Here is a 72,089-nt window from a genome sequence, read left to right on the forward strand (position 1 = left end):
GGTCTTCAAAGAAAATAAAAATTAGAAAGTGTCACTGGTGTGAGACAGGGGCTCACTGATGCCCCCTGATGAGGGGAGTTTGGTGGAGTAGGGACAGAATAGTGAGCAGAATGGATTAAAAAGAGAATAAGAGATAAGAAAACAGAAGACAAATAAAGACAACTTATGCTCAGTTGTGTTTTATATATATATATATATTTTTTTTTTAACCTGGACAATATCAGAAACATGAAGTTATAGCTGGGAGAAAAAGTCTAGATTCTAGGGAGAGGTTTTATGTTTTCTTTTAAAGACTGGACATTGTGGTAAATATGTGGTAGATATATTTATACACTGATGGAAAATACAATAATACCCCAAATTGGAAAATTGTCCCTAGAAACTTCTTTCAAAGAATGAAAAAAAAAATCTATAAGTGCCTTAGAGGGAAAAAGTCCTGCCATGGGTACTGGGAATGGCTCTGACGTCTCTGCATTACAGAATCAGTCTCCCAGCTTTGGCTGCATGGCCCTTCAGAGATGTCACTGCAGATAACAGAAACATTTGGGAGACTGAGGATTGTTGAGTAAGAAATGGGACTTTGCAGCCAAGGTTTTGGAAGCTCAGAACTGTATACAAGATACACATATGAAAAAAAAAAAAAAAAAAGAAAGAAAGAAAAAAAAACAGGATACACATATGCCTCAAGACAGTTTATCAACAAAGCAAAGTTTTATGTATTAATTCATTCATTTGTTCACTCAATAAATATATAGTCATTCATTCATTCAATAAATAAATATGTATTAGGCATCTAGAATGTGCCATTTACTCTGCTAAATAATTTACTGAGGAAAAAAATAATAAGTAGAACAGATATGGTTCCTGGCCTCTTTAATATGCTTCATTACATTGGCAATGGGTGGACTATATCTTAAGGCATATACATATATATGCACTTACGTGTCTTTGCACACACATGTGTACTAAAATGACAGTATTTTGGATGAAAATTCTGTAACAATGTGTTCTAAAATTTGCACTGCCTTAAATTCAGACAGCCAGGGCTAATTTTCATAAACATTCAGCCCCCAAAATTGCTGTAGGAATTATTGGGTTTCACCATGAAGATTGGAAATATTGCCAAATTCTAGAAAAGAATAAAGCAACCATGAAGTATAGTTATTGTACTAAATCTTTAGGATTCACTGGTAAATTTATTTCAGGGGAGGGTATTATAAAAAGAAAAACTTTGTTTCCTAGGCTGAAGGTCTAAGTGATTAATACCTTTGATTTATAATGACTATTTATTTGTTCACTAATTTTCCAACAAATTCTCTTCAAAAACAAATGAAGAGTGTCTCCCTTTCCCCCCTTAAGAGTTCAGGTGTGTTATGCTCAGATGTTCCTTCCAGCTGAAGTTGTGTGATACACTTCTGTTAGTTTGTCCCTTCCTGAATCTACCAAAGTGAATACCAACAACTATATGATCCCAAAGACATATCTACTTAATTACAGCTGATGGGAGACCAGAACATTTGTATGGATGGTTTGATATTACTGCAAATTTTAAAAAAAGGCCTCGGAGAACAAAAAGGAGAATACTATTGTATTGCTATATTATGTTTATTATAAACATATACCCATATACCAAATAGAAAAATTTTTAAGCCTGGGATATAGACATATGTAAATTATTAGTAACATTAGTTGCCTTGGGTGATAGATTCATGTATACTCATGAACATGGATGCTTCTTATAGCATATGAAAAAGTATAATTTAAACAAAAGGGGACCTTGAAAGGTTCATGGGGGAGCAATTAAAAAAGGAAATTAACCAAGTTCTATGCACTAGAATTTCTAAAACTTAGCTTTTTAAAAGCTTGAGTCAGTGATGATGATTACAGACAATGTTTTTAAATGTCTCCCTAACTACAACATGTCTTTCTATATTATCTAAAATACAGGACACACTCAGAATGTAGTTCAACATTACTGATATTGGACATAAATCCATATTTTAAATATTATTGATCCATTCCTATTTCCTTTCATTCAGCCACTTGTCACTAATTATGTTAAATGTCTCAATGTGAATGAAGAGGAGCTTTGCCAGGAGTGGCATATAGCAGCTCTTCCACTGACTGGCTAACATGGCCTATGTCACCAGCTGCATCTTAAATGAATTGGTTTCTTTACAAGAATAATTGAAATCATTTGTCCATTTTGTGCTGGTCAGTCTGCTTGAAACAACAGAATCCAGTTCTTACATCTTAGCTAGGAACACAAACAGTGTTCACTACGTGATGATGTATCAGGCACCTGTAGGAGTAAAACTGCCCTATCCATGGCTCCACATGGAAGAGCTTTGTCCCTCTCCATTTACCACAGACACCATATGGGACTCATGTGGGATTGATACGCAGGAGAAATGCAGTAGTGGTTGTTAAAATACAGAACTGAGTCAGTTTCATTCCGGATATAAATAGTCACTGTCCTGATCCTCCCCAAATACCTACTAATCTGACCCTTCTCCTAGACCTCATATGTCCCCAAGATATAGCATCTAAGTAACATCTGCAGCTCTGTAGCTGCTGCTCATCCTGACTGGTCTGACTGGTCAGTGCTCATTTGGGGGTACATCCCTGAGACTCTAACATTCAAACTGAGTGAGAGTGAGAGATTGTTTATATATTAAACACTAGTTAAACTCAAATTATTTTTTAGTTAAGTAACTATAGACAGGAATTAATTGTTATGCTCTCTCCCCAAAGTCCACTTTATGACCTTTGTACTGAAGAGTATCTATGTATCTAAGTTTGGCTTTTTTGAGATTATAACGAAGAAATCTCTTGTGATCTTAGAGCTCACAGAGTACTTCAAATTTGTTTATAGAGTTTCATATATAAAATTCCATTTTGAAGATAAATTTTTCAGAAATATAGCTGTTCTAAGCATGTGTACTGATACTTTTTTTACTAATATTTTTACATACAAACTATTGTTCATATGAACAGAAATAACGGAGCTAAAACATGATGCATACATTTACATCCAATCCTATTGCTTGCTCTTATCAACTCGATAAAAGGAGGCTCAAGGTCAGGAAATTAAGGGTAATTCTAAATATGTGAATTCTTCAGCAGTTGATCATATTTACACATTTGGACTTTCTCTTTGGCTGAATACTCTGTGGGCAACTTTTCTACTTCTGCTGAATTAATTTAATAATGTCACTGCTTGAAATAGCCCAGGATACAGAAAAATGTCAATGATTTTCAAAAATGTCACCTTTCCTATGTAGAGATTGGCATTTTCTTTTCTTTTTAAAAAAAAAAAAAAAAGAAAACAAAAATAAAGCATTTGTATTAAAATATTCTCTGTGAAGGCACCTAGGAATCTGTATGTTACTCCACTGATATAAACTAATTGATCTTCAAATGAGCTCGTTGGCCTTACCCAAATGAGCAGTAATGTGTTGAACCATCAAAACCTTTCGGACAGTTGTTTTTGACTTGAGTATAGCACAATGAATAAAACTCTCCCAGAAGGAACTCATTATATTTAGAATGTTCCCTTTTTAGCTAAAGGACAAAAACTGGAGTTTACTGAAGGCCATTGAATCTTCCAGTTTCTGAAGAGTCTAAGAGAATAAGATAATTTTGAACTCAAAACAGACCATCTTGTGTGCTCATGAATTCTGTTGTTTTGCGAGAGGATTCGTAAAGAGTATAAATGTTTCTTTCTGTGCAAACATATTTGAGATTCAGGAAAGTAAAAGCCCCAGATCAAATACAAACTCCCATCAAATGAGCCCGTAAAAGCACTAAGGACATCAAAAGCAATGTGTAGTCCACACATCAAAACAAAACAAAAATCAAATAAGATCCTCAATACCTAGCAAGGTTCTGTTTTAATGAAATAAATCATAGACACCATCATGGATTACATGAATTCTAGGGTAAGTTTGCACTGTAACTGCTATTTGATATCCATGGGCTAATGCACAAGATGAAAGGAAGGAGTGATATCAGGCATGCATCTGCTAGAGAGAGGCTGGAGGGGGGAGAAAAGTCAAAACCATAATAACAATAGTGTATTTGCCAGGTAGTTTTTTTGTAGTATTGCATTATGTCCTTTCGGCTACTGTAAGTGTTAGCTGGTACTATGGTCCCATTTTATTAAGGTTCAGAGAGACCAAATATACTGTCAAGGGTCAAAAAGGAATGGAGCAGGGACTGAAATCCAGGTCCATCAAGCCAGAGTTTGTGCAAATAATCAGGATTCTACTATGAAAAGCAAGACATTCATGTGTACACTCGTGCTGGGCACTTCCAGGCAGTATTTCATTTGATCTCAGCAACATGAATTTTTATCCACACAGTTGAAAGTTTAAAAAGTATATTTTGAAAGAATAAATGTAGCCCTGGGAAAGTAACTGTATTTTATGCCTGGGTCAACACTACTGGGGAGAGAAGGAAACAGCAACAAAAGAAGCCTGAGATCAGCCCCAAGGCCACTGGGATAAATGCAATATCACCGACCACAGTCAGGGAGAAGACTATTTCTACAGCATATGGGATAAGTGTTAGAGCATTCCTTAATTCTTAAAGGACAGCATTACTCTAGTAGGCATGAAGACTTGGGGAATATCCAGACATCTGGGTTCAAACAAATGAGTTAATAGAAGTTGATGAAAGTTTGACAAAGGCCCTTCTGTCCCTCCAAGGCATTGCAATAATTGTGGTTCTGTTTTCTCTGACATATCAAGCATTTTCTACTAATAAATCTAATTGGGATTAACTCAGGAAGTATCACCCCAGATTTCAGAATAACACATTTTTTTTATTAGGGAAGAGAAATTGTACAAAAATAGTATCTTTTAAAATAGTCACTTTACTGGAAAAGCAATTACAATATCATTGCATGAGTTAATATTGGACATTGGTAGACTGGTTGGTCTCATTTTTAAAGAGCACGATCTCCTACTAATTATATCAGTTAGGCCACATTTGGCTACAAGCAACAAGAAACCCAACTAGAGTGACCAAAAAAGCCAGGAGCTTATGTCTTCATGACAAGAAGCCCAGTGGGAGGCAGATGCTGGCATAGATTTCTTGGCTTTGTGATGCCATCAGGGATCAAAAGCACAGAAGTGGCTACATCTCCAGCATCACATTTATGTTTAAGGTCAAAAGGAGGAGACAGACAGGAGGATTTTTGTCTCAAGAGATTTTGTCTTTTTATTCAGGAAAGAAACCTTCTCTCTCCCATCCATCTCCTATCCCATTCCCCTGTCCCCAGCTGCCACCCCCAAGTAGATCTCCCCCTTAGGTCTCATTGACTGCGCTGAGTATATGTGCACACATGCTGACTCTTCAACCAGTCATTGCCAGTAGGAAGATTAGGGTAACTGACATCATTCATCAGGACTCATCTTTAGGCTGGCCTGGAAGGTCTGCTGACCTTGACTTCAAGTGGTCTCATCCAGATGCCTGACAAAGCAAAGTTCCATTTATAAGGAGGCCTAGGTTGGGTAAGGGTGAATGGCTGCTGAGTAACCACTACGCATCTGCATATTCATCACAGAATTTTTATTTTTAAAAAATTTTAACATATATATGATTTTTAAAGATCTATTTTATTATTATTATTTTAGATTTTATTTATTTATCTCACAGAGAGAGAGCAAGTACAAGCAGGGAAAGCAGCAGAGGGAAAGGGAGAAGCAGGTTCCCCACCAAGCAGAGAGCCCAATGTAGGGCTCATTCCTAGGATTATGGGATCATGACCTAAGCTGAAGGCAGATGCTTAACCAAGTGAGCCACCCAGGTGCACCAAGATTTATTTATTTTAGAGAGAGAATGAAAGAGTCTGTGTGCAAGCAGAGGAGGGGGCAGAGGGAGAAGGAGAGAGAGAATCCTCAAGCAGATTCTCAGGGCTCAATCCCACAACCCTGAGATCATGATCTGAGCCAAAGGAGTTGGATACTTAGCCAACTGAGTGACCCAGGCACCTTGATCACAGAATTTTTATTTCACAAGGTGTAATAGCTTGATTGAAAAATTAGAGTAAATTTCTTTATCCAAGGAGAATAGAACAATAAAAAATCATTTTAAAACATCTATATTCACTTTTATAAAGAAAACAAAGACTAGGACTGCATATATCGAATGCAATTGATATGAAAATGTAATTTAGGACTTTGATTCTATTTTCTTTAAAATTAAATTATGTATATTTCAGACCAGCACTTTCTAATCTGCAGTTTTGAAATATGCAGAGTGCTTCTTAGACTAAGAAAATGAAATGATTAATGTTACCACTCTGTATCCCGCTTCCGGTTTCTAGTAAAACATCAGTCCCCTTCCACAGTATCAGTGTCACGCCATTATTTCAAAAGGCCATAATCTGTAACTCTATATTTTTTAAAACAAAATCCTAGATGGCAGTGACAATGTGTAAATGTTCTTGCTTACATATAGTGAAATGTAAAATTCTGAAAAGGCAACTATCATTAATATGGAGGAGGGAGAAACTACTGTCAGATTGTTATTTGTTATTTACTCCAACATGATGTCATTACTTATTTATGTTTTAAAGACTCAATTATTTTATTAGTCTTATTGTAAACAACAGAAGTGGTAATATCAGAGGATAAATGTGAAAAAAAAACAGGAGACTATTTCAAATAGCCTCAGTTTAAAAAAAACAATGCTGTTTACAACTTAATCATTTTGATTCGGTGACATTAATAATTTATCAGAAGCTGCAGCCTTGGGGGGCCTTTCACGGTGTGTAATTTATCTCGTGGAATCATTGCTGATGGTCAGTTAACCTAATATGTCCTGAGTGGCTCAGCTTGTTAGAATAGAATTCACTAGCAGTCCAGCAGTTGACTCCCTTAGAAATTCCATCACCCGCCATCCTCCACATAAGTTCTAGGAGAGTCATCCTAGAAACAGTGGGGGCTTCGATCACATACTAGATTGTGCTCAGGTTGGTCTTCCATAAATCCTCAGTGGCAGTACCAGATGTTTCCTGAGAGCACCATACCAAGAATGCACAATTACAGGGCTCTATTAAGGTAATATGTTTTTATTCTTAAACCATGCAAAAACATCTCATTCTTCCAAGACCAAAGCTTACTTGTTTTTATAACTTGAGAGCCCTCAGCTTCACAAAATTTCATGTGGTATTTATTGTGTGCATCAATCAGAAAGTGTCTCTTTGGATTTAGAGAGTGTATGTATATCAGAACCAGAATTTTCTTATAATACCAAGTAAAAAGTGGGGGGAGTGATCTACAAGTTTCTCTAATGGCCTCTGAGGCAAGACAGAGCATCAGTATTGTGAGAGACATAAGAAGGAGGGAAACGCTGAAAAATAAACAAAACAAAACAAAAAACAACTAAAGAATTCGAAATCTTTAAGAAACATCCATTTGCAAGGTGTTAGTTTTCTCCCTTGGTTATGAGTTAAGCTTTAAGCAGTTTCACTGCAGAACTAATTTGGGAACATTCCTTTCATTCCATAGGACAGGAAATTTGAGTGAGCATTATCAGAAAAGACATCTTTCCCAGACTAAGATATAGATCAGGCTAATCGGCTATCAGAAATCATAGTTTGTTATTACTTCTCAGTTTTAACTGAACGTCAGCTGCAAATGATAGAGCACCATATCAAGTCGTTGGTTATTTGGGTTGGGTTTTACCCACTGGTCTAGAAAAAGCACTAAATTTCTCCATCAATCCTGCACTGAGTGCTGCCTGAGTTCTTTCCATCCAGCATGGACGCAGGGTAAGAGGCAACGCATCCCATTCACTGCACCCTTTCCTGCACCACAGTGGTTAAGGGGGTTGTGTGCCCTTCTGGCTTGATTGGCTAGGAACTCAAACTAACTGGGAATATCCTGAATGCATGTTTTTTTCTCTCCATCCTTGAGTCAGACCATTCACATATAAGTGTTTTTCATTTCAGAAAACTGCTGAGTTTTGTTCTTAGAAGTGAGGGTTTACCGAAACCATGAAGATTTACTAAAGTCATGAAACCTATCATTCCCTCGAATGCATCCATTGTTTCTCATCCCACTACAGACTTGTCCTGCTTTTAAAGTGGAGGCATTGGTCTGCATGTTCGCTGAGGCCTAAGGAAAAGGGTGAACTCTCAAATTATGCCTCTCTTGATCGAACAGGCCAGTTGGACACTATGCCTATAACAACCTTTTTATTGTCATGGGAAGAGTCTTAAATGCATTGTAATATTTATAACAACTATGTGATTTAGATCATTCAGTTTTATGATTTAGAAAATGTCCTGGAATCATTTCTTAGGTTTCAAAGAAAAACCTCACACCATTTTTTTTATTTGTGAGGAAGGAAGAAGGAAGGAAGGAAGGAAGGAAGGAAGGAAGGAAGGAAGGAAGGAAAGAAAGAAAGAAAGAAAGAAAGAAAGAAAGAAAGAAAGAAAGAAAAAGGAAGGAGGGAGGGTGGGCGGAAGAGGGAGGTAAGGAAGAAGGAGGAAGGGAGGAGCAAAGAAAAGAGGGATTGAGGAGGGAAGAAAGGAAAGAGGGAGGGAGGGAGGAAGAATAGAAGGAGGGAGGGAAGAGGGGAGGAGGGAGGAAGGAAGGGAAGGAGGGAGGAAGAAAAGAAGGAGGGCGGACAGAAGGAAGGAAAAGAAGGATCTAGGAAGGTAAGGAGTTACACAGGAGAAAGGATATAAAGGAACAGGGGAGAAAAGTGAGAAATAAACACAAAAAGAGAAGAACTGACTCAGTGTAGAATGAGTCGAATCAAAGCCAGCCGCGAGAGCAGTATAGCAGAACAAGCCGTCCTCCACGGACAAGAATCCTGCCAGTGAACTTTGCGAGTCTCCAAAGTAAGACTGAGATACAAATGCCCACTAGGAAACAGACACAAGGAAAACACTTTTTTTTTTTAAATCTCAAAAAAGAAAGAAATGATATGTTTTACACGCACCGACTGTCTATATAGTGCCAACTGCGTTCAAAAGCTCATCTCTCAAATCAAAACCATGCTTGCTTGGACTCTGCAGAGCAAACAAAGCTGTTGGAAGATAATTATGCTCTAATCCATCTGTAGTCTCCTTGTAGGTGTTTGGGAAAGTGAACTCCATAGGCAATAGGAGAATCGTCCCTAATATTTCAGGTCAGTAGGATTGCCGGCTGGAGACCCCAGTGCAAAAGCAAGGGAGTGGAGGAGGTACTTGCTGGTCTCTGGATTTTTAGGATATTTGTGTCTTCACCTCATTTCCACCTTCTCCTCAAAGCCGAAACCAGAAAGAGATTTTGTCTCTTGGTTGTGACTGTACTTCTGCTGTGGACACTTTGCACTGAAACATCCAAGTCTTATTTATAATCAACAAGGTTATGATTTTCCTCTCTCTGTTTCTTCTTTTCTTTTTGCCATATTTGCCGAGAGAGGATTGGCAAGGCGTTCTCCTTTTCAGTACACTTCCTACTCAAGGACGTGATTAGCACATTTTTGCCAATAAAACAGTCAGTAATTAGTTTTTAATAACCAGTATATTTTTGCTATATCAGCATGCAGTTTCCTAGCCTGCGATATTTAAAAACAGTATTCAATAGCACAGGATGACACATATTAACTTGGGGGCAAATATAGCTTTTAGAATAATGTTTTGAAAAGCAGCCCCCTGTAAATATAAGGTGGTATGGCACCATATGGAGACTGGGTTTCTGACATATGGCTTGAATTAACAAGTTTAAAACTGTTAGGATCAGTTTTTCTTTCACTGAAGGCAAAACCACAAGATTCAGAAGTGAAATATGCTCCAGTCACTGATACAAAGACTCACCAAACGCTGGGTCTCTTGGGCTAGATTTTTTTGTTGGCAGTAAGTGCAAGTTATCAATAGTAAGACAAGTTGTAACATGACGAGGAATCACAAGGCTGCCAAGGCTTAAAATTTCACTTCAAATAGTGCTTATGTGGGCCTACGCCACCCTTGCTAGCAAAGGACACTGCCTCTTTGAAAGTGGCTTTTGAATTATGATTATTACATCCTCAAAATAAATTGTTGTTCCTGGATTGATATAAAAGATATTTGAAAAGACAAACTTGAGTGACAGATGGAAATGGCTCAGGGCGCACTGTCTTCTGATCTCTCCTGATTGAACCTTTGTAGGATGAATTGAACAGGAAAAGTTCAAAGATCCAGGGTCTGTATTACACAAATATTGTTTCATTTAATCAAAACTGTCTTTGAAGTGTGGCACTCGTGGGCCACCTGTAGCTTTGAAATTTAAAGTCATATAAAAGCTTTAGTGATGCTGGAGAGGACAGTGTGCGGCTACAATAAGCTTCTGGACAAAAAAAAATCAAGATGGGAATGAAGGCAGTTTTCATATTCATGGTTCCTTTTATCACCCTTTTATTTTTTATTTTTTTCAGCGAGCAGAGTGCTCCAAAGTTGTAAAGAAAAGAATTACTGCATCCAGACATCCACGGGGCTTATTTTCATCATTGGAAATATGTTTATTTGTGGTTCAGCATCTACACTCTAATTACTCCAAGCTTTGAAACATCCCTTCGGTGTTAAGGAGAGCCTGGCTCATCAAATTTCCCTACCCTGTCTCCACAACTCCCCGTGCTACCATTACGTAACCATAACAAAACGTCCCTCTCATTGAAGACTGGCCATCCGCTCTCCTTTTAGAATTTGATCTAAGTGGCGTCAGATATATTTGTAGCCAGAATGGGGAACCCCTGTGAAGAAAGAATATTCTACTAATTAGGGGGAAATGTCACAGTAATAATACTTCATAATTACACTGTTTGCACTATCACAAGCGCTAGTGTATATTTTATCACCATTTAATCCATTGAGCAGCTCTAGGAGACAATGAGGCTTCTTCTCATTTTATGGATGGAAAAAAAGAAAAAAAAACACACCCAAGCCTCAAAAGACTTAACTGAATTACTAAAACATCACAGGCAGCGGCAGAAGGTAACTTGAATTTGTGAGTTTTAAGCTCGGGGTCCAGGCTCTCTGCACCATATCCCTTCCCGCAGTCTGGACTGCAAGGCGGAGAGCCACCTTCCCTGCTGTGGGGCACTCACCTGCAGAGGGAGGGAGATGCCTTTCAGACCCTAGGAAGCCGGTCACTGGTAAGGAGGACATGTTCCATTAGCACTGTGGTCTCTCTCCTCTGCTTGCTGGGCCATGCGGGAAAGGGAGCAGGGGCCGCAGCGCAATTTGGAAACTTTGGAGCATCCTGGGGCCCTGCTGTATTCATCACTAGGGCACAATGATGTGAAAAAATATATATTTTTCAATGGAGTTTGGTTCCCTGCTGTAAAGACACAGGCAGGCCTTTCTTCTGTCAAAGTCTTCTAGGTAACACTTCCAGAAAGTCTAGGCCCCCTTTTTTCTCTGTAATCTGGGTCATGTAGCAATTGCACCTGATTCCTCTTGATCCCTGAGACCCTGTTTCTTTCATAAATACCTTTAGATATCTGGAGGCCTGTAGTGAATCTGGTGATGATTTTTTTTTCTAAATATTATTTGTTTCTGCCCCATAGAATTTTTTTGGCTTAGCCAGAGAAGTTCCACTGAGGCCTTCAGCTTAAAAAATCAGGAGAGAATCGCAGAGCAGAGAGCAATGTTAGGGAGCATCTGGTTCAATCCAGTTATGCCATAAATGAGAAAACGGAGGTTCAGAAATGGTAAAACTTGTAAAAAATCACAGAACTGCACGGACAAGCTCCAGGCTCCCCTTCTCCAGGACTTTATCTACTAATGCCTAAAACAAGCAGAAGGTAGAATATTTCAGGCATTCCCAGCCATCCCTCCATCCATCCCCTACCATGCTTTGTTCATCTTCTGAGTATAATCACCATGTGACTTACTACTTATTCTTTGTTTCCCCTCTGGCCTCCAGGACAATGTAAATAGTGGTGTGCAGGGAGAGCTTAACAACCAGCTCTCTGAATGTAGGAAAAAAAACCTGATTCCCAGTATTTGCTGATTTTGGTGGTAGAAACCCACCTGCCATGGCTGGTTTCAAACTCCCAACGTGATGGAACACGGGCTTGGAGAAAGAGGTGACCAGGCGCAAGGTGGACCCCAGGACACTCCTGAGATCAGGGACTCCATCCATTTTACAAACACTCAATTTTCCCAGTGTCTAGTAAGGAGCCTGACACCCAAGGCTGCTCAATAAATATCTGTGGAACCTCTTTACAGGCATCACAAAGACTGGTTTCCTGAAAATTGCTAGAATCCTGCTGCCTCTGTCTTCCTCTTAACATGCAAGGCAGCAAGCAGTACCTCTTTCTTGGGGAGAATGCTCATTTTCCCAGGCTGCCTCCTTCATGTTGATGGACATTGGCCAGATTCTGTTTTAACTTAAACTTTAAATGGAAGAAAGCATAAAGGGTTTTTCAGGTGAAATTTTAAATGCAGATGGAGAAAAACTGCATTATCATAATGAGACTCTGGTGTTTGGGAACATTGCAATAATAATGTGATTCTTCTTTGCTTTGTCTCCTTCTTTCTTTCTTTCCCTTTCTTTCTGTCTCTTTCTTTCTCATTCTTTCTGTCTCTTTCCCTTTCTTTCTGTCTCTTTTTCTTTCTTTCTTTCTTTCTTTCTTTCTTTCTTTCTTTCTTTCTTTCTTTCTTTCTTTTCTTTCTTTCTTCTTTCTTTTTTCTTTTCTTTTCTTTTCTTTCTTTCTTCTTTCTTTCTTTCTTCTTTCTTTCTTCTTTCTTTTTTCTTTTCTTTTCTTTCTTTCTTCTTTCTTTTTTTCTTTCTTTCTTTCTTTCTTTCTTTCTTTCTTTCTTTCTTTCTTTCTTCTTTCTTTCTTTCTATAAACACCTGGAATGACATTATTCATTCCCTCATTTTGGGAGGCAGGTCAAGCCCTCTGGCAACCTCTCCCTCTCTGCAGCCTCTGCTAGCCCAGCAGCCACTCACAAGAGGCTAATAAGCTCTGACCAAGGCATTAAGCAATTGAGAATCAGTGTCTTGATGACAGGAGAATGTAACCCATTATGACTGGGGTTGTGTGCTTTAATAATGAGAAAAGGAAATCCCAGTTCTGCCTCAGTAATTAGTGTAACTGGAACTTAAGTCAAAACCAAATACAGAGAGGGCTGTGTTCAAACATACATTTTTGACATGTTCATCTGCAAAATACTTTGTAGAAACATGGCCATCATGAAGAGCATGTCCAGTGATTTCAATGAACTTAAAGTCAAAATATCTTTGATTACACGAAGGAAGAAAAGGGGCATAAAATGAAAAACAACAACAACAACAATACTACAGCTCCTGTGTTAGAAGCATCTTAAAATATTGAGTAGCTTTTTCAGTGGGTAGTATTTTTTTAAATATGAATTATGAAGGGTGTACCTGGGTGGCGCTGTCAGTTAAATATCTGACTCTTAGTTTTGGCTAAATGTGTGGTCTCAGGGTCATGAGATGGAGCCCCAAATGGGGTTCAGCGAGGAGTCTGCTTGAGATTCTCTCTTCCTCTCTCTCTGCCCCTAACACTCACGCTGTCCCTCTCTCTCTAAAATAAATAAGTAAATCTATTTAAAAACAACAACAACATAAAGTATAGTGTTTTCTGTAGGGAATATCAATAAATGACCACTGACCTAACAGAAATATAAGTCTGTCTCACACATGAGTATAATTGTCCTTGAACAACACAGGATTGAACTGCTTTGTTCCACTCATACAATTTTTTCAATAAATACAGCACAGCACTGTAAATGTATTTTCTTTTCCTTATGTTTTTTAATACTGTTCTTTTCTCTTGCTTATCTTATACTAAGAATTCAGAATATAATACATATGACATACAGAATAATGTGTTAATTGACTAGGTTGTTGGTAAGGCTTCCCATCAATAGTAGGCTATTAGTTAAGTTTGACTGCAGGGGGGTCGGTGCCCCTACACTCCCCTCCATGTTGCTCAGGGGCCAACTGTACATACAGTTCACATGAGTGTTTTATGGGAATGATCAGAGACTTTGTGACCTTTCTCACTATAGAGTGTAGTGTCATTCATTTTAAACTTCACACGGATAGTGAAAATCCATTAGCCCAAGGCATTTCAAAACTAGAAAAGGCAAATAGTCAACTGGAAATTATACTGTCGGGAATTTCAGGAATTCATCTCCTTCAGAAATTCATACATTCAGAAATTCCATTCCAGGTGATACATTAAATTTCAGGGGAAGGATTTGAGGGGAAACTAACCACCCAAAAGTCTTAAGAAATATAAATTCCTGCAAGGAGTGGTTCTCTAGTAGGTCATGTGCAATCCTGAATGTTCACACCCCTCCCTTGGAGACAGTGCTCAGACACAGACATCTTTCTCTGCCCACTGCACACCAACTCAAGTGAGTGCTCAGTATTAGTACACTGATTAGAATGAGGGAAATGATTTCAATGGACTCAAAGAGCTAGTCTAAAACTTATCCTTGTGATTCATAACCCTAATGACAAGGGAAGACTTCATTTTGGATTGATTATTTAGAGGAAATGTCTATTTTTCTTCATGAACTCTCTGACTTCATCTGTATTAGTCAAAGCAATGTTAACTTAAAACAAAAAAAGAAAATTGGGGGCAGTTGTGGTGCTTCAAAGCCAGCCCAATTAAGTTGCCTAATTTTGGTTCCATTGGAAAATATAATATTCATATTTTCCTTTCCCCTCTAATGAATATCTTGGGCAAAATCGAGACCCTGTTGGACCATTAAATGAGAGAAGTGATGGAAATACTGCCACAGGAGAAGAGTATTTTTTTTCTATTTACATGAAACTGGCTAATAGCCAACAGTCTGGTGTTTCACTTAAAACACAGAGTCATTTACTGCATGGAGCATAAGTCAGCTGCCTTACCTGAGAGAGCCTGTTCCTTTCCAGAGCTGTTCTTTTAAGGAAGTTTATTTCAAGTTTATTCATAATCAGCCATCATTGGGTCATTAATAGAGTTAGGTAAGGCAATGAACAGCCCGTGATTATTTGCTGGTCCGTCAAAACACAATTAGTAATTCCCACCTAAAGAGAGCAGTAACTTGTTTAATGTGCTGAATGAAAAACGGTAAAGCAGTAAAACTACTTCACAAGCGAATTTTTAAGTATAGATTATTGTGACACCAGAGTCTAATTCTATATGTTTAGAGACTGATGCAAAACAATAGATAGATGATAGAGATAAGATAGAGATATAGATAAAAAAAACACTCAAGGTTTTCTTATGGAAAAGCACTACAACTAAATTCCACATCAAGAATTGCACTGCCTTTCTTTCAAATGTGTGGGTCGAGGGAGCTTGAAGAAATTTCATTTAAAAATTACAATGACATGAATGGGGGCAATATTCGACATTTTAGGAATTTCCACAACCTAGGAAGCTGTTTTGTAGGGTAAACAAGAATTGTAGGGTAAACCAAGGCCATCACTTTCTGACCCTACTTCCCTCAGTCTGCCTGACTGATCAATTTAAAAATTGGGGGAAGCTCTAATTTAAGAAGTTGCAAAAAGCAAAAAGTGAAGGCTAGTCCTAAAAAGGTCATATTTCACCTAAAATTAAGTGAATTTTTCATAGCTTAGGTGAAGGTCCCTCTCTCTTCCCCTCCCCCACCCTTTTGCACCCCTCCCCCCTCCCCCCTCCCCATCCCCCCATCTGTCTGTCTCAGGCAAACAGCTATATTAATAGTCAGCTCATAACCACATCATTTTGCTAACAGTCACAGAGCTATATTTAAATTCAGGGTGCTGTTGCCATGAATTCTATAGTATCTCTATAATCTTTTTTATAAAACACTTGCTTTTGCACCGCATCTTTGCTCCCCAGTGACCAGGAAGAGCTTACTGCTCTTCCCAGTCCTTCTTTCCCACCTCCAAGACAGGCCACAAGTAGAGGTGGTCACAGGCTGACCCCTGGCCTTGAGAGAACAGGAAAGAATATCCAAGGGCCTGGGGCCCACACGCCTCTCTCTAGCTCCCAGGTGAGCCGAATTGGAGTTCTGCTTTTTTTTTAACCTGACACTTAAAAAGCACAGGAGTTTGCGTGAAGGGTCCCAAATGCTGACCCAGGGGAGCTCAACTCCTTCTGGTTTCTAGTGTCCACAGGCGACCGCCGCCCTGACGCCAGTCACACATCCATTCATTGCAGGATAATTATGCAAATATATACTAACTAGGCTTAGTTCCCTACTTAGACTTCCTTCCCACTCCCTGCATCCTAGCATGGGTGCTGACAGTGTTTTGGAAGAGTAACTAAATAGCTGGAAGGCTTTCTGAATATATCTATCCTGGCCTGTCAAAGCTAGAACAGCGACGGTCCATCTGGGCCTGGAAGACAATTTCCATGGTGTAAAATACTCTCTCAATTCTTTCCTACCAGAGACAACCAGCTGGTGCTACAGTGAGACAGCCAAATCCACTGTGTGTAGACCTCCGCTCCAAGCTAAAGAGTGGCCTGGGATGACCCTGGAGCCTCATCTTCAGAGCAGTGAGCAAAACTCTCACCAGGAGATAAGGCAGTTCATGGATTAGTGTCACTGTCTCAGACTGAGGCTGTAGGAAGCAACTACAGTAAGCTACCCAGAGCTCTTGAACACTTAATAAAACATGTATTTTTTTCTTTCAAGTCTCTGGATATTAAGCATAGGAAAGGATTGGCAGCAGGGATGGGGGGGAGGGCAAGAGCCTGAAGTTTTTCAAACAAATGCCTCACTTTTTAGGTGTCTATCTTAGCCAGAAGCCCTTTCTGGCACTTTTCTGTTGTGTGATTGTATATACCATTATAAAAATCATAAACAGCATTTGAATTTGGATACGTGGGAAGAGTGGAGGGAGTTGTTTCTTTCCTTGTAAGTCCCAGGATTCTGCTCACCCTTAGTTCTTCTAAGAACATGGTTTGCAAATGTGCTTCCATGCCTATCTATATAGAGTATTAATGAGCCATGTGACCCTGAAAATGATTCAACTCTCTGTAAAGATCTCTGGACATCTGCCTTTGTCCATGTTTTATCTCCTGGGAAGGCTAAGAGGCATGATTCTTTCCTGCGTCACCAAGGCAGGCCCCAATATTTGTGAAGGAGTCACAAAAACAAACCAAATTTTCACACAATGGGAGTCATGGAGGCTCAAAATCTTGTCGGCCTGGAATCCAAGATGAGGAACTAGGGAAAGCAGGCATGGCTAAGGAGAAGCTTGAGACATTGCTGGTCCATCAAGTCAGTCAGAAAGGGCAAAAACAGACAGAAGAATAAGTCAGTCTTCTCAGAGAAAGTAAGAGTCAAAAAAGAGAGGAAAACTCCACTCCACAGACCAGAGATGGTCATTACAGCACCTCAAGGGCAAAGAACTTCCAGATATTTTGAATGAGCAGGTTTGACAGCCAATGTCTATACAACTTCTTTCTAAATCTTAAGTCTCTATTTTTATCAGGGCTATTGGGGTAGATGACAGGCCACAAGAGGTCAGTGGCTGAATGCCTTGCAAGGTCCCATCTCCACAATTCTTGACATCCAAGAGGAGGAGTCTATGGAGGCTGAGGGTGGTCCAGAGAATCCTAAGAGGTAAAAATTCTAGTGAGACCCAGGTTTTGTGAGTTTTATCTCGAGGAATTCTGTAAAATTCTCCTGGTGAATATTAAAGAGAAACACCCTCATGTTTCCTACAGGAAGACGGAGAAAAGAAACCTGGCTTGGCCTCAGGAGAAACTTTATGTGCTGCAGTTTTATCAGAGCCTAAATGACCTGGGGAAGGCAAATACCTGATGCTACTTGGTAGTAAACTTCCACAGGGGGGAAAGGAAATACCCAACTCCAGGCTCCTCTAGCATCCTGTGCCACCTAATGGAGTTGGGGTTGGAGGAAAAAGAGAAGTTCCTGTGAAGATCACAGCCCAGAGGCACATATTCATTTAAAGACTGAGACCTAACTGAAGGACTATGTGCCCTCATCTCCCCCTACTCATCACCACACGAATAAGGCCTATTCATTACAGTTCCTTCTACCTAGTTCATTGTGTCCACATTTCAACCAAAAATCATAAGGTGTACCAAAAGACAAAAAATATACAATGAAAAGACAGAACAAATATCAAAAACAGATTCAGATATAGCAGGAATCTTGGAATTACCAAACAAGGATTTTTTAAAACTATGATTAACATATTGAGGGCTTTAATAAAAAAAATAGAGAACACACAAGAACAAGTGGATAATGTAAGAAAGATGGAAATTGTAAGAAGGAATGAAAAAGAAAAGCTAGAGATAAAAAGCACTGTAACAGAATACCTTGGATAGGCTCATAAGTAGAGTGGACATACCTGAACGAAGAATCTCTTCACTTGGGGTTATGACAATAGAAACTTCTAGACAAGACAAGGAAAGACAAAAGAGGGCTGAAATTTAAAAAGAAGAAGGAGGAGGAGGAGGAGGAGGGACTATCCAAGAACACTAGGACAAATACTAAGCCTATAATATGTGCATAATAGGAACAACAGAAAAAGAAGAAAAAAAAAGAATACAGTTGACCCCTGAACAAAATTGGTTTGAACTGTGTGGACCCACTTCTAGGCAAAATTTTTTTTGATGAGTATAGTACTATAATTTTCTTTTCTCTTCCTTACGATTTTGTTCTCTAGATAACTTTATTGTAAGAAATATAGTATGAAATAGTAAGGCTTCCAGTCAACAGGAGGCTATTGGTAGTTAAGTTTTTGGCAACTCAAAAATTATACATAGCTTTTCAACTGTATGTGGGGGTGGGGAGCAGTCAGTGCCCCTAGCTCCCACGTTGTTAAAGGATCAATTGTAGAAGTAATTTTTGAAGAAATGATGACTGAGAATTTCCCCCAAATTAATGTCAGACACAAAACCACAGATTTAGGAAGCTCAGAGAACACCAATCAGGATAAATTAAAATATACATATACCTAGGTATATCATATTCAAGCTTCAAAAAATTAAAGATGAGGGGAAAAAATCTTGGCCAAAGCCAGTAGAATAAAACACTTTGCCTATAGAGGAGCAAAGATAAGAATTAACCTGATTTCTTCTCGTAAATCATTCAATTAAATGGAGAGTAGTGTGAAATAAAGAATTGACAGGAGAAAACCACTAACCCAGAATTCTGCACCCTGAGATATTACCCTTCAAAGTGAAGGAGAGATAAAGATTTTCTCAGACCATCAAAAATTGAGAAAATTTGTTGCTAGTGACCTGTCTTGTAAAACATGGTACAAGACATTCTTCAGAGAATAGGAAAATAATTAAGTAAAGAACCTGGATCTACATGAAGAAAGGATGGGTATCAGATGATGAATAAATAAAGGTAAAATACTAACTTTTATTTTTCTTTATTGATATAAAAATAACAGTTTGTTCAAAATAATAATAGCAGGGCATCTTGATGACTCAGTTGGTTAAGTGTGTCTGACTCTTGATTTTGACTTAAGTTATAATATCAGGGTTGTGAGATCAAGCCTGGCAATTGGCTCTGTGCTCAGTGGGGAGTTTGCTGGAAATTCTCTCTCTCTCTCTTTCCCTCCCTCTGCAACCTCTCCTCACTCATGCTCACTCTGTCTCTGAATCTCTCTCTCTAAAATAAATAAATAAATATTTTTAAAAATAAAAATAGCAACAATGTATTCAATTATCTCTGCATATATATGTATACATATACAAAAGTATACATATATGCTTATGTATGATTATGTATAAGTGAAATGAATGACAGTGATGACATAAAGGAAGGGATAGAAGAATTTGGAAAATTTTCTTATTATATGGCACATGCACTAAGATGAAACAGTGGTGGAATGTGGACTTGAATTAGTTATAAATGTATATTGCAAATTCTAGGGCAACCACTAAAAATTGTAAAATATATATGTGTATATATATACACATATAAATAAAATTGATATTCTAAGAAAGCAAAGAAAATGGAATTATATATAATGCTTAATTAAAAACACAAAAAGCAAGAGAAGTGTGGAAGACAGAAATAGGAATAAGAACAAGGGCAACTAGTAGAAAAGAGTAATAATTGTGGTTGATATTATTCCAAATATATCAATATTCATCTTAAGTAAATGCACTGTAAATTGAACGACAGAGGCTGTCCAAGTGGATCAAAAAGTAAGATCCAACTATATTTTGTCTACAAGAAACCCACATTAAGTATAAAGAAGCATATAGATTAAAAGTAAAGGCATGGAGAAAGATATACCAAGCTAACACTAATCAACAGAGAGCAAGAATGGCTATTAATTTCAGACAGAGCAGTTTTCAGAACAAGGAAAGTTATATATACATATATGTATGAAATATATATGTGTGTGTGTATATATGTGAATATATGTGTGTATATGTATATTTCAAGAAGATACAATATTCTTTAATGTGTATTTGCCTAACAACAGAACATTGAAATATGTGAGGCAAAAACTGAAAAAGAAAAATTGAAAAACTAAAGAGAACTTCAAGGAGTAGATAAATCCTGTATTATACTTGGAGACTTCAACATTTCCATATCAGAAATTGACAGATCCAGCAGGCAGAAAATCAGTAAGAATGTCATGGAACTCAAAAGGATCATCAATCAATTAGACATAATTGACAGCTAAAGATTATGTCATCCAACAAGAGCAGAATATGCATTCTTACTTCATAGAAACATTTACCAAGATAGACCACATTCTGGGCTATAAAACACATCTTCAAAGAGTAGGAATCATAAAACATCAGGTCTCAGACCACAATGGAATCAAACTAAAAATTAATAACAGAAAGGTAGCTGGAAAACCCCCAAATACTTGGAGATTAAATAATACAGTTCTATATAACACATGAGTCAAAAATGAAATCTCAAGAGATATTTCAAATTATTTTAAACTAAGTAAAAATGAAAATACAAGTTATCAAAATGTGTAGGATGCAACAAATTTGGTGTGTAGAGGAAAATTTCTAGCATTGAGTGCATATATTAAAAAAGAAGATCTAAAATCAATTATCTAAGCTTCCATCTTAGGAAACTAGAAAAAGAGATACAAATTAAATCTAAAGTAGCAGGAAAAAAAATGAAATAATAAAATTTAGGGCAGAAACCAAAGAAATTTAAAACATAGAATCAATAAAACCAAAAGCTGATTCTTTGAAAAGATCAATAAAATCAGTGTTTCTACCTAGGCTAACTAGGAAAAAAGAAAGAAACAAATTACTAATATTTTAAATGAAAGAGAGGACATTAACACATGTCCCATGGACATTAAAAGAATGAACAAGGAATATTATAAACAACTTTATGCCCACAAATTTGATAACCTAACAAAATGGACCAATTCCTTGAAAGACCAAATCTGGGATGCCTGGGTGGCTCAGTGGTTTAGCGCCTGCCTTTGACCCAGGGCGTCATCCTGGAGTCCAGGAATTGAGACCCACATCGGGCTCCCTGCATGGACCCTGCTTCTCCCTCTGCTTGTGTCTCTGCCTCTCTCTGTGTGTGTGTCTCTCATGAATATATAAGTAAAATCTTTGAAAAAAAATGAAAGACCAACTCTTCCAAAACACATACAACAAGAAACAAGAAGAAATAAACCTTTGAAATAGGTCTATATCTATGAAATTTAATCAATAACTAATAACCTTCCCAAACAGAAAGCTTCAGACTTAGATGAATACACTTGTGAATTCTGCCAAACATTTAAGGAAGAAATTACATTAATTCTCTCTTGCAGAAAACAGAAATAAAGAGAAACTTCCTAAGTCACTTTATGAGACCACCATTATGCTAAAATCAAAACCAGAATAAGACAACACAAGAAAAGAAAACTATAGGGTGCCTGGGTGGCTCAGTTGGTTAAGTGTCTGCCTTCAGCTCAGGTCATGATTCCAGGGTCCTAGGATCGAGCCCCACATCAGGCTCTCTGCTCGGTGGGGAGTCTGCTTCTCCCTCTCCCTCTGCAATTCTCCCTTCTTATGCGCTCTCTCTGTGTCAAATAAAACCTTTTTTAAAAAAAGAAAACCACAGACCAATTTCTCTCATGAACATAGGAGCCAAATTCCTCAATAAAATATTAGCAAATCAAATCCAACAATGAATAAAAAGAATCAAACACCATGACCAAATAAGATTTAGCCCAGTTGTGCAGAGCTGGTTCAACACCCAAAAATCAATTACTATGGTCCATTACATCAACAGGCTAAAGGAGAAAGATCACATGATGGTATCCAAAGATGCATAAAAAGTATCTGACAAAATCCAACATCCATTCATGATAAAAACTCTTAGCAAGCTAAAAACAGAGGAAATTTCCTCCATACAAAAACCCTACAGCTAATATCAAACTTAATGGTAGGAACTAGATGCTTTTCCACTAAGATCAGGGATAATTCAAGAATGTCCCCTCTTACCACTACTTTTCAACATTGTACTGGAAATCCTAGCTAATGCAATTAAACATGAAAAAGAAATACAATCTATAGATTGGGCAGAAAGAAATAAAACTTTTGATCCCAGACAACATGATCATCTATGTAGAAAATCTGAAAGATCTGAGAAAAAAAATCCCCTGGAACTAATAAGAGATTATAGCAATGATCAGGTTACAAGATTAATATACAAAGCCAATTCCTTTTCTATATGCTAGCAACGAATAAGTGGAATTTGAAATAAATGCATATTAGCATTTATATTGGCACCAAAAAATGAAATGCTTAGGTATAACTCTAATAAAAAGTATATTATACATATAAAAAAAGACAAAATTCTGAGGAAAGATATCAAAGAAGAAATAAATAAATGGAAAAATATTCCATGTCCCTGGATATTGTCAATATGTTAGTTCTTCTTGATTTTATCTGTATACTCAATGCAAACTTAATCAAAATCCCAGCAAGTTGGAGTGCCTGGGTCACTCAGTGGTTTGTGTCTGACTCTTCATTTTTGCTCAGATAATGATCTCAAAGTCATGAGATCAAGCCCCCTGTCAGGCTCTGCACTCAGCACAGAGTCTCCTTGAGATTCTCTCTCTCCCTTTTCTGCTGCCTTTTCTTCTATTTCATACTCTATAGAAAGAGAAAGAAGAGAGAAAGAAAGAAGAAAGAAAGAAAGAAAGAAAGAAAGAAAGAAAGAAAGAAAGAAAGAAAGAAGAAAGAAAGAAGGAAAGAAAGAAAAGAAAGAAAGAAAATCTTTAAAAAAAATTCCCAGCAAGTTATTGTAGATATTGATAAACTGATACTAAAGTTTATATGGCAAAATACCCAGAAGAGTCAGAACACTATTAAAGGAGAAAAACAAAGTTGGAGGACTGACCCTACCTGATTTTGATACTTACTATAATCAAGATAGTGTGGTATTAGGGGAATAATAGACAATAATAGATCAATAGAACAGAATAAAGTGCCCAGAAATTGACCAACAGAAATATAATGAATTAATCTTAGACATAGCATTTTGGAAACATAACACTGGTACAACTGGACATCCACATGCAAAAAATAAATCTAGACACCGATTTTACACCGATTTTCTGTCTTTAAAATGGATCACAGACTTTTGTGTAAAATGCAGAATTATAAAATGCTTAGAGGATTATATGGGAGAAAATTTAGGTGAACTTCGTGTTAATGATGATTTTTAAATACAACACCAAAGGTGCAAACAATAAAAGTAAAAAAAAAAAAAAGATAAGTTAGAACTCATTAAAATTAAAAACTGCTGCTCTGCAAAAGCCAATGTCAAGAGAATAGAAGACAAACCACAGACTGGGAGAAAATATTTGCAAAAGACACATCTGATAAAGGACTCATCCAAAATATACTTCAAACTCTTAAAACTCAACAATAAGAAAATGAACAACTCAATTAAAAATGGGCAAAAGACCTGAACAGACACTTCATCAAAGAAGATATACAGATGGCAAGTAAGCATATGAAAAGACATTCAACATCATATGTCATCATTGAATTGCAAATGAAAACAACAATGAGATACCACTACACACCTATTAGTATGGCCCAAATCCAGAACTCTGACAACACCAAATGCTAGAGAGGATGTGGAGCAACAGGAACTCCCATTCATCGCTGGTGGGAACGAAAACTGGTACAGCCACTTTGGAAGACAGTTTGGCAGTTTCTTACAAAACTAAACATACTCTTAGCATATGATCGAGCAATCACAGTCCTTGGTATTTACCCAAAGGAATTGAGAACTTATGTCCATGCAAAAACCTGCACACAATGTTTATAGCAGCTTTATTCATAATTGCCAAAAGTTGGAAGCTACCAAGATGTCCTTCAGTAAGTGAATGAATAATCTGTAGTACATACAGACAATGGGATATTATTCAGTGCTAAAAAGAAATGAGCTATCAAGCCGTGTAAAGATATGGAGAAAACTTAAATGCATATTTACTACGTGAAAGAAGCCAATTTGAAAAGGCTACATACTGTGTGATTTCAATTATCTGACATTCTGGAAAAGGCAAAACTATGGAGATAATAAAATATGTGGACTTACCAGTGGTTGGACAGAGGAAGGGAAGAACAGGCAGGGCACAGAGGATTTTTAGGGCAGTGAAACTACCCTATGTGATATTATAACGGTGGATACATGTCACTGTACATTTATCTGTATCCATAGAAATGTACAACCACCAAAATTGATGTGAATTATGAACTTTGGGTGATAGTGATAAAGCACTGGAGGTTCATCTGTTGTAATAAATGTACCACCATGGTATGGAATAGTGATAGCTGTGTGAGTGTGTGAACAGGCTGATATGAAATACCTACACTTTACACTCACTTTTTCTGTGAACCTAAAACTGTTCTGAAAATAAAGTGTATTAATTTAAATTAAAAAAGCAAAGGGTAGTTCTGGGAAGAATGGGATGAGTTTTCATCCAGATGAATGCAATAGGATGATGAATCTCATAAGCATATTGCTGACTGAAAGAAGTGAGATCCAGAACAGAACATTCTATATGATCCATTAAATAATATTCTTAAAGCAAGGAAAGTTAAATTCCTGTGGTTAGAGACATATGAACTATAAAGGAAAACAAGGAAGTTTACCTAGAAAGGGGTAGTTATCCTTTCCTTGCCTGGGCCTGAGGTTGGGATGGAAGTTTCTGGAGTTGGGAAATATTCTCCTTCAAGCCTGAGATGGTGCTTTCACAGAATTAGGTGTTTAATAATACATGACAATATACTCATGATTATTTCTTTTTCTCTGTATTTGTGTTATATTTCCCAATTTTGAAAGGTCAAAACAAAAGAGAGAGGGGAAGAAAGTAGCATTTTACCTTAGGGAACAAAGCCCAGCTCCTATTCCTTACCTATTCTGGAAGGCCGTATATTGGAGCAGAAACTGCAAATATTTTTGAGTTGGAATACATGGTTCAAAATCTGGTTGGAGACAACTGGGTGGCTCAGTGGTTGAGTGTCTGCCTTCGGCTCAGGGCATGATCCCAGAGTCCTGAGATCAAGTCCCACATCGGGCTCCCTGCAGAGAGCCGGATTCTCCTTCTGCCTGTGTCTCTGCCTCTCTCTGTGTGTCTCTCATGAATAAATAAATAAAATATTTTTTAAAAATCTAGTTTTGCCTTTTTTTCTTTTTTTAGTCTGTAACCTTGGAAAAATTGCTTGCTGGATCTGAGCCTGTTTATTCCTTTGGAGGGAGGGGAATAACAACAATATTGACTCTAATTTATTGATGATATGACTACACTGTATGCTTACTGCTTTACTTAAATTTTGGGGTCACTTAACATGAAGATGATAATATCTATTTCTCAAAGTTGTTGTGAGAGTTGAAATAGATAGCAAAAGTGAAGTGCCTGGCAGAGTGACCTACATATGTGACATGATCAGTTAAGTGTCCAGTCCCTTCTCTCTTTCCCCACCCTTTGCTTTTAGGACTATGTGCTATGAATATAGATTTGATTTAAGAATAGTATGTTCTGCAGACAGCAGAATGTACATGAGGGAGGAAGACACTGCAGTGTCACAGAAAGGAAGGAGTAATGTCTGGTCTACCTTGAAGTTCCTACCAGCCAGCCTTCATCCATTCTTAATTCTGAGTCTGGAGAAGGGCACCAAAAACTAAACTTCATCTTCACTAAGAGGAAGGAACCCCAAATATCTAACTAGAATAGGCAAGATAGGAATGTAACCACTAAAAATTGAAAACACCAAATTCCTACCATGTATCAGACTGTTTATAGCAGGGTTGCTCCGTTACACAGCTCCAAGAAGACCATGAGAGTCCTGTAGTGGGCTTGGTTTTTTGTTTGTTTGGTTTTTAGATTTATTTATTTATTTATTTATTTATTTGAGAGAGAGAGCATGAGGAGGAGGGGCAGAAGAGAGGGAGAGAGAACCTCAAACAGACTCAAGCTGAGCACGCAGCCCAACATAGGGCTCGATCTTATGACCCTGAGATCATGACCTGACCCAAAACCAAGAGTCAGATGGTTAACTTATTATGACACCCAGGTGCCTCCTTGTACTGGAATTTAACAGTAAATGAAACATAGCCTCTGCCTCAAAGGAGCTTGAGGCATAGTTGGCTCTTGTATGAGGAGAACAAGTTCAGGTAAATAAGTATGAACATGTCTGAGCCTTTACCAAGGCAAGTAGGTGGACTGGTCTTGCACTTGATGCTATGGTATAAATTCAGACACCCTTATGAAAATTCTGAAGGAGTAGAACCAGGTATAAGCACCAGTGAAGCATCCACACTATGGCAGACACTCTGCTAGACCGTAGTTGAATTAATTCACTTGGTCCCAATATTGTCCCTACTTTAGAAGCAACGATACTGAGGGCCTGAAAGATTAAGTCAGTGGTATTAACAGAACGAAAGACCATAATCATTTATACAGCTGGAGGATAAGCCATTGTTTTTCCATAGTAACTGGAGAGCTATGCATTAAGCCTTCCCCATAGGATGTCTTAGGTCGACTCTCCCACAGTAGACCAGCACCCCACAAAATGTTAAGATAAAGGGTATCATTTGGCTAAAAAAAAACAGATAAATAATTCTTCCTCCAGCAGGCTATCCCATCAGTTTAAACATTTCTGATACCAACTGTGACCTTCACATGGGAGAACATATACTTCATCTTACAAATTTAATTTGCTCTTCACACTTTATCCTCCCTCTCTCTCTGGACATGAGTATTGCATGGAGTATGATTTGGGAAATGCTCCTAAACTTTCACCTACCTCCCTGATTCTCTGGATATTCCCCTCCACATGGAAAATAACAAGGATGGCACCATCTCCCCATAAAGCTTATAAAAGAGAGCTTCTATACCCTTCTTGAAGAGTAAACCCAACTGTGTACTTCATGACACAAGGCTGGCAAAAATTCATGTTTCTCAGCGAACACCACCAGGCTCAGTTTTTTCTTTGCTTAGTTCTTCAAGGAATTCAGAAACTTGTCTAATATTACACCACAAGGGGAATAGACTTAAAAACAAACTGATTCTTAAATCTATAAATAGAAAATAACATCTCAGTGGCCTTGTTAGTAAACAGGTTCTTAAAGCTGGATTCCCACCAGAATTACCCGAGGAGTCTTTAAAGCACATGAACCCTTGAGTAATTCCCCTTCTGGTTGTTCCAATGCAGCAGGTCTGTTTTCTTTCAGTTTGTGTTTATGTTCCACAGGTCTAGGCCACAGAGCTATGGCTCTCCAATGGAGTAACTACTTCACTGATAACAAAGAAAATTAAATGTTTCCAAGCACTGCCTTGATGTTCTTGATTTAAAGTGTAATTTTGTAAAGAAATTGGAAATACTCTAATGCATAAGAATAGGCAGTCTTTTGAATAAAAATCAGGCACATCTTACAAGTGAATAGCATGTGGCTTATTAAAACTCATGTTGTGGAAGGAATTTAGAGACTCAATCACCCTGCTCATGGGCCTACATGACGGTCCTCAACTCCAGGTTGGTTTCCACTCCCCTGTGATACCGTTGGACCCACTTGCACAGGTAAATGCCCTCTTCTCCCCTGGGTGTGTGTGGGAAACTCTGCACCTTTTCATAGTCCCAGGAGACCTGCAGAAGACTTATTAGAGCAGGCCCACCTGGGCCCTCTGGTCCAGGTCCTGCATCTCTCCCTCCATCTCCCCAATCCCAGAAGTTCAGTGGATGGACTTTCCTCATCCCATTCTGACTTCCCTCAGTCCCTGACACATGGTAAAACTAAGATGGAATCTACCCAGTTCTCCCTCTTTGTGTGGATTTTCTTCATAGATTTGTCTAGGGATGAGCAATGGTCTTTTCTTCTTGGCAGTTCTCTAGTGCCAGGAGCTTCAGAACTCAGCCTGAGCACTAGACAGCCATAAGGAAACATAACTCGAAGGGAAGGATTAGGAGACAATCGTTCTATTGCCAGATACTGGATTTATTAAAACTAAAAAAAAAAAAAAAAAAAAATCTTTGAATGGTAACTCTACCCTCTGCCCATGTGCTCCCTTTCATACACTCCTAGAAACTGCCTTCCATTCTTCACTATCATTTGGGCTGCACCAGCATGGTGTGTGTGGGTGGAGACATAGTGTTCTGCTAGGGCCCATGGTTAAGGGGAAGGACCTGCCCAGCATGGCTAGGGAGCTGGCCTCCCTCTGCAATTTGGGCCATAGGGAGAGGACTGGCCAAAGAAGGCATAGAGGCCAGCAGTGATAATACCCCAACCTCCCTGCACAGGAGACAGCAGGTCACCCCATTCCTGTGGGCAAAGACAGAGTCCCAGCTCATGCAGAGCCCAACCTCTAAGAGCACGGAACAAATACTTGCAGCAAAGACCATTAGGCCTACCCTCAGTACCTGCTTCTGAGTCCAGACCTCTTTTGCCCTCAAATACTCATTTTCCTTTCCATCACTGGGATAATTTAATTGTTTTTCCTCTTCTTTGCCCTCTCCATATGTCCCCTAGTGTGTGCGTGTGTGTGTGTGTGTATACACATTATATATACTATACATTATATATATATATATATAGTTATATAGTTATATATATATATATATATATATATATATAGTTTCACCATCATAGGACACTTGGAACATACCTGGAAACTCTAAGCAAAAAAAATCATCACACTTTATAGCTGCCACGTACCTCAAAGGGATGGCAAGACCAACTCCTTCACTTTGTCAGTGATAGCCAGAGAGGTTATCTAACTTCTCTGGGGTTACCCAGAAGCATGGATACTAGAAATCAGCTCTCATATTATGTTTCTTCAGTAATCCTATATTGTATCCACAGAAGACAAATCCATTTTAATATTAAGCAACTCACCGAATGCCAAATCTGTACACACTCACACACACACACACACACACACACACACGTACACACTGCTCTGTAGAACCATACATGCACGCTTGTGATTATCTGCCTTAAAAAAAAAAATCTACTTTTCCTGCTTACCCTCCACAACTGTGTTAGCTCAGATAACTAAAAGTTGACTCTGTATCTGCATTTTTTCAAAGCTCTCTTTTTTAGAAGCAATGCCCATTTTGAAACAAGCCTACACATATGTGAAAAATGTCATGCTTTATATCATGTGGTGCCTCTGGGCATTTTGTCAAATTATTTCCATTTTTCTACTTCGGGTCCTAATGATCCTAGACACTCACTATGCAAGGGAGGGAAATATGTTGCCTGCTTCCCTCCCCTGAAAGATCCACCATGGCAAGTAGGAAAGGGCTTTCAGGCTCAGTATGCTCTGCTCAGATGCACTGCAATCATCCTTGTTCTCTATTAATATTTGTGACTATGTTCTTGCCATTACCCATGTCTCTATAAGTGCCCTGATAATCTGCAGGCTGTCTTTTCTCCTCTGGAATAATCTCTGTTCTCTATACCCAAAGTGCTCAAACTGCCAACTCCGTGCTTTTGTTTTGCTGTTTCCACCACCACTTTGCTATCTGCGTATTTGTATCCTTGATTGGAAGCAACTAGCTGGAAATAGAATCTACCCCTTAGGCACTTTCCCTCATGGCAACAATAGCAGGACTCCCCTCAGCCTTGTGCAAGACCCCCATTTAGAAATGCCTCGCGATGATTCCACGGGGAAAGGTACGCATACCAGGACCAATCTGGTGACAGGAGGCATGTGCACGTTCTTTCTTTTCTTTTCTTTTCTTTTTTTTTACATTCTTTCTTTTTAATTCTGCCCTCCTCTTACTCTGCTGGCATATCCTACAGATCTTTGAGCAGGGACAAAAATCACTTCAAACCTTTTGCAGACTGCAGCGGGCCTCACAAGGACTGGGGAGCCAGCAGGACCCGGTTTACAAATCTTCATTATCCAGGCATATGCTCAGAGCTTCTGCTAATTGCCAGCCCTGGGTCCAAGGTTGGCGCTAAGACTGCTTTCAGTTCAGTGTGCTGGCTATTCCCTCAAACTGAGGGGTCTTTCTTTAGGATTCATTAGAGTGTCCACAACATAGTTCCCTTAATGTAAAAATGTTTCTATTTCCTTAGGGGGATAGAGAGCCTCAAAAGCAAAAACAAAAACAAAAACAAAAACCAGATGGAATATTTTACCAATGGGATAGTCCAGAAACCTTTTTTATTTCCAAAATCATAGAAAATGACTTACTAAGGAAACTAATAAAATACATCAGTGCCCTGAGATTGGAGAAGATTTTGTTGTTGGTAAAACAGAAAGGAGAATGCAAATTCCTGGGAGAAAATAATGGGGACTTTGCTAACCTTGAGGCCGTAGCATTCCATGATACTTGCTTATGCTTCCTCTTAGATTCTGCACGATGTAAGACAGCTGCCCACAAGATATGATTTCAGGGTCCCAGAAGGCCTTACGGCTGACAGGTGAAGAATGGAGGCATTCTCTTCCAGCCATTGGTAGAAGCCTGAAATTTTACTCTTCGAGATTAACTTCTTTAAATTTAAAGATTTATGTTCTGATAAAATGCAAATGACCCCAAGGGGAAGTAATATTCTGAGCTACAATTGCTTGTTTATACCTCAGAGGGAAGGATTTGTCAAAGCCTTTCTTAGGAGTAAATTTCGATAGGGCGGGAGAGGTGCTGAGAGAATTTAGACCACCTTGGCATAGGAAGGTGGTTGAGGTGCTTGCCATCATGGAAGGCAAGAGACAGAAAGGGAAGATAAAAACCAGCACTTGCATTCTGGCTTGGTTCAGTCCTATTTGCTATGTCCAGAATTGCGGGGCTCTCTATCATCAGAAGTGTCCTAGAAGAGGCCTAACAAGTACTTTGTCTGTGGCAAGAACACTGTAGACAGGACTTAAATATCACATTGAGGCTGGGCTCTATCCATGGAATGGATCATTAATTTAGTGACCATTTACTGTGTTCCTTTGCCAGACGCTGTGATATGCTGCAAGTGACGTTGCCATGTCTTCAAATAGCTGTCTACGTCAATAGGTAAATCCCACCATCCTCGTCCACCAGCCTAATGCCTCTTCTTCACCAAGTGTGCCAAGTGTAATAATATTTTTACTTGAGCAACAATGTTAACTAAAGGCTTTGCCCAAAGTATTTAAAGAAGCCAGTTAAGTGGCACACAATGCTTCTAACCCTGCCACAGCTGCCAAAAGAGCAAAAGAGCAGATCATCATTTCTTAAGAGAACTGCCTGAGCACGGAGCCTGCAGGACTCCGTGTAATGGGATCTGATTAGGAATGCACAGCATACAACTAATAAGTGAATTTTGTATCTTAGAGGTTCAAAGCACCCTCCTAAACAGAATTCCAAAGAACTGTTTCTGAAGGACTATTTAAATAAAAATTTGCCGAATAGGAAAGATAAAATTTGCTAGGAGTAACTAGCTTTTAAAAAAGTAACCGATTCAAGAGAAAAATCCAAGTCAAATCCAGCTTCTTTCATTCTTGTTCACAACACCAGTGAGGGGCTCCTAAATCACCCGTGCTCTACTCTGCTTCTCAGAGCTTACCCATGGTTAAGTAGAGGATGTGACCTCAACTCAAGCCAGAGACAATGGAGGTTTGGTCTGATGGTCTCAGTAAAACCAATGAATTGCACTTACCTTTTTTTTTTTTTTTTTTTTTAAAGAATTTTCCCTTTCTCTATACCAATGTTTGAAGTCATAAATTTCTAGAAGTTATCTTCTCTTCCTCTGTGGAGTCTGAATCTGCCCATATGATTAAGACAGCCTCCATCACCTTCTCAATTGACAGGCCGCCAATGGTAAACAGCATTGAATCAATAACACATCTTCAAGTGAAGACCACAAACATACCCAAATGTTGGAAGCAAAGCCATTTGTTCAAAACTAATAATCTGGTTATGATATAAGGACATTGGTAATAAAATCACAATAAGGGTATACCAGGAATTCATCTTGACACCATTATTTGTAAAATAGAGGGTTCTCAGTAATAACAACATCATGCTTTCCAAAACATTTTCACACAAATTATTGAATTTCATTCTCAAGAAAAAAAATAGTAGATAGATACATTATTTCCATTTTAAATATGGGCAAATGAAGAGTCAGAACGTTTGAATTTCTGTAACAAATGAGTGGATGGAAGAACTCAGACTTGAACCAAAGTCCTAGGATTCTAATGTTAGCATTTCTTTAGCTGAAATACATTCATTCTCTAAAATATTAAGTTGTTGACACCAAGACTTTCAGTTATGGGAACACAGAAAACCCTTTCTTTATTTTGCAATTTAGTCGATCTATCCATTGACAGAGATTATATGCAATGGACTCATCAGTTAAGGACTGTTAAGGACTCACCAGAGAAAGCTCAGGGATGGTCTCTATCTATAAAGGAGACAAGTTACCCACAAAGGAAAATATATTTCGTAATTAAGTGAAATACTAAGAGGCAAAGGATCAGTGATGATTGCAATAGTTAGGGAAGGCTGAAGAAGTAGGCTGGACTTGATACAGAATTTGCCAAAAAACTTTAAAGGAAGGATAGAGTGAGTATGTATAGAAGGTGGTAAATGCTACCACTAAAGTCAAGTGGATTCTTGGAATTATACATAGTTCTTAGATATCAGTCCATAGGATAGCGGGGACAGAGTAAATAAGTAGCAGAAGTACACAAATTGGAGTTTGAGACAAGCCTACAGGAAAGGCAAGATTCCCAGGAGCTTAAACAGAAAAAGCAAAAGCGATGGCCTGCTGGGGTTAAGGAAAGACGGTGACCTTGTCAACACCTAGAATAATCCAAGTACAGACACCCAGTTTACAGTAGCCATACTCAGTCCCTATAATCCCAGTGGCTGGCTCTGAGCCTCCTGAAATAGTGTGCTTGTCCAGCTCAAAAATACAGGTTAGATGGGGTGTCACTCAGCACCAACAGCTCATTATGGTGAGAAAGGCAGGCTGTGGCTGACTGCTGGGTAACTGAAAATTAGGCTTAACAAAGAAAGTCAGTGATGGTGGAAAAATACAACATTTCCATGTAACTCAGCTAAAAGGGATGGAGGACCTACAATGTGACACTAGTAATTTAGAAAGGAGAATTTACAAACAACTTCTGCATCACCAGAAGATCTCTATCTTGTACGATAGCTGACGAAGGAGCAATAATGGATCAGAATCAATAATTATAATTGTTATTGCAATATCAATATCAATAGTAGCATTTGCAATGCATAATCATATTTGTGGAGTGTTGATTCTGCATGCATTGAGCTAAGCAGAGTACACATCATATCTTGGCTAAGTGGCAGTACTACTGGATGTACCATATCCATCCACATCTTAGACATGTAAAAATCCACTCTGTGATTTGCCCAAATTCTTCACTATGGAATTCCAGAATCAGTATTTTACCCCACTCTGTCTAATGCAGACACCAACTTCTTAACCATTGTGCAACAAAAGCAACTTCTTCATGGAAGATTAACTTATGAATGCCAAGGGATTTAGGAAGAAGAGTTCTACTGCACATTTATGAAATAAGCAAACCACCACTTGTGATCCAATGGTGGACACTAGGTTAGAAAACCCCAGAGAGCAAATGAGAATTTGTCTAATGATCTGTTGCCAATAGTTTACATTTCTCAAGGTTAGGGAGGGAGAACTCCTCAAAACACTGCCTTGTGCCATAATGCCAACAAACCTGCCCAGCCACCTTGGGGGTGTGATGGAACTGATGAAGGGAGTCTTAGCTCTTTTCCCTTATAGTTGAATAAGCTGAGACAGAGGACACTGTCCTGCTCTCCACCTTGCTTAAGAAGCAGACTCTTACACTCCCCACCCCCAGCCCCAGGACCTTATCCCAACCACAAGTCCATGGGATTTTCATTAAGAACATGAAAGCCTAAACTCTTATGCAGAATTTCTTTTTAAAAAAATTTTCCCTCAACCTGGCATTTGTGGTACAGAAATGAAACAATTCATTTTGACAAGTTGCACTAAACTGAGGCCTGAACCATACTGTGAGAGCCTCTCTGTGGATCCCATAAAATACTCAGGAAATATGCACTTGACATCTGGTTTGCTGGATTCCTGCTGAGAAATGGAGGCTTTGGTGTGAGGCTGTCGGTCCGGACTGGCAGATTGGCTGTGCATATAACTGTGCATGAATCCACACAAAGGGGTCATGTTCAGGCATTAATTGGGCTTGTTCCAACAGAATCTTAAGGAGGCTCATGAGCAGAGACTGAACACTTGGATTCTTGTACAGAAAAAGCAGTGCTAACTTAAGGATGTGAATGTAGGGCATACACCTCTAAGAAATATAGAACATGAGGTGCATGTTGTAGAAAGCAATTCAAATGCCAAGATACCGTAAAGTATATATACTTAGGAAAAGGAAGGGGCGGAAATGATCAGGACTTGTTAATTGTTAGCAAGATTATAAAATTCCATCTCTCAGGGCTTTCTTGGGCAGGATGAATAGCTAGCTAGATCACAATAAAATATTTTAAAATTTTATTGTGGGTCTCCATGGATAGCCACAAAATAGAAATGAATTATATGAAGACTAGCTTACCATAGTAATATTTAATAGGTCCATTAGGAAAGAGACTGTTAAATAACAAATCTATTAAATTTTTATAACTTTTCTAACATATATTAGTGTCATATTGAGCAACAAAGTTCAGTGATAAAGGCTTCAGTATTAGACTGCCAGGGTTCAAAGCTGAAATCTACTGTTTCCTAATAGTAGCCTCAGGCAAGTTAAAGTCCTTGTCCTTTGTTTTTCTCGTTTGTAATTCAGGATCGTAATATAGTCTTCATAGTTTTCTTGTGAGTTTTAAAGGAAATAAAGAAGAGGCCATGGAGCATTTCCTCACAGACTCCTCCCTGGGCTATTTGGGCTTCCTGACAATATGGCAGTGAGGTTCCAAAAGCCAATCTTCCAAGAGACAAGAAGAAGAAGCTGCCATTCTCTTAAGGCCCTAGATTAGAAACTGGCACACCTTTATACATGCAGTATTCATTTTGGCAAAGTGGTCACAGATTCAAGGAAAGGGGACATAGGGATCCCTGTGTGGTGCAGCGGTTTGGTGCCTACCTTTGGCCCAGGGCACGATCCTGGGGACCTGGGATCGAATCCCACATTGGGCTCCCGGTGCATGGAGCCTGCTTCTCCCTCTGCCTATGTCTCTGCCTCTCTCTCTCTCTGTGTGTGTGACTATCATAAATAAATAAAAATTAAAAAAAAAAAAAGGAAAGGGGACATAAACCCACTCTCAATGGGAAGTCTGTTAAAGAATCTGTGGCAATCTTTAATTCACCACCATAATGGGCCAATGAATCCTTTTGCAAATTTGCTGAAATCTACGAGCACTTTTTCTAGAAATAAATACATATAAATTTACTAGGCTGGATATTGGCTCAATATTCTGTTAAACACTAAAAATAACAGTGGTTTAAACACAATAAAAGGTGTAAATCTCTCTTACACAGAAGTCTGGGGTGACAGGGGTACAGCTTTCGCCACATATAGTCATTCAAAGACCCAGGTTCCTTCTGATTTAATGTTCTGTCAACCCCTGGAATATCACCCTTCTTGGCCCAAACTGGTTCAATATCATCATATTTACCTTCCATCCTAAGAAAAGAGAGGGAAGAGTGGAGGACAGGCATGGATGACAAGAAGTTGCCTATATCACTTTTGCTTACACTCCTTTAGTCTTTTTGTCACACAGAACCTAGTGACTTTGTCACATCCAGCTACAAGGGAGACCAGGAAACAGAAGGGTGACCAGCTACAAGGCTCTCCTGGGTGGCCATGTGACCAAATAAAACTTTGTATATGGCATTAATGGAAGAGAACACATTATTACACATATTACTCAATGAGTAATCCCTTCCACAGCATGTAACAACAGAAACTTGAATGCAATTTCACACAGTTTATGGAAGTTCAAACATCCTAACCAAGGATCTAAGACTAAGAACCATTTTGTTTAGAATTTTAGAAGATCGCATTTTAGATTATAATATTTTAAACTTGGAAGTATTTTTCTAAATCAGCTAATTTTATTCTCTAATGTTAAAGATAAAACAGCAGAAATCCAGAGAGGTGACTCCTTGCCCAAGGTCATATGCCTAATTACTAGGATTAGCCTAGTTCTCCTCAAGGTTAATCAATGCTCTTTCCACTAAATTATGCAATAACTCACTAACTTTCTTTCTGTTTGCCAACTAAATAACTGAAATACAAGGGTGGCAGATAGCTATGAGGAAGGGTTTAATCTCTTTGGAAATGTTAAGCTATTTATTCTTCCTTGTATTCATTCTATAAGCATGTGCCCAGCACTGTGTCAGGTGTTAAGAATACTGGATAAATCCTAACAATAAGCACAAAATTCTTGCTGTAAGGGAGCTCAAAATATAGTTTTGAAGGAAGTAAATATATCTTTATAATACAAAATGATAAAAGTGCTCTGCCGCAAGAAATATCACAGAAACACAGAGATGGGAATGACAACCTAAGTTAAGTCAGGACAAGCATTATAAAGAACATAATGTCTGAGCAGGAATGCAATTGGGATGAGAAAAGAGGAAGATGGTTGCAACAGAGGAAAGATGTGCAAAGGGGAAAGAGGACGTGGAAAGCGATGGTATGGTAGACATTAATGTGCCCAGAGGAAAGGCATTTGCTCATTCCCACTTGGTGGGTAACTCACTCAAAGAAAGACAGTGGTGGGGGCAGAGGAGGGGAGAAGATGCATTCATGAAAACTAAGGAACTAGGGATCATAAGAGTTCTGCAATGCAATGGTTCTGGGGTATGAGGAAGAGTTAAAATCCAGGATATCTCCTCTATTTCTACATCAGATAGCTGGACGGGTGTCAGTACCGCTTAGCAAAGGAAGGACTAGAAGAGGGATTCCATGTTTGTGTGGGAAGATACTGATTATGCTTGAGTGTGTTGTGTTGAAGTAACTTTGTTTACCTGGGTGAAAATATAGAGTAAGCAGTCAGTCATTGTCTTAATATTAGTAGAGTAACCTAGCCTAGAAATATAGACATGAAAGTCACTGGTGTTTCAGTGATAGACAGGAGGTGAAATGGCCTACCAAGAGTCTGCATGAAAAGAAATTTAAGGGAAATATTTATGACACCCCGCATTTAGTTTTGGTAGGCAGAATTATAGCCAATAAAGGAAATGTGAAGTACCAGTAAGGAAAGAGGAAAGCCTTGGTGTCTTAGAAGCAAAAAGGGTAGTGAAATTCAAGAAGAAAGTAGCTAACGACGCCAAATGTTGCTAAGCAATCAGGCAAGCATGAGGACTTAAAAGTGTCCACTGGATTTTGCATCTGGAAATTATTATTGACATTAAAAAGGGCAGTCCCAGAGGAGCACAGGGGCAAGAGGCAGATTTCAGTGAATTAAAGAAGTGACAGTAGCAACTGCTAGTGTAGGCTACTCACTTAGGAGGTCTGATTATGAGGTGAAAGAGAGGGATGGGGAATTAACCACTGCAAAAGATACAACATGAATAATATCTTTATTGATGGGAGATGCCTATGCATGTTTGCATACTGGTGGAGATTAAGCAGAAAAGAGGAAGTTAAAAGTCTTTAAATGAGAGGAGCTCACTAGGGGAGAGAGGTATAAAAGGACACAAGAAAAGGTGGGCTCTTGAGAGGAGATGGAGATAGACTTGTAAACATATAGGAAACACTGTCTCTTTGGAGAAACAAGATGTATAAGGAGAAAGGGGGAGTGGAGGGAAAAGGAGGAAGGATGGAAAAGTCAAGGAGAGAAGGGTCAAGGCTGGCTCTGCCTGTAAACATGTTGACAGTGGGAATGTGAGGTGGGGAAAACCCAGGCCGGAGTGTTTTCTGTGCAGTCAGGTGCAGGGTCAGCCTCTGCTGAAAACGAGAGGGGATATGGGAAAAATATGTCCAAGAGGAAACTTGGAGACTTGGAATAGGAAACGAAGTTGACCAGAAACACATAGGGCAGCAAATGGTGTGTGTTTTGGTCAAAGTTGTTCATCAGCCTTGGAATGATCTGGTCTGGGGGATGGGGATGGTGGATTTTGTTTGAAAGGGAGAATAGCAAGGACATTTAAGGCCATAGTTGCAGCTAGAGTAGACCATGGGGACCAGGCTGGAGGGAGGAGTAGAAAAGCTAAGAGGAGAAGCCTGTCTTGACTAGGGTCAAAAGGAAGCCACCTAGGAGCCAGCTACCTGTGGAAAAAAAAAAAAAAAAGCACTGGTAGAGAAGGTAAAGGCATGACAGGGGAATAATTACATATGATAAAAGGTGAAGGTGAAGAATGCTTAAGTAGAGCAGAAACCAACCCTGCTGAATGTGGCCTAGAAGACAGACTGATGACACAAACAGTAGTGGCTAGAGCTGCAGTGGAGAAGATGGCTTCTAGTTAGCAAGACAGGGTCTCTATCACCTGTCACTAGATGGGGCCCTTCCCAATATGTGACCAGGCAGTTGTATGTGTCATTGGGTGGCACAAGGACCTCGACCTTCCATGATTGCCATTTGCAATGTGATCATGTTATACAATTCAGAGATTACTCACCCATCCAGTGCCTTGATGTTTAGGATACCAAAAGCTGCTCATGAGATGAAAATGTAGACTGGGTGGAAAATTCACATGACTAGCTACAGAATTACCACTAAGCAAGTGCCAATCTCCTCTGAGAGTATCTGCTCACAAACAGCACGGTTTTTCATGTTTAGTTTTCCCCATAGAGACCAGCCTGCAGCTGTAGGAAAGTATGTACAAGACTATAGAATGTCCTGCTCTATGACCAAGGCCCTGAAGTCCCATGTTCATGGATAGCAGCATCCTCTATATCTGCCTATCAAATCAACGGCAGTACTTTAGTGTGTGCACCAACAGATTCTGTGGAAATTATTATAACAACTAGGCTGTGTCCTGTTTCTGATTTTGGAGCAAACCCCAGGATGGCACAATTTCCCCTTATGCCTGTGGCCACAATGAGGAAGCATGTGGTGGGGGGTGGGGGTGTCAGGAGACACATCTAAGCAACAAGTCAACAGAATTTATGAAGCACCTGAGCTGTATTAAATAAATTTGAAAATGTGCTGCCACAAAAATGGGCTATTCATTATATTTCTTTACTCTTTTTTGATCCACAGACACACAGCCAACCCCATTTGCCTACCTTGCCTACCCCACCATTCCCAGACTCCTCCACATACCCACATGACAAAAGATGCCTGTGTGCCTGTGAGGTATGAAGGTTAAAGGTTAAATACATCCAAACCTCCTAATCCATTCAAATGGCAAAAAAAAAAAAAAAAAGGGAAAAAAAGAAAAGTATTCACCACCTGCCCCCTTCACTCACCCAAGGCATTCCTGTAACAGGCTTCTCTATGGCTCTCAGATTTGCAAATTGTCTCCCATTCAATTCCCTTGAGCAGATGTTTATTGAAAACTTCCTAGGTGCTCAGCATTAAAGAGCATGGGCTCTAGAGCCAAGATATGCAAGTTCAAATTTAGACTTTGCCAGTTTGACAAGTTAACTTAAAAATCCCTTCGTTAGTTTCCTTCCGAGAAAAATGTAGAGAACGGTAACACTCTACATCATAAGATTGTTGTGAGTATGAGACGAATCATGGAAAGACCTTAGCATGCCACCTGGCAGACAATGAATACTCAGCCAACGCTTGCTATTTCTAATGCTATCCCATTTTTAAATTTTTATTTGTTTATTTTTTAAATATCTTATTTATTTGAAAGAGAAAGCACATGAGGTGGGGGAGGAGTAGAGGGAGAAGCAGACTTTCATTTGAGCGGGGAGTCCCATGTGGGGCTGGATCCCAGGACCCTGAGATCATGACCTGAGCTGAAGGTGGATGCCTAACTGACTAAGCTACCCAGGTGCCCCCTAATGCTATCAAATTTTTTAAAAGTACAGTATATGATATAATCTTGCTCTCACTTTTGTGTAGGGCGGTAAGAGAATGACAGAAGAGAAGTGAAACAAAACAGGTATAATATATACTGAACTGTGTAAATAATCTGAATGAGAAATAAATCAGTGTTAGAGGTCTCATATAAAACAGCTATATGATACAAATTAACAAGAAGTAGAAGGGCTCAACTAAATAAAAATGAGAAAAGGGGACATTTCAGAAAAGGATTTAAAAAAATAGACCAAGAAGGCATAAAGATAGGAATGATTGTATAAGGCAGAGGGAAAGAAGGAGAACCATATGCCCTCTAAGCAACATGCTGAAATTCAGGGAAATTGGATGGAAAGATTGGCATTCCAAAGCAATATTGCAAGAACACCAAAATGTGATAACTGTGTCTTGGTGAGTGCAAGACACACACTCTGGCATGTTGGGAAAGAGAAGTCTGGTTCTGTGATTCTGTCTATGAACCTCCTCCAGTTTTCTCACCACATCACAAACTCCTGAAACAGACCATACCTTCCTCTTCGTCAAAACCACAGCTCCTCACTATGACTGACACAAAGCAAGTATTCGATAAATTACGATAAATTGTAGGATTAAAAGAAATGGAGGGAAGAGGGGAGGAGGAAAAGAAGGGAAGGAAGGAAGGAAGGAAGGAAGGAAGGAAGGAAGGAAGGAAGGAAGGAAGGAAGGAAGGAAGGAAGGGGGGAGGAAGGAAGGGGGGTAGGGAGGAAGGGGGGGAGGGAGGAAGGGAGGAGAAAGAGGACTTTTCTATGTCAGAGCAGGTGGATATAAGGCTGCTCCGGGAACAAGGGGTATGTATCCGACTGGACAGCCCCCCACTCCTAATGAGGTCTGTGAGTTTTTACGGGGAGGAGACTCTTTCAACTCCTTGTTTTTGCTGCTGATTGAGCTTGGGCTGCAAATTCCACCATTTTTCTCCCCTTTCGCTTCTGAGGACTGTCCCAGGGTATTCCATTCAGAAGCAGCCCCAACCCTAAGGAGGCAGGTCTGTGCTCCAGGCAGATTATTAAGTATGCTATTTTTAATGCCATTAAGCAGTTAGGTGCCAAAAGACGAGCTAAAATAAGAGTGTAACTGAGCAATGAGATGGAAGCTGAGTAACTTCATGATAGAAAACAAATGTAGCAGAACAGACTCCCCTCTCCTTTCCTCTTTCTGTAAATACGAAATTTACTAACACTTCAGCTTTCCTCGGCGAGCTGCAGAAGGCTGGAAATATCTGTGTATATAGTCGCTGTGAGCGCAGCAAGAATTGAAGACTCTAGGTGGTAAACAGTAGGGGCTCATCACAGTCCCCGTCAGTAAGGACCGCAGGCGACCGTGATTGGTCTCCTTGAGGAGGAAAGGATGCTTCTCGGAAAGACAGAAATCTCCACCGGCCGCTGCTCCAAGACCAACGTGGAGAGTGAGCCAGGAAAGGGACCAGGCGCTTCCCCTGCGGGAGGGAGCCTGTAGGCCTCGGGGTTAGCAGTGATCGAGCCAGCGCCAGCCGGGCCCTTCCCCGGTGAAAACCAAGGATTGAGGAACGGTTCCTCCACTTGTGATTACCTGAGCTTTGCATGCTTTCTGTGTCAGAAGATTTTCAGTTCTTTTCAAAATTCCACGCGCAAGCCACCGGGGCTCCGAACAACAGAGCGGAGAAATGGGAAGGAGTCCTACCAAGGGGGAGGGGGTGGGCAAAACCAAAGCCTGAGCCTCATCTGTTTCTTTTTTGTTGTTGTTTTTTAAAATAAAGCTGCAATTGGCCTGGCGCGATCTGATAAGCGTCTTATTATAAACTTGAACATCACGATGAGAGATAAAAAAAGATGATGAAACTTGCAACTAAAAAACAGAAAGAAAGAAAGAAAGAAAAGGGGTCTAAATGACTGGCAGTTCCCATTTCTTTACAAGTGTTACATTTCAGTCCCCTGCCACTACCACATGTTTCCTGTTCACAGATAATTTGTACAACATATTTTATCATTCAGTTTTAGACACAGTTGAAAGGCTTTTGCCTAAGGCTTGGAACACTTTGAAAATTGTATACCATTTGCAAGGCTTTCTTCTGCTTCACTGTGCAATTAGGTGACTGTCTTTCTACAGACGTCGAATTTATCATTTATGGGATAGTGGATGTGTGTGTGTGTGTGTGTGTGTGCGCGCGCGCGCGTGTGTTTGTGCGTGCATGTGTGTTTAAAACCAAGGTGAACTGGAGAATGAATGGGAGTAGTTTTCAGTAACCTACAGATGAGGGATTGAAGAAGCAAAACCGGGATTTCAGATCCTTGAAGAACTAGAGTTTGCAAACAGCAAGTGGGTTTTCTCCCCTAAAGAAACTGGGTTCTGGAAGGTGTTAGTTCCAAACGGTGTTTACATATTTACTAGGCTCCGCATTCTCTACTAGTAGTTAAATTATGGTGTAATGATCCTAAAGAAACCCAGTGTCATTAATCTCTGGGAAAGCGATTGCAGAACATTTTCTTAGCTTCCCCTGTCTGCTTCTTTGCCCTGTCTTGTCGGAGTCTCGCAGTTTCCCTGTGAAGCACTGACGTGCTCAGAGCTTCCCCTGGTGGAAGTTGCTGGCAAAAGGTGTTCTAGCCAAGAAGGGAAAGTCTGGGACTTGCTCCCAGGAATGGGCTCAACGGAGTGTTCAGTTGCCCAAGAACAGAGAGTACATAATGTGACTTGAGGTTCTGATTGAATTTCCTATGAGTTTCTATGTTTTACATAACCTGAATTTTAAAGTCAGATTTGATAAAAGATAACTTATTCCCATCATTATGCCACTTTGTATTTTTCCACTGAATAATGCAAACGAAAAGAGAGAGCGAAGGAGCCTAATTCAACCCTGCCAAGAAGAGGCTGACTTCCCTCTGAGGTTGAACTCCGCGTCTATCATTAAGTGGTGATGTGCTTTCCTGTATTTTAAAAACACGGCAAAAAAAAAAAAAAAATGGTGTTGGGAGAGTCTGAACAGCATTTATTCTTCTGATGAGAGGATCTCCAGTCCTGCATATGCACTTTCAAGGATTTCTCTTCTTTCCCCGTCAAAAAGCAAACTTCCCATGTTAATTCCCCTTGGAATGTGTTTCTCGAATTCCTGTTAGCCTATACATCCCAACCGTATCCGTGTATGTGTTTTAGGTGATGAGGATTTCCACCGCAGGTTCTTAAGGAAGGTTTAGAGAGCTGACGACAGTCCATTAATAAACGTGGCCACTGTTGATAATTATGCCAAGGATGACAGATTTGTAATTTGTGTCGGGGGTGGGAAAGAAGCAACAGAATTTGAAATCGATTTAGAAAATCTTCACCAGCCTAAAACAAAACTTAGCCTTAAACAACGTGAGTAGGGAAGGGAAACAGATAATGCTTTGTCTGGCACTGTTATTTGTTTCAGGAGACATTATCGGCCCAATAACATTGACTTTTTGCAACAACTAATCATTAGATTTAAATAATTTTATAGTCCATATCACTCTGAATGCTAAGTAGGCTAGAAATGCCAGAAACGTGTTCTGATGTAAATCTATTTAAATAATTGCCTAAGTAATACACTTTCTACGATTATGTATTACAGATACAAACACACACACACACACACAATTAACAATTATACTTAAAGAATAAGTCCACCTAACCATAATGACCCTGTCGATTCAGAAATAGGAGCCGGTCCAGGGAGAGCTCCGAGGTCCCCCGATTCCCACAGACTGTTTGACTCTCTTACCTCTTTAAAAAAAAATTAAGAATAATCTAAAATAAAGCCACTTAGAAACGCTATCCTCTGTAAGTAATAAGAAAGGACGATTAAAGCTGTACAGACATTTTTTAGATTTATACATGCGCACAGAGCCAACACCAAGGGGTTTGGGTCAGTCAGAATGTCATTGTAACAATAATTTATGGAAGGGCAGCCGCAGACGGAAGTAGCAAAGACACCAATGGCTGAAAGAGCCATCCTGAATAAAGTGTCACTTTCCTTTTGAAAGCCATCCAGGACACTCTGCAATGACATAGACTTTTGGACCCAAGAAATCAGGATAGTCTAAGTAATCATTTTAACAAAAGCCTGCTGTCCCCAGGGGCACCTGCCTGCTGGACATATGCACTCAACACCACTGCTTCTCAGCAGGGCTCACTCACTGCTTCTTCCAGTTTCTGGAAGGCAGTCACACAATTCTGAAATATGTGCTTTAACTTTCCTAATCAGCTCAGCTCATGGGGCTTACATGAGGGCCTCTCCTAGCTAAAGAGGCCATAAGGGACTCCACCATTCTTCACTGGCTGTGTAGGGATGGAAGTGGAGGAAGGGGGTTCTCTTTTTAAAACTGTTGCTTCCTTAACATATGGCCCAAGTAAGAGCAAATCCTCAGAGATGAGAAAACAGCATATTTTAAAGATCTGATCATCTTATCAATATGGAGTTTGAAGAAGATTTAGGGAGAGTCAAAAATAGGCAACCTCCACCTAATAGGCAACCTCCCAGATGCCAAGTTCACGGGCCTATGTGCCATGAGGACTGGCCTTCCCAGGTGTGCAGGCCACTGAATTCGCATGCAGGAATTGTCCTGGAAAGTGAGCCACTGTGGGCTGGGCTTAAAGAAGCAGGACTCTCTTGGGAAGCCTGAGTGGCTCAGCGGTTGAGTGTCTGCCTTTGGCTCAGGGCGTGATCCTGGAGTCCTGGGATCGAGTCCCACATCGGGCTCCCAGCATGCAGCCTGCTTCTCCCTATGCCTGTGTCTCTGCCTCTCTCTCTATCTCTGTGTGTGTCTCTCATGAATAAATAAATAAAAACCTTTAAAAAAAAATAAAGAAAGTAGGACTCTCGGGATCCAGAGTTGAACCTATTCTTGCCACTGACTTTCTATATGACCTTGGACAAATCATTTAACCTGTAGGTGCCTCCACTACAAGGGTACCCTGATTCTTGGTCAAGATGCAATTTCAGAACAGAAACTCCATCTTAATTTTTCTTCCCTTTTCACTGCTTGATCTCATCATTGCAATGCAGCGGGCTGCTCTCATGGCACTTTGTGATTAACCTACCTGACAGCGGTATTAGAAGCCCTTGTTGTTCCCGCTGGGCTGACACAGTGCACACCTAGCAGGAAGGGGACTCTCCTGACGCTAGGACGTAGCCAGCTCACTGTACCACACAGGGGAGCTCCCCTATGGACTAGCCAGTGTGCCCCTCACCACATCACCAAGCAAGTGAACCAAAGGGTCTGACATCAACTTATTTACTCTGTGCCTCAGCCCTTCCGTGACTGTTGGCATACACAGATAGCAATATAGTCATACCTCCTGAGTGCAAGAGAGGAGGAAACATGCTGCTTAAAACCTCCTCTTGGGGCACCTAGGTGGCTCAGCGGTTGAGCATCTGCCTTTGGCTCAGGGAGTGATCCTGGAGTCTCCCGGGATCGAGTCCCGCATCGGGCTCCCTGCATGGAGCCTGCTTCTCCCTCTGCCTGTGTCTCTGTCTCTCTCTCTCTGTGTGTCTCTCATAAATAAATAAAATCTTAAAAAAAAAAAAAAAAAAAAAACCTTCTCTTTGGTAGGAACAGCTCTGAATTCAAATCCTGAAGCTGCCCTTTACCAGGTATGAGACTTTCAAGGACCCCTTGAAACTCCCATTATCTCTACTATAGCATGTGGAGAGGAATAACCCCAAACTCTTGAGTCCTGAGAAGTAAAGGGCACATACGACATGTCTGGCATGCACATGATACTCAATGACCCATGACTGTTATAGATTTGCCTATTTCAATCTTCCATTTTTCCAATGGCCCTTTTACACTCCATCATTGAGACCAAGATTCTCCATCTTTCCCTCTACAAATATGAAAATGCAGCAGTAATGCTGGAGATGTAGCATGAGCCCTGGTCTCAAGAGTCTCTGTTCAGTGCTTTTTCTCCCAAACGACATGGTGCTCCTCCTCCCCTGCTTCAAGACTGGTAGGTGACATTTGGTGCATTCTCCACATTCTGCTCATCCCCCTGGTTGCATGGCTACCTGGGAGCTCAGGATTCCATTTTATTTTTGCATTTAAGGTCTGCTAGTCAATAAGCATTTTGGTTTACTTCATTTGAGTTCAGTTGGACAAACATCTCTTCTGGGATCAGAAATCCTGGCACCCATGCTAGACTGGGAGGTAAAAGATGAGAAAAGAGTGTGGATAGTATAAACAATTGGCCTAGGATCACACAGCTACTGAACAATGCAGGGAATTGAACCCAGGCCTGCCTAAATGAAGCATGGTCACCATTGTTTGAGTGAGTGGGAAGACAGACAATATGCCCAGATTCTAGATCTTGACTGCCATGTAGGGCAGGGTTATACCAAAGTGCAGATAAGGGCCCTCAGCCCTACCTGGTTTTATAGGGATGGCTTATGAGCTAAGACTTTGATGTGCATGAGAGAGATCTAGGTGAATCAGAGAAAGACAGTGATCCAGGAGAGGGTATCCAAAACAAGTTGATGGAGGCACTGGATATATGGGGATGAAGAGTGGACAGACCTACCCACAAAACAGTATTACTTGGCCAGCTGGCTCTAGTGTTTCCTCCTTAATTGGTCTGGAGGGAGCCCAAGAATTTGCATTTCTAGCAAGTTCTTAGGTGATGCTGATTCTGCTGGTCCAGGGACTGCTCGTTGAGAGCCTCTGGCCCTAGGGCATGATTGCATATATGTCTTCCCAAGATAGAGAATTGAGGAAGGTCCTTACTTTTCTCTTAACGTTCCCTATTCTAGAAAGAGCCAGATGCTTCAGGTTTCCTTCTGTGACCTGAGTGTGAGGTTGGAAATTCCCAGCACGACTGCTACTCCAGAATGAAGTCTTGGCATGACCTCCGTGGGTGTGCCCTGAAGAGACACCAGGCATTTCTCAGCTCTTGGGGGCACCGCAGAACACAAGCTCTTATCTTTACATTGTAATAAAGAATCCCTGCACTAATGGCATCCACTTGCCTCAGCCAGTAATGGAGCAAGTACAGAAGTTTCTTGAGCTACTTCAGGAAGTAGCACCTTGGTGCTGCTTTGGTGCTCAGGGATAATAGACTGCACCCTACCATTGACACAAGCTGTCTTCTAAATCTCAAGTGTTTAATATATTGAACTCAAAGGCTTTTAAAACATTTGAAAAACCTAAGAATGTCCCGTAGAAATCAGATCTATTTATCTTACGATCTTCCATTTCAGGTGCCTCTTTAAACCCACACACATATTTTCCCCATGTATTCTGCAACTATTAATTGGCTTAATAGTACTCAATTTGTGTACCATTTTTGGAATGATTTTATACATCAGGTACCTGGTTATATTAAATTCGACTTTTTTTTCTAAATCTAAGTTCTCCCAGCTAATAGAACTTAGAGGAGCTATGAAAATTAACTTTCTTTTCAAAGAAAGTCTTCATCCAATATCACCCTATTTGTCAATTCTCATTGGCTGCATGACAAAAATAATCCAATTTTTCCTTTCCTTGAGTATTTCTTTGATTACTATTCTTGTGCTTTATAAAAAATGATTAATATAGTAGCTGTTTCCCCACGGGAAATGCAATAACTCACACTGCATTATATAGAAAACAAAATAAAGAAATGGAAACTTACAAAACTACACAATACTTTAATAAAAGTAGACCCCAGTGGCCCTTATGTTCCTCTGAATACTTCCAAAATCTCCAAAGTTCATTAGAGGTCACGTCCAATGGATTGCATTATTTTTTGTGCTGTACCCTACATATCTTTAAATTCAGACCTGACACATTCAGTGTATTTTAGGCTGAGAGTAAATTCAAACTCCATGTTTCCTCACACATTTTCTCAATATAATCACTGTAAGTGTGATCTCACAGTGGATACCATTTACTTTTGTTGAGAGGTCAACATTAATTGAATAATCATAAATACAAGCTTCCTGAGAACTCCTTTAAAATACAAAGTTTAGAAGGGCAGAGGCATGGTTCAAAATTTAAAGTGCTCTAAGTCATGAATTTCAGACATAAGTCTTATGTTCTGAATTCTATGTTTTATTCTAGAAATTTCCCCCATGTCTAAGGAAGGATTGACACAATTTCATGCAATAATGAGATACCTAAAGACAAGGTGTGAGATTTTGTGGGTAGAAAAAACACTAAGCATCAGGTTTGCCTCTGAGCTTGAAAACACCTTACCAGCTATGCCCAGGACAAGCCCTTCCCACTCTGAGCCACTGTCCTCACCTCAAAAAGGAAATAACATGAAAATAATCCTGTTAAATAAATAAGGAAGTGTATCCAAAGAGCTTTTAAAGCAATTTTGGGGTCCCAAGCTGACTCACTCAGTAAACCATTCTTGGGATTGTACTGTATTTTGGGATTGTATTTTGGGATTTGTAAATTTGAGCCCCATATTGAGTATAGAGATTACTTAAAAATAAAATCTTGGGGCACCTGGGTGGCTGAGTCAGTTATGCATCTGCCTTCGACTCAGGTCATGATCCCAGGATCCTGGGATTGAGCACCATATGGGACTCCCTGCTCAAATGGAGTCTGCTTGTTCCTCTCCTTCTGCACCTCTTCCCAACTTGTGCTCTCTCTCTCACTTGCTCTTTCTTTCAAACAAATAAAATCTTCATAAAAAATAAAATAAAATCTTTTTTTTTAAGTAAAGCCATTTATAAACTTTAACAAGCAAAAAAAAAAAAAAAAAAAAAAAAAAAAAAAAAAAAAAAAATAAACTTTAACAAGCTATCAGACTTGCCCATGATGTTGAAAATCCAATGTGCTTTAGAAATGCAACACATAGACTAATAGATACTGCTTTGGTTGTTATACCAGGACAAAAATTCTAAGTATGAATTCCCACTTTTCCTTAGTCTCTTTCCTACTGCTAAATGGAGATCATCCCATCTTTGTGTCAAATGCAGCATGTGTTCAAATACCTCACGATCATCTTTCACAGGAATTCTTTCCAAGTGAGAAAGCAAGTAATGGGGTCATGGGCTTTCTGAAGTAATACAACCCAGGCTGCCAGTGTGATTTTGATTAGTAAATTCTGTCCTCAGTGTTACTGTGTGTGGGTAAGCTGCAGTGTATGATTTCCTGCATTTTTCTGAAGGAAAAGAGGAAACTTAGCAATAGCTATTTTATACCTGCTCCTAAGAAAAGATCCCGAAATTCACATGGAGTCATTTTAAGACAGCCCACTGCTGTCTTAAAATGCAGGCAATTAATCATGATGCAAATGACAAGCCATGAATTAACATATAATGCAGCCTGATCTCTGTGGTCACAGGTTGTCATCATCCCTGTCACTCTGGTCATCCTCCTCCTCATCTCCATCATCCATGGCAGAAGTAGTAAAATATGGCAGAGCGGGGAGGGAAAGGGGGGGCACTGATCTCTTCTGTTTTCTTTCTTAAAAAATCCAAGTCAAATGAGTATCAGACCAAGCCAAGCTGGCTTATAGATTTTATCCTATGTTGAGAGAAGTTTCTATAGCTCTTTCTATCCTCTTCTACATTTTTTTAAGTCCTTCACTCAAGTATTGAGTCAATCACACACAAAAAGAACACATATGAAGGTATATATGTCTGTCGTTAAACATCGTGTTCTTGATCTGCACATAGTACCTCACATTATTCCAGATGTTGCCTGTTTACTATAGGGCCTCAGTAATTCGTGTTGGCATTAACAAAATTCAGAAGTATGGAAATAAAAAAAATCTTTTTTTTTTTCAAGTAACTTTGATTCACTCTTTAACAAACTCAGGTTGCTAACAACTTTAGCTACCCTAAAATTAGACCTCATCTGTAAACCATTAGGGTAGATTTTAGAGCAAAACCAGAAATTTTTGCAATACATTCTTCTTTGGCAGAAATCACTCTGCCTATAAGTTAATTCGGGTAGTATTGCCATGTAGTTACTCATGGCTGGATTGTACATAGCAACAAGGGGAAAAACTCATATTAGCTTGGTGAATAAGAAACGTTCCATTGAAATGCCAGAATAACAAATTAGCTGATAAATAAGCTGCTCTGGATTCAGAGTGTCCAGAAGGGCCTGGGAGTCAACACAGCTCACTCCTTGTCTCATGTCTCCATGACTTCTAAAAGCTTGCTCATAGGAGATGAATTTGGGAACAGAGTTTGGTGGATCTGGTTATAAAAAAAACAAAAGTACATCTCTGGCACATAAACTATTTTCAAGTGCTAATTCCAACATGAGTGTTTTAGACATGTAAAGAGAAGTTTTTAAATTATTATTATTTAAAGATTTTCTTTATTTATTTATGAGAGAGACACAGAGAGAGAGAGAGGCACAGACACAGGCAGAGGGAGAAGCAGGCTTCAAGCAGGGAGCCCGATGTGGGACTCGTTCCTGGGTCTCCAGGATCACACCCTGGGCCGAAGGCAGGCGCCAAACCGCTGAGCCACCCGGGCTACCCATGTAAAGAGAAGTTTGATGGAACAATAGACACTGTGAATCTCTCCGCAGCAAGAAGCCACTTGAACAGAATCTATCATATCTATACACACATGCATGCACATACATATATGTACACGCACATGCACATTCATATTTGCACAGGTTGAAATCTCGCATTCCAACCTCTATGAGTGAATTATAAATTGCTAACACCTCCAAGACCAGGAGTAGGAGGAATTGCTTTCTCAAGGTGGCCACTCTGTGGAATAACAAAAAAGCTTTGTGGCCAGAGGGGCCTGACTTGGACATAACCACATAACCAAAGCCAAGTCCCCCAACCTCTCAGATCCTCAATTCCTTCTTCTGTAAACTGGGGATAAAAGCATACTTCATAATGAAGACTTCATGAGTTATGTCCAAGGAGCACCCCCAGCCCAGTGGTGTTCAGAAAGTGATGCAAATCATTAAGGGAAGTGCAGCAATGCTTGCAAAATGACCCACCTAAGAGTCTAGCCAACTTCCCAAGGAAGAAAGAGATCGAGGGAAGGGATAAAAGAATCTGGTTCCACTTCATGTGAAAAACTCAATCAATAAGACAAGGAGGCCTGTCACAGCCCAGAGGTCCAAGTCTTTACCCTATTTCAAAACAACTGCCTACTCTCTTAGCCAGCGAGCACATTTGAAGTTCTACCAAACTGCAAGTCACATGCTATAGAAAATAAAGGGATTTGTTTAATTTTTCCATAGCATCGTGCTGTACATGGAGTGAATAAAACAACTTACCATCCTTAAGCTAAAAAAATGGAATTATTCTACTGCTTCTTCCATCTCCAGGAGTACAAGTGAACAGAGAAGCCCCGTCCTTAATCTCTCCATTCTGGACCTTCTGGTTTCCCAGTATATAGACAGAACTTTGGATCTACCAAAGACCTGGTGGGCTGCTGGTGGCCCAGAATCCAGCATGGTGAGCTTCCAGTCATCTTGCCGCAGTCCTGTATCCCTCTCATCTTCTTGATGACTACCGTATTTTATTTAGTTTGTAAGAGACGTGCTTTCGATCTATCTTAGAATTCCAACACTTTTCAATTCTTTATGCTGTTGCTAGCCCTGTACTGACTGTTCCTTTTCTCACCCTTTAGGCCTTTTCTTTCAGTTTTCAAAATATTTAGTGGACATTGCAATTTCTCTTCCTGCAGTTCTCCATCAAAGCAGCAGCGTACAACGGCAGTGATGCTGCATGCTCTGATCCACTTCCAGAGACTGTTGGACACTCATTATAACATCTTAGGACACTGTGCAATTGAATCATATTCAGGAAATCTCATTTTCTACATTTCATCTTCATTTCTATTTTCTACATTTCATTCAGGAATGTTCTTTCTACTTGGTTGATCCATATTCTGTCATTTCACTGTACCTCATATAAAATTTTAGGAGGGAAAGGGGGAAAGGAGGAAATTGTGAAGAACAAAAAGAGGAAGTTTTGCTACCTGGATTCCAACTCATTGGATTTAGAAAAAAGATTTGCTTCCCAAATTTGATCAAGATTAATGAAGACCACATATGTTAAAGTGCAAATTTAATTTCTCATCATCTTCTTTTTAAACATTTGAGATAGAGTAGGTTCAAAAAGTGGATCTGAATTTGATGTATCATCTGCTATAGCGCAGAGTTCATGTGGAGTCTGGTGTGTTTTATCTGGTCTACATCTGCCCATGGCTTTAATAATTCAGTTCGTTCTGAGTTTGGGGCACGTGTGTTTGTGAAGGTTCTCTTTTGTTCAAAGGGATTTTCTGTGACCCAAATCACAGGTTCTTCCTTTAACTGTGTCCTTCCAGCTCCACACAGAAGATGTCATATTTTTATTTATAAGGACCTCCTCACCACTTTTTTTCTGTATAGTGGATATAAATCATTTTATCTTAAAAATTATATTTTCCCAATGTTTTTACCATGATTGAGTCTGATGCCCTCAGGAGCATTTCTTTAGAAAGTGCATATTTCACTGAAAATCATCTAAAATCCAATTGCACTGGGCTATTAATCCTATTTAGGTTAAAGGCATGTTTAATTATCCATTTACTTTATTTCTTACCAAAGGACTTCAGGACCCTGATTTATCTCACAGAATCACTATCTTAGGTAACTGCTGCTCTGGTACTGTTTAAAAGAATCCCATGAGATTGATGCTAGGACTTCGCAAAAAAAAAAAAAAAAAAAAGGAAAATGAAGAAGAAAGAAAGAAACAAAGAAAGAAAGTATAATTTATTTTGGAAATTACATTGATTGCAGTTAAATCTTTGTGAAAGAGAGGAGGATTGAAATAAGCATGAAAGAAAATGTTTCTGCCCTATCCCTCTAACTTCCATAAAGGGTGTGGCCCATAAACACTCCTGCCTTTGCCCTAATCACACCCCCTCCTTCTGGAGACGAAGTGAGTTACCTGATGCCAGACTGGAGATGTGCCCATTGGTGTGGCTGGCCCTCTCCCTTTCTGGAAGCCAGGTCCCCACAGGAAGCAATCATTCTTGGCTCTCCTCTGTCATTTGTTTCACAGGAGCAGACCCCCAGCCGGGACCCACACTGCCTATGATTGCTGGAGTTCTGTAGTGGAAAGCCTACTTTGCTGCACACCCAAACCATGTTCTACAGAATCAGCTTTATGACAAGTTAGGGAATCTAATTATAGACTCCATAAGAGCCCTCTCCTTCATAATATGTTGCCCTCCAAAACATGCACATATAATTAGTGATCTGTGGCACCTTCCTCCTCTCTGTTCTTTATCGCCCAGCCAACCAGTGCACCCCAGGTCTGGACCCAAAGCACTTTTCTGTAGTCACCTGGGGATTATACATGGCCCCAACTTTTACAATACTTCCCAACATCTAACCTATATCTCTCCCTTTATTGCTAGAGTGTGGAGTGAAGGTAAGGTAAGTAAAAAGCACAGTGTTCTCAGCATAGAAAACATTTGACAAATCCACAATGATGAAACAATGATGATAATGCACTTTAACACTTGAGTTACCTGGGACTATCAATGGATGAGCTGATCCAGATGGCTAAATATTTCTGGAAGCTGTTAAAAAATAAATAAATTCAGCTGAGTAAATTTAAAGATCTAATTGGCTTTATTGAACAATTCATGAATCAGGCAACATCCCATCTAGCAAGGAGAAAAGAACTCTGCCAAGCTGTAGAAAAGGAAAGGTTTTTAAAGGTGGAAAGGGGCCAGAGAAAGAAAATTATTGGCAAAGAACTGATTGTTTCAGGAAAGATGGCCTTCCCAAAAAGAGCCAAAGGGATCTATCAGGTGGGTTATCTCACTGGTGCTGACTAGATAATTCCATATTAACTGGTTAAGGTTTACATGTCTGGGGATGAGGTGAAGGTTGAAACTGCAGTTAGTTGAGGTATTAAATCTTGGTTTACTGACATGGGGCTTAGCATAAGTGACTCCATTTGAGACTTATTGTCAGTATCTTTTTAAACAAAGTCAGTGAAAACCTAATAGCAGAAAGCCAGAGTTCAGATCCTGGCTCATTTTGTTCACCTGAGGGATTTTATAGAATCTACTCCCCTTTTTAAGACACTTAATTAATATTCAAATGGAGAAAACAGCTAGCCCATTGTAAAGATCTGCTGAGCTAATAAAGATGAAATGATGTGATACTATGAGTAGTATTCTAAATACTTGAGAATTAATACCTCAAACTAATAAAACCTTATTTATGTCATTATAATTTAACTTCTAATAAAAATAATAATTTGACCATTTTTAAATTTTTCTCATTATAAAACAAGTACATACTTAGAAGAATTTAGCATGAGAGAAAAAATTAAAATCACTCATAAATTCCACTATTCAGAAATATTCTCTTTACATGGCACCATCATTTTATCTGATTGTTTTAAATGTATCACATACAGTTTTTATCTGGCCTTACGTTTAGCTAACTCAGTGGTTCTCAAGGGAAATGATTTTTGCCTCCTCCCCCAGTGACATTTGGCAATGTCTAAAAGTATTTTCTTTTTTATGTGTATATGGGTAGGGGCATGTTACTGGTATCTAATGAGTAAAAGCAAGAGATGCTGCTAAACATCCTACAATGCACAGAATGGTCCCTCAAAATGAAGAATTATCAAGTCCATAACGTCAATAGTGCCAAGATTGAGAAACCTCAGGCTAACCTCATATCCGAAAGCATCAGGGCAGCTTTTCCTCCCCAAAACAGTCACTGTTATTTGGTGCTGTTATCCACCATGGGATGGATAATATTTAGAAAAACTATTAGAAAATTGAATGGAGAGGATACCAACTGCCATCTGATCTCCATCGTTCAACTCCAAATCCATAACATCAATACATCATACAAGCGTCATTGCAAAAAAAAAAAAAAAAAAAAAGCCAAAACCATCATCCACCAGGCCACACATCTGATTAACCACTTTGTATAAGTAGTTATTCATTATAATTCCCAAAATATCTAATTCTATTAAAGATTTCTCTCCTGACATTTTCATCTTGTTATGGGAAATTTCTTAGATTTGACATTATTTTCTCTGACAATTTGTTCAAATTAAAAAAACAACCAGTCTCCACTTCCACCTCTTGGATCCTTTCGTCCATCTCCCCCTCCCCAGTCCTGAGCCACCATCCACTTTAGCATTTTGTTTTCATATTCTGTTTCCATTAGATTGGAAATCCTGATGGAAGGGCATCAATTTTTATTTCAAACTATGTAAATACTAGGAATGAGAAGACCTGAATCCAGTTTTCTTTCTTACTCTTTATCATTAAATAGGTTACTTAATCTCACATCCCATCTGCTTGGATATAAAATGATTGAGTTCCAAGAATTACCCTGATGACCTCAAAGCATTGCTATAAAGTTCAAATGAAAAGATATGCCTTGAGGTCTTTGCAAAATAATCAAAAGTGAAGACAGTAAGTTTGCAGTAGTCAGAATTTAAGATGGCCCTGTGGATCTGCATTGCCAGAACTCATGTGTAATCCCCTCCCCCAGGGTCTGGGGCTAAATATATAAAATCACGTACAATGATTAGAATATGGCAGGAGAGACAGGACATCACTTTTAAGATGTGATTATAAAAACACAATGGCCTCTGCCTTAGACGCTCTCTTGGGTCACTCACTCTGGGAGAACACAGTTGTGTGAAGTAGCCTTGTGGGAAAATCTATACAAATGAGCTGTGGGGCCTTCCAGCAGCTGTGTGAATGAGCTTAGGAGCAGAGCCTACACCATTGGAACTTTGAGACCAGTGCAGCCCTAGCTAACACCTTTGATTACAAGCTAGAAAGAGACTCTAAACCATAAAGACACAGCTAATCCATTCCCGGATTCCTGACCCACTAGGAAATAATAAATGTGTGTTGTTCCCAAATGCTAAGTTTTGGGGTTGTTTGTTCAAGTGTCAGTTTAAGGTCTCCTACCATTCCTCAGCATACTGATGATATTCCAATGGTTTTGACTGATCTTTTCTTTCAGTTCTTCGGACAAGGCCCTCTGCCATCTCATAGTCTGCTCTCTTCACTCTGGAGTCCCAGAGAGAAGTATGGTCACTGACCCTTTGAAGGCAGCAAACCTTTGGGGAAGACACACATCCTTTAGCAAGCTTGGTGAGAATTTGAAGTTTCAGATGTTAATTCAGAATCTATATTGTTTGTCACTACCTTAGAGCTCTCTGCTTCAAGTGATAAGAGGTGCAAAAGAGAAAACTGGGGGGAAAAGTGAAAGCTTAACTACATCTTCATATTCAAATATTAAAGAATGTCCTTAAAAGTGAATTGCTATATAATTCAGGGAATACTATTATTTTTAGGGAAGTTATACATAGAACCGATGAGTATCTTTGGTTATATTTTCTCTCTTTTTCACCATGTTTGGCAACAACATTGTTTATCAATGTATTTAGCTATGCACCTTCATTTCTGTAATTATATTTCAATATATTTGACTTTTCTTTGCATTAAGTGTATCCATGCTGTAAGGTGCAACTTCTGCATTCCTTTATGTGGACATTACTAATAATACTGAGAGCCAGTTTAGTCTAGTAAATGCTTTTTTGTCTCTGTTCCTCAGTTGCTAAAGTCAACCCATGAATTAGTTTTTATTTTACACACATTTATGCCTTGTGTCTTTAGAAATGCCATGAATTCTCAATTATCTGTGTAGTTTTAGTGAATTGTATGAAGAATTTTAAATTTCCTGGAGTTTCTGCCTCTGTTCAGCCTGTTTTCAATCAGTTCCCTTTCTCTACTTGGTGATTTTGTACCTGTGAGTACACATATCTTTATATTTTGATATTAGCCATAATAAAATGACAGAAGTAGTGCAAATATGATGGAAATCTGTGCTTATTTAGTATATTCCCTGGGAAAAAAAAATAAAAACACCTCTTTAATGTCTGTGCTGTGGGTAGATCCCTTTACTAATTCAGCTAATCAAGTTTTAAATGCATTTCTGCTCTTTCCTACCCCTGTGCCAAGGCTCATGGAAAAAGAAATGTAGGAAATAGTATGGAATTTGTGTTGGTAGCACTTTTGCTCTACATTTACAACTGTGGCAGAGAGATGGTTGTGATTTTAATTTGAACATGAGTAAAAATAAGACAGACCTGAGGACTCAGGAGAAGAGATAGAGTGGGGTGATTTTTTTCCAGGTACTGTCCCAAATTCTCCGATTTATGTCACTGGAGATCTGATCACTGTATCTTAATATTGAACAGGAAAAAAAGGTAAGGCGTTTGGTACTCCTGAGCAGAACAGAAGGCAGCTCATTTCCTATCGTCATGGAACTTCTGAAAATTTCAACAATAATGTATATTTGATGAAAGAGATGGGTTTTCGGCCTTTATGCAACTCTGTATTAACATAGCACACTTGGTACGGTGCCTGTATACTTCAGTGATAAATGGCATCCGTTCAGCTTTTCCAAACGCAGAAGGAAGGATAATTAAAACCATCCAATCTCTTATCTCAGAGATGTGTGAAGATTAATAAAATGATTTCTGTAAAGGTCCCTGAGCTTTCGGAAAGAAGAATACACCATACAACGTATTACTATGTAGTTTAATCTGTAGTTATGCAAGGTAGTTTATAAGCACTTTACATCAAATGAAAAACATAATTAGTGCTACATTAATGCTTCAAAGGTCATTTTATACACAAGGCAATAAATGTAAAATTTGAGGATTTAATCATGAATTAATTTATTGCACAACATATGTTGTGTATATTAAGAGATAGGTTTTAGAATTTAATTAATAATAAAAATGATGAAATAAGAACAATGCAGGTGAGCTACTTGGTTTTCTTCAACTCAAAACTACATGAAAATACATTGAAGCATCCCTTACTGCTATTTCTGTGTGAATTCCAGAATAAGGACAGGCTTCAGCAGACAATAGAGTCAAAAGTTGGAAGAGAACTTGTTCCAACTTTTAATCTAGTTGCAGTGGACCAGCTGGATTGGATTTGAGAGAAGGTGGAGGTGAATAGATTGGATTGGTCTGATGCACTGGTTCACACAAGTAATACGGCCTGGACATTGATAGTGATGGTGAAAATGGAAAGCATGGACCAGAAGAAATATTATTAAAGAATAGCCAGGTCTTGCAACTAATAACACAAAAGAGGTCCTTTTGCTGTAGAGACACAGCCCATATGGAGATTTGGAACAGGGCCGTCTTAGTGCTTTGGGGCTGCTATAACAAAACACTACAGACAGGTGTTATAAACATTTATAAACAGCAAACATTTCTTTCTCACAGATGCAGAGACTGAGAAGTCCAGGATCGTGGCACTGACATTTGATATTTAGTGAAGGCTTCCTGGTTCATAAATGGGGCCTTCTTGCTGTGTCCTCAACATGGTGGAAGGGGCTAGGGAGCTCTGCAGGGCCTTTCTTAATAATGGTACTGACAATATTCACCAGGGCTTCAGCCTCATGACCTAATACTCCCTAAAGACCCCACCATCACACTGGGCATTAGGTTTCAACATATACATTTTGGGAAGAAGACATTCAAATCATAGCATTCCATCCCTGGCCCCCCAAAATTTGTGTTCTTCTTCCATGTCTCAGCTCAAAAATCTAAGTCCAAAGTCTCATCTAAATAAGACATAGGTGAGACTCCAGTTGTGAACCTAAGAAATCCAACATGTTATGAGCTTCCAAAATACAACATTGGGATTGGCATAGGAGAGATATTCCCATTCTGAAGGGAAGAAATATAAAAGGAAAATGAGTAATGGGTTCAAGGTAAGTCCAAACCTACAGGATAAACACTAAACCCAAGTCTCAAGAACCCGTCCTCCTTGGTTCAATGCCCAGCCTTATGGACCCACTAGTGTGGGAGTTGGGCATCCAAGACTCAGGGAAGTTTTCTGGTCCCATGGCTGCTAAGTCCAGCCCACACAGCCACAGTCAAGCAGTAGAGTGCCTACATCTTTCCCAGGAAAGAATCGAATGCCTTGACTCTATAGGTCTGAGTGGAATTGGTCCTGTCTTCCAATCAGCTGGGCTTTGCCTTAATGGAGGCTCTCTACAGCAGCCCTACACCCATAGCAGCCCTCTGCCTGGGTGGCATAACCTGCTAGCTGGGGAAGCCTTGGGTGGCTCCAGCCTGCTCAGTCCCTCAAATTCTAGGTGGAGGTAGCTATGCCCCCTGAGCTTTGCTGGACTCAGTGCATACCACCTTGGGGGCCTGCTAGAGTCACATCTGGGGCAGCTGAGGAGCATGGCACCGGAATTTAGGGAGTAGAGCCCATAATATCAGGAGGTGCCTTGCAGGGACGGCTTCCCGTTTGAATTTGTTCTGATCCCCAGACCCTTGGATTCTGAGCCTGAGAAGGGAGAGTCAGCCCTTAAAGTCTGAGTTGCCTTGGGGGTCATTCTTCCATTATCTTGGACAACAATGGTTGGTCCTGGTATGTTTAGGTGGCTGACTAATCTCCCCATCCATCATTTTCTTGAATAGTTTTTAGCTTCCAAAGGGATGGCCAATCCACGCTCACATCCTTATCAAATTTGGCCTCCCCCTTTCTGTTCTCTACCAAGGAAGCTTTTTTATGCCTTTCGATATGGTTAGGCTGAGAATTTTTAAACTCATATTCTGCTTCCTTTTTGATGAATAATTTCAACCTAATTCATTTGTCTCCTGGGGCGCCTAGGTGGCTCAGTTGGTTAAGTGTCTGCCTTCAGTTCAGGTCATGTTCTCAGGGTCCTGGAATGGATCCCCATGTTGGGCTCCCTGCTCAGTAAGGAGTCTGCTTCTCTCTCTGCCCCTCCCCCCACTCATGTGCATGTGTGCGTGCATGCTTGCACACAATCTCTCTCCCTCTCTCTCAAATAAATAAAATAAATCATTTCTCTCTTGTCACATTTTACTATAGGCATTCTAGAGATCCCAAGTTGTACCTTTAAGAATTTGCTCAAATATTTTCTCAGCCAAATATCCAATTTTATTGTTCACAAGTTCTACTTTCTACAAAACACTAAGATATGAACACATTTCAGCCAAGTTTCTTGCCATGTTTTCATAAGGATTGCCTTTCCTTCAGTTTTCAGTAACATTTTCTTCATTTCTGTCTGCATTCTCATCAAAATGGCCTTTAACATTTATATTTCCACCAACATTCCATTCAAGACCATTTAGGTATTCTCTAAGAAGATCTCAGCTTTGTCTAGCAGGCACTTCCAAGCTCTCTTAGCATCTATGCATTACTCAATTGTAAACTCTAACTGCTTCTACATTTTTAGGTATGTGTTACAGCAGCACTCCTACATTTTGATGCCAGTTTTCTGTATTAGGGTTCTCCGGAGAAAGAGAAGCAATGGTAGGTAGGTAGGTAGGTAGATAGATCTAAGGGAATTTATTATAAGGAATTGGCTCATATGGTTAGAGGCTGTAAAGTCCCATGATCTGCAGTCTTCAAGTTAGAGAACCAGGAAAGCCAGTAGTACAACTCAGTCCGAGTCTGAAATCATGAGGAATGCGGTGCTGATGGTATAAACTACGATCTGCATTTGAAGGACTGAGAACCAGGACAGCTGGTGTCTGAGGAATGGGGAAGGTAGATGTCTTAATTCCAACAGAAAGAGAATGAATTAGTTCTGCCTTTGTCTTTTCATTCTATCCAGGCCCTCAAGGGATTAGATGATACCCACCCGTATTTGGGAATCCCATCTGCTTGACTCAGCTCACCAATCAAATGCTAATTCTTTCAGGGGATACCTTGAAATACACACCTAGAAATGATGTTTTACCAGCTCTCTGGGCATCCCTTACCCAATCAAGTTGACACGTAAAATTCAGCATCGCAAGTGCATTTAAAAGAGCTTTCAACAATGATGGAAATGTGCTATATTTACACTCTCCACTATGGTAGCTACTAGGCACGGGTGGCTATTGCATCCTTGAAAAGTGATGTGTAGTGTAACTGAGGAATGGGTAAAGTAGAACTTCATTATATTTAATTTTGATTAATTTAAGCTTAAAATGAAAAAGTCCCATGTGGCTAATCATGATCATATTGGTCAGTGCAAATGAAGAATAATTAATAGCATCAGAAGTGCTGTTAGTTGGAATAGAGAAGCCAAGGCCAAAAGTTTGCTTGGGAACTGGTAAGGAGCACAGACCGTGCATGAGTATATGACAAAAGAAAAAAACATATTGTAATGTCATGTTGTGGAAAATGAGGATAAGAACTACACATAGGCCCTTAAAAGAAATTTATGTGAACTCTCCACTATCCTTGGTGCCCTTCGGAATTCACTGTTTGTCGTCTCTGTCTGTCTGTCTGTCTCTCTCTCTCTGCCTCTCTCTCTTTTTTGTATGTATCATTCCTCTGGCACATCTTCCATTCACACTATTGATAGCCAAACACACTACCCGGAGGTCATGTGAGGGAGGAAGAAATTCAGACCTTGTAAAATCAAGCAGATACTAAAACCTCAGGGGCAGAATTTCTTGGAGTGAGTCTATCCCACTTCCTTAGGTCCTCATACCAATATTTATTAGTGGCACATGCCTCTGCTATGCAAGCCCCAAGTATCCTACGATATAGTCAGAACAAATACATGGAATAAAATTCAGAGAACAGTAATAAAGGCTTTTCACGATCACAATAATAACTCATAAAGGAGTAGACTTATTTGGTGCAAAAAATGTCTTAAGTTACATCTGCTAACCTAACAGAATCAAAGTACATCTTCTCTTCCCCTACATCCCAATTTCCAACATCTCCTTGAGGTTAATTTGAGGTTAATATGTAATTAAACAGTTTACTATCTACTGGAAGTTTGCTTTTTTTTTTTTTAATTTTAGCTACTTTCCAAGAAATAAATAAAATGTGTCCCATATTGTTTTGAAATTGCAAGTTCTGTAGGCATGATAAAAATGAATGTGCATAATGGAAAATTTTCAAGATTTTTTTAATCTCAATGGATTTTATAAAGGTACAAAATATTATATCTGCATACATGGGAGCAATTTACTTATACCATGAGCATATTTGTACAAAAGTTGATTACTTCTGTATTTATAGCTTCTGGTTGGCAAACAACTTCCAAAATCCGGCATACCCTATCAGCATTCTGTTATATGTAACCATAATAATGAAACAGTTTACCAAGTGCATCCCAGAAGTATGAGCCTTCAACTTATATGTGAGTAAGGCTTTATCACGATGTGATATGACGGTATAAGGCCCTTTCCGGCTTCAGTATTCTATGGGTCTATAATGTTCAGTGAAGGAAAATGCCACACATTGCTTATTAGATTGTTTTTCAGTTCACAGTTACAAACACAAAAATGTCTGTTAGATTTGTTTCTACACTTTTCCTGGTGATGATGTAAAGGTATGATGGGTTCAATTCACCCTGTGCTTCTATAGTGATATATCCTACTAATGAAGTAGTTTCCATACTATATTATTATCCAGGCTGCAGGGAGATAGGGGGACACACTTCAGGTAGATCTCAAAGCTTCCTTGCTTTTGCCTTGACCCAAACAGTTTGGTTTTTATGTTTCATCTGTTGACATTTCTTGTAAGATTTTGTTACAAAAGTGGTCTAGTTTAAGATCAAAGAATAAAAAGAGACCCTATATTGCAAAGACACACACAAACTACACATTTGTATAGACACGCACTACACATATACACGCATGCACACTCAGCAGGCATCTGTGATTTTTTCCTCCCACTTGTTCTAGATCCATTCCTTTCCCATCCCTACCCTGCCCTGTATTCCAGGAGGCTAGTTTCTAGAAACAAGTCATGAGCTTCCTTGTGTGTTGCCCCTACATCCACATAGATTTAGGCCAAGGGAGGCCTGCAGGAACCCTCAGAGCAGGAAAGATAGAAATCAAGTATTTCTCTCTCTTCTCTCTCCCTGCAGAGTTCCAGGGGATGGCTGTGTCCTCTGCAAAGAGAAGAACTATCCTCTCCAGGTCACTAAGTGGCCCTTTCCAGGTCCTACCAGGCCTTGTGTGAAGATAGTGCACTACCTTTTTCAATCTCCTAAACCCTCATCACAACTCTTGTAAAAATAGTTTATCAAACTCCTCCCAAGTGGGGACGTTGGGTAGCTCAGTGGTTGAGCATCTGCCTTTGGCTCACAGTGTGATCCTGAGGTCCTGGGATCAAGTTCCACATCAGGCTCCCCAGATGGAGCCTGCTTCTCCCTCTGCCTATGTCTCTGCCTCTCTCTCTGTGTCTCTCATAAGTAAATAAATAAAATCTTAAAAAAAAAAAAGCTCCTATCAAGTAACCCAGGTTGAGTATCATTTGTTTCTTGAAGGGACTCTAAATAATAAACACATGAATACTCATATACATTGAGTTATATGCATATGTGAGCACACACACACACATACACACACACACACCTCCAAGCAAACTACCACAATATCAAAAATCACAGTAAAAAAATTCAAATACCATTGAGAAAGGAGAAGATACTCATCAATCCTATGCTTAATTTCTCTAAATGTATTTTTTTCCTGGATTACATAGGAAATTCACTTTTACAGAGATACAGTGTTGTTTTAAAAAAAATATGAGAATCAGTTTATTTAATGCTTTGGGGTTTTTTTTCAATTACTCTTTTATAATATGGATTGGACATTTCCTTCAAATCAGTAATAACACGTCTATTAAAATACTTTTGGAAAATGCTCAAGTGCACAAATATGTATGTTTAAGGTAATGGAGGAAACAGGAGTATAGTATAAAATAACAAAAATTGGGAAATTCTTAATGGTAATCATTAGGGAAACACATGTTTTAATGCTATGTAATAGTATAGAAAGAATACAAAAAATAAAAATATAATCTGAACTAAAAAGAGGTTGAAACAGGTTGAATTAATAATAATGTATATGGTATTATTCCCATTTGTTAAAAAAAAATCCCTCATGGCTGGGTGTATTATAAATGTGAAGTGCTATGGGTGGTTCTGCAGGGTGTTTTGAGTGGTGGTCCCTAGAGAGGAGGTTGCAGGGTGAAGGGAGCACCAAGGTGGTGGTGAATGGGGATTGCACACAGTTAAAAAAGGGTGAGGAGAGCTGAAATAATTGGAAAATAAATCCAGTAGATGAATCCAAACTACGTACCTCTAATAGTATTTTTTCATTTCTTAATTTTTTAGTGTGGTGAATATGAATGAGCAAGTATGGACACATTTACCTGCCCATGCATGTTGTTAGAATTGTGTATGTGGGCATTTTTCCTTGTGTTCTTTTATTTTTTGTTGTCCTATGTGTTGGTAACTCACATCACCCAAAGCTCCTTATAGGTACTTTTACAAACTTGTGTTTGGATGGGAAGGTAAATTTCCTAATTTATCTTACTAATTTTATACCTTAAACTTCATTTTTTAAAATCCAGTTACAACTATTTTCTCTTTATAAACCATTATTAGTCAAATTTAGGGACTATCACTCAATTGTAGGTTTATGGAGAAAAGTAAAAATTCAGAATAATAACTTAATATGGAATCATCTTGATAAGTTTTTCTCACTTTGTTTCATTTTCCAATGTTTTAAAATTTTCCAAAATATTTTTCAAAATAAAAGCAAACAGAAAAAGCTAATCTTTCACTGGGGTTGCATGTTTATATATTCTTTATGTAAAGTGCTTTATGAATGCTAATGAATTATTTTATAAGGTGAAAATATGACCAAATAAGGAAATTAGGTATCCTTTGCTATGAAGAAATGAAAATATCAAGGCGATATAATTTAGAAAGCAAATAATATTGCCTAAATCCTACAAGGAAAGTTTTAGAAAAATAATATAACAGTAGTTATCAAAATTTGAACTAGTTTAAAATGTTTATTTTAAGCGTGTTTATTTTTTGATAGTTCACATTAAGTTAGTATAGTTATAAAATTATAGTATATAATTTTATTTATAGTATATAGTACAGTATAAAGTTAATACAGTCAAATTTCGGTAATAGACCAGCACTGGCATGATTGTTTCAATATGAGCTAAAGATATATTTGCAGAAGCACAAAAACAAGTAGAAATAAATGTAAATGGAAACCTGACTGGCATACATTCACAGAAAATACGAAAAGTTGATGAAAAGTCTGACAGGTAAAAGCTTAAAAATGCTTAAAATTTTGAAAAACTCTCCCATGGTTTTCAAAAATAGCCCATATGTAAAATTAAAAGGTTGATTGCAAAATATTCTTTTTATATTTGTTTATCAGTGAATTTTCTGGTAATTCATCTACTTTGAACCTCTGAGTGATTATGTAGGATTCAAGACAGATAAAAGAAAACTAAGCAGGAGCCGCATGATGATATGGACCTTGTATATCATCCTAAGCCATTTGCTATAAGGAGGGTTATTGTATGGTTTTGAAAGTAAATGCTTTAGGTTATCTGATGTGCTTTTTTGGAATGATTCTTTTATCACTGAATGGAAGAAAGGTGAGATCAAGATCACTATCAAACAAGTCAAGTTAGTTAGAAAATTATGAAGATAATCCAGCCGAAGGAAAAAATGGACAAAACTGAATGAGTTAGAATCAATAAGATTTGAATACTGGGTATAGAGGAAAATGAGCCTAACATAACTGCCAATCTCAAGAAACCTGTGGGTAGCAAAAGAATCTCCTTTGTCCTTTAGGATGTCACTTTCCACTATCCTTTGTATATCAGTCTCTCCCTACAGTGATCGGAGCCCTGTTGAGACCAGGAATGTATGGTTACACCAATTATCAAGGTGAGGGTCATCTTAACATAGGCTTCGACTCTGGACCTTTGGCTGGAGGAGGGAACACTGATTTTCTGTCTCACCTAGAGCATTTGTCTAGACCCATTCAGAGACAGTGATTGTCAGGAAATAACTCCAAAGCAGAGTTGTGATTGGTGGGGTCGACATGCAGTCCCACATTTTAGCTCAGGAGATATGGCTCCTGAAAGTCAAGCAAGGTAAGCAGGTACAGAAAGCACAGATTCTCTAGAAGTAGTTCATGCTATTTTGGTCTGTGACAACATAGATTTATTAGGAAATCAACCAGCAGGTGGGAGGAGGTACCCTGACAGTAGTGCGGAACTGCATCAGAGGAACATCCGCTGACATGGAAGATTGAAGTAGAGCATCATATATCCACCAGCTTTCTACTGCATGCCTGAGCAAAGCTGATCATCACTCAGTGCATGGAGCGGGCAGTCGAGAAAAATCGACCTTGGAAAAAAACATGGCTAGGTGGATTATCCCACCTTTTAACATGATTAAATTTTTAAATTGCTGAGAAATAACATTCATGAGACAGAAAACAAAACAAACAAAAATGCCCAACTTACTTGAAGAACAAAGGAAACAGGGAAGCATCCAGAGAAAGTTCACTAAAAATGACACAGGGTAACAAATACAAGAAAATTTCAAAGCAAATCCTCAAGAGAAGGCAAGATGACAGGTCTCTCTCAACCAGGAGCACTGGACAATGAGGAGGGAGGAGGTTAAGGTAAATAAGCAGTGAGAATTGATAAAATAAAAAACATGAAGAAGGAAAGAGATTATATTAAGAAGTCTAACAAGGAGGGGATCCCTGGGTAGCTCAGTGGTTTAGCGCCTGCCTTTGGCCGAGGGCATGATCCTGGAGTCCCGGGATCGAGTCCCACGTCGGGCTCCCGGCATGGAGCCTGCTTCTCCCTCTTCCTGTGTCTCTGCCTCTCTCTCTCTCTCTATTTCTATCATAAACAAATAAATACATAAATCTTTAAAAAAAAAAGAAGACTAACAAGGAAAATAAAAATACAAACTAAAAGAAAATCCAGATTAAATGCAATAAGGAACAGAACACATAAGGTAGGCGTCTAATAAGTGATGGGACAAATTTGTGAGAAGCTTTTCCAAAGCACAAGAAAAGTTTAAAGAGAGTTTGATTAGTACCAAGATCATTTCTATTCTTGAAGAGGAGATGAAAGCAAATAGATCAGAAGCAATAATCAAAGAGATGAAAGAGTCCTCACTAGGCAGATTTACAGTTGCTCACCTTATTGTAGGCAAAATTAATTAAAAATATTTCCACAGGTGGTATTCCTGAACAGAGAGAATTTAAAACATACCATTTGCTTTCACTCTGAAAATTAGAGCAGTAAAACAATAAGGATAATATAAATACTGGAAACGTCTAACATGTTTTGATATCTTCACATTGTGCTAGTGGTACTAGGCACATTATGTGCATGGATCCATTTAATTGTGTTATTTTTCCTGTTTTACAGACGAGGAAACAGCCTCAGAAACGGCAAGGAACTTGACAAAGATCACACAGTCAGCAGGCATCAGGAGTGAATTACAAAACTAAGTCGTGTAACTCTGGCTTTAGAGCTTCAAGAATATTTTTAAAAACTAAAAATAGAAAATCTTGTAGAATAGAGCACAAAACAGACATCTTCAAAATAGTGAGGGGGATAAGATAACAGACACAAGGTAAGTATTCTAGAAAGAAACACAAGAATACAACACAAGCCCATAAACACACATGCACGAGACAAAGCACAAATATGACACAAGTCAAACTGAATATAACATTAGAATAATGAATATCAATCAATTAAGTTGTCTTTAGAACAGATAGGAAGTCTTTATTAGGCAAAAAAACAAATTTCAACAATTTTTTTAGAAAAAATATACCAAATACAGAGAAATATAAAATAAAAAAGAAAGAAAGTCTAACAAGAACAGCAAATGGAAATCAGAAATTGCAATGTTGACATCCAAGAAAACTAAATTCAAAATAAAAAATGTAAAAGAGACAAAGGATAATATTTTATAAAAGGTACAGTTCTCAAAGGAGATGTAATTTCTATAAGCCTGTAGCTTCCTTTTTCATTTTGAAATTTAAAAATTTCTAACAGAGTATGTATGTCCTTTGCGACACTCTAAAATGTAATTTTAAATGTAAAAATTGTAACACTAAGAAAAGTATATATGGAAACGTATGAAAGAAAATCAAAGCAGAATTAAGAAAGAAAACCAAAACTATACATGCTTTTGATGGGAAAAGAACTAATAAAAATAAATGTGGCAAATATTTAACTACAGAATTTATAAAAATGATAACAAAAACTCTAGGAAAGCATGATGAAAGAATTAAGAAATATAAAAAAGTAAATTAGCAAGTTAGAAAAGAAATGAGTAGATAAATAGATCCAAGAACTTCTTATCTGCAAATTATAGGAACCTAATATAGTTATAATGATCTGGCATAAACAATAATTAGAAAATGAAAGTATATATGGGTACTACCAGTAACAAAAATAGAAATATTATCACAAAAAAAGAAATATTATCACAGACTGCAGTGACCTTTTTTCAAGTATTAGGATATATTTCAATCAATTATATGCTAATGAAATTTTAATATGGTTAAGAAGTACAGTATCCAATAAATAATAACTAAAATGTACACATTCCAAAATTGATTAAATATATTAGTTATTGTAAAGGGAAAGGAATTTAAAGGTTTATGTCCATAAACAATGAGTGGCCCAAATACTTTATATAGTTCAATTCTTCCAGAACTTCAAAGTAAAAAAAAAAAAAAATTATGTTTTTTCAAATGTTCACAACACATAGAAAATAATGATTATTTTCACAAGTAATCTTGATACCAGTATCTGACAAAGGTAGTGACCAAAATAAAATAAAAATGCAGAACTCTTATATAAACTACTAGCAAATCAAACTCACCAATATATTACAAAGGACAATATTCAGTGACCAGCTTTGCTCAGAAATGCAAAAGGCTTTCACATTAGAAAATCAAAATATGTGACATACTGCATTAAGAGCAAGAAAAACTGTTCAATTTAAGCAGTATAACTATGTGGGAGTAAGATATCTTGATGAGAATGGAAACTGTAGTCTTCCCCTAACAAAACACTCACACACACACGCACACAGAATGCCAAGGCTTTCTTTCAAGACTTGTGCAAATTGACAATTCATTATCCATTCTTGATTTTTTAAAACAATAATAATTTTCCCAATTTACTAATAAAAGTATGCTTCCTTAACATTGTATCTAATGGCAAAAAGCCAAAAAAGTTTTATGATGTACTCAGAAATATAAATACATGTGTGTATTATTGCAAATGTTTTCCAATTGTTCTAGCCAGTTTAATAAAGCCATAGAAAGAAATGAGGTATAAGTAGTAGAAATGAGATAAAATTATAATTATATGTTGATGATGAGATCGCCTATCTATAAAGTTATAGACTCAACTGAAAAACAAAATGAATATGAAAATCTAATAAGATGGCCAACTCTAACACACACACACAAAAACACACACACACACCAAACATGAGCTTTTTCATGTACCAGAAATAACTAGAGAACATAACTGAAAATGTTTCTCTTCACAAAGCTAATACAAAATATATCCAGAAACAAGATTTTAAAAACTGAAAGATTTCAAGAAAATTCTATCATTTACAATGACGAATGAGACAAACCTTCAATAAATAAATGGTTGATATATCATTCTTGATGGAGAAGTGTGATTTTATAAATCTATCAATTATTCCTAATTATAATTGTGTTTATAATTTATCAATATTTATAATTATAATTTTCCAATAATATAATGTAACATAACTTATTATCATTCAAGATTTGTAATATAAAATTGTAATTGTGAATATCATTCACAGGCTAAAAATACAACATAACCTTGAAAAAAGCCTTAGTATTTAGAAACATTTAGTATATGACATTGATGGCATTTCAGATAAATAAAGGAAGAACAGAAAGTTTGAAAAATTCTGTTATGGCATTGGCTAGCCAGATAAGATTATCTTTCATGAAAATGTTCCATTCATAAAAGCAGTTTTATTTTTTTAAAGATTTTATTTATTTATTCATAAGAGACACAGAAAGAGAGCCAGAGACATAGGCAGAGATAGAAGCAGGCTCCTCACAAGGAGCCCGATGTGGGACTCAATCCCAGGACACCAGGATCTTGACCTGAGCCAGAGGCAGATGCTTAACCACTGAGCCACCCAGGTGCCCTCCATTCATAAAAGTAATTTTTTAAAAATCACGAACAAATGTTTAAAAGTGTGAGACTCATTTTGAGAAAACTCTAAGTAGATTCAGGTAATCAGAAATGAATTCAATAGTCCAAAATGTAATGCATCAGAATAGTGAATACCTTTTCAAGCAAATGGCCAAGCTAAATTTACAAAGTAAATGTCATACTACTACATGAAATTTAAAATATTCGTGCAAAAGTATAAATGTATGGGTGTGTCAATAAAAAGGTAAATGATAAAAGAGAAAAAGAAGAAAAATACTTGCGATATGAGATTTCAAATGATTGCTAATTTCCGTGAGCATAGGCTTTTGGAGCACGATTATACAAAAGCATCAAAAGCCTTAAAAACCTTTCTATTACTCCGAAAAGCATAATGTTTCATCATCAACTCTTGGGAAATTTTCCTAAGAAATTAATCATACATATGTGTATGTATGTTCAAAACTTGTCCACTAGGACTTCATTGCAGCATTTAGAAAGGTTTTTAAAAGTTGAATCAATCTGGTTGGTTATGCCAAATCAGTGATTCATAATTGCCTGCTTCTTATAGGGATGTGCGTGGGCACAAGAGAAAGCCATCCTCTCCATGATACCCCCAAAGAATCTCCAATACAGATCTACCAAGAAGGGTCTTGTAGGGGAGGTAGTTCTCTCCCCTTCCTTTACGTAGGACCTGTCTTCTGGCTCTTGATGCCTGCCTCGTGAATTTTCCAACTGACCCTTCACAGCCCTCTTCCATTTTTATGCACAGAGCAGTTTGGCTATGCCCCCACTCCTCCCTCCAAATTGGTCCACTCAGACCAATAGCATATCCAGCAAACCCCAAGCTCTTGAAAGATGAGAACTACCTTCATTAGAAGACAGCAGAGGCTTGCAAATAAAATGTTTCTTTATAAATAAACTAACTAGCTATCCCTAATAAATATTTATGTATGTATAAAAATGTATATGTGTGCGGATGCATATGGACACATACATAATGACTAGAATATGCATTCATCAGTTTCATAAGATCTTCAGTTTCTTCTGTGATAGACATAGCTCCATCCAACAAAAATGTATTCTCTGCTTTCCCAGTTATCTTAGGCTCCCAGAAACAGACTCGGAGAGAGAATTTAATGTAGAAACTGTACTGGGGCGTGCTCTCAGGATACACACGTATAAAGAATGAGAGGCAGGAGGCAGTCGAGAGAGAAGTTGACACACATACAGTGCACCTGATTTCTCAGCCAATCCTGGAACCGAGACTGCCCTTCAGGAATTTCCCCAAATTAATTCTAGGGGCCTGGGTGTGTGAATTCCTGCCCTGGCCACCCAGAAGACACAGAGAATGCCCAATGAAAAGAACCAGCTGTGAGTCTTCAGTTCCCAACTTCAGAAAGTTCCCAGCAGCCTGAGTCGGAGTACCACCAGATCTTACACAACTATGTGGAGAAGTTGCTGGAAGAGGTTGCTCTGACAAAAACGACCTCTGGAAGGACCAAGGGTCGAGCTCTCACCAGTAAAATGTGTGTGGAAGTGATGTTTGCTGCTTTGGGGCAAGGTGGTGAAAAATAGGCAAATCTTCCTGCATTGATCAGGAGAGGCTAAGCTAGGCTGTCATAACAAACTACCCTCAAATCCCACTGATTGAGCACACAAAAAAAGTCTATTTCTTGTTAATATGATGTCCACTGTGCGTTCAGACATTTCTCACAGGCAGCTGTTCTCTATCTGG

At 38.8% G+C, this 72,089-nt stretch overlaps 1 long non-coding RNA gene across 1 annotated transcript; it reads left to right on the plus strand.

Moving 5' to 3' along the window:
• The first annotated feature begins 30,781 nt into the window (after positions 1-30,781).
• LOC140642276 (uncharacterized) lies at positions 30,782-32,276 on the plus strand. Its single transcript, XR_012038764.1, has 3 exons — positions 30,782-30,853; positions 31,372-31,431; positions 32,080-32,276. It is a non-coding gene; the product is annotated as an uncharacterized lncRNA (long non-coding RNA).
• Positions 32,277-72,089: the final 39,813 nt, after the last annotated feature.

This window comes from Canis lupus, chromosome 11, assembly GCF_048164855.1.
Source record: "Canis lupus baileyi chromosome 11, mCanLup2.hap1, whole genome shotgun sequence".
In the NCBI taxonomy this organism is placed as follows: Eukaryota; Metazoa; Chordata; class Mammalia; order Carnivora; family Canidae; genus Canis; species Canis lupus.